The 72,089-nt window shown below is 39.0% G+C and overlaps 3 protein-coding genes across 4 annotated transcripts; 1 reads left to right on the top strand and 2 right to left on the bottom strand.

Annotated features, from left to right (window-relative positions):
- Positions 1-15,006: 15,006 nt before the first annotated feature.
- On the bottom strand, positions 15,007-50,005 carry lpcat1 (lysophosphatidylcholine acyltransferase 1). 2 transcript variants are annotated; one of them, XM_057827995.1, is made up of 14 exons: positions 49,669-50,005; positions 36,390-36,529; positions 36,075-36,313; positions 35,879-35,991; positions 35,750-35,810; positions 29,983-30,041; positions 27,602-27,636; positions 25,727-25,781; positions 25,573-25,655; positions 25,370-25,495; positions 20,134-20,281; positions 16,087-16,185; positions 15,863-16,004; positions 15,007-15,771 (listed from the first exon to the last, which is right to left on the bottom strand). In XM_057827995.1, the coding sequence occupies exons 1-14, from the start codon at positions 49,753-49,755 to the stop codon at positions 15,638-15,640; spliced, it is 1,521 nt and encodes a 506-aa protein (XP_057683978.1). In that variant the 5' UTR covers positions 49,756-50,005; the 3' UTR covers positions 15,007-15,637. The 2 variants fall into 2 exon arrangements, with proteins under 2 accessions (XP_057683978.1, XP_057683979.1); XM_057827996.1 differs by having other exon boundaries at positions 15,013-15,771; positions 36,075-36,289; positions 49,669-50,003.
- Positions 50,006-52,614: 2,609 nt separating this feature from the next.
- Positions 52,615-54,989, top strand: ndufs6 (NADH:ubiquinone oxidoreductase subunit S6). The gene is made up of 4 exons (XM_057828088.1): positions 52,615-52,790; positions 52,999-53,052; positions 54,081-54,203; positions 54,854-54,989. The coding sequence occupies exons 1-4, from the start codon at positions 52,647-52,649 to the stop codon at positions 54,920-54,922; spliced, it is 390 nt and encodes a 129-aa protein (XP_057684071.1). The 5' UTR covers positions 52,615-52,646; the 3' UTR covers positions 54,923-54,989.
- Positions 54,990-60,950: 5,961 nt separating this feature from the next.
- On the bottom strand, positions 60,951-65,440 carry irx4b (iroquois homeobox 4b). The gene is made up of 6 exons (XM_057827941.1): positions 65,071-65,440; positions 64,783-64,968; positions 64,554-64,666; positions 63,891-64,047; positions 63,472-63,625; positions 60,951-63,400 (listed from the first exon to the last, which is right to left on the bottom strand). Exons 1-6 carry the CDS (start codon positions 65,113-65,115, stop codon positions 62,826-62,828), a joined length of 1,230 nt encoding a protein of 409 aa, XP_057683924.1. The 5' UTR covers positions 65,116-65,440; the 3' UTR covers positions 60,951-62,825.
- Positions 65,441-72,089: the final 6,649 nt, after the last annotated feature.

The following is a 72,089-nucleotide window of genomic DNA, read 5'->3' as shown; positions in this document are numbered from 1 at the left end:
GCAAAACCCTATCTGGAGGTGAGAACACGCGAGGGCAGAATTACAGACGCCATGACTTTAACGTGATATTATCGCTTACTTTTGTTGTTTCAATCCAAAAACTCCATGTAGCATGTATCACTGAGTGTAAAGACACAGCTGTGAATGTCCACAGCTGGATTTTTGGGGGATTTTATGGGTGAAACATGGTCATTTAACAAGGGTCGCGATGCAGAAATCGCAGACATCAAGGAGTGGTCGAGATGTTCTTTTTGATATATTTACCCTTTTAAACTTTTTTTTCCCAATTTTTCTTTGTTTGGATCGATTATTTATCATCTAACATATTGGAGGATATGCTACAGTAACAAAAAATACAATCAATCGCTAATTATGAGATAGATATCCGTGAATTTTTTACAGACGCCATTTTTTTTATTGTGACACAATTTGTTTAAAAATTTTAAAATCGGTGAATAATTTTTTTGAAGTCGTTTTTTTTTTTTTTTTTTTTTTTTTTTTTTTTTTTTAAATAAAATATGAGACATCAATTAATGATTCAATGATGACATTTTGAATAATAAATTTAACTAATTATCTTCAATTTATGGCTGGGTTAAAACAAAAGCGGTTGTGCGACGTCTGTAAACGGGGATTTTCAGGGTAAAACGGACAAATTAAAAATAGTTCGGGGGCTTCATGCGCTATGAATCTGTTATGGCAGCATCTAGACATATTGTTCTTTCAAACACAACAGTTGTTTTGGCTTAAAATACAGCAGTTTCTCTTAAAGAGGAGTGCGAGAGCAGAAACTGCTTTTTCAGTTTTGACTGTTTTCAGCCATATAGATGTGTGTGTTCGAGAAACTCGATTGTATGTATATGCCAGAAAACACTCAGGTGATTTGAAGTTCCCCTCTGAAACCCCCAATTTGGCCAAATTTCATAATTGTCCTTTGTGCATGTGTGATACATCATTGGAAAGCTTAAATTGTCCATTTTCTGGGAAAACAAACATTTTGAACAGGAGGACTTTAAAAAAAAAAAAATTAAACCCCTAAACCGTAACTGGAGGTGAGAGCATGAGAGAGAGCATAATTAAAGACACCAATATTTTAACGAGATATCATCGCGTCCGTACCTTGTTTCAATTCAAAAACTCCGTGTAGCATGTATCAACGAGTGTCAAGACACAGCTGTGAATGGCCACAGCCGGACTTTTTGGGGATTTTATGGGTGAAACATGGTAATAAAACAAGGGTCGCAATGCAGAAATCGCAGACATCAAGGAGTTGTCGAGATTTTCATATATTTACCCTTTTAAAGGTTTTTTTTTTTTTTTCAATTTTCATTGTTTGGATCGATTATTTATCATCTAAAATATCAGGGAAAATACGACAGTAACAAAAAAAAACACAATTAAGCGATAGTTATGAGGTAGATATCCGTGACTTATTTACAGACAGTATATTTTTCATTATGACGTAATTTGTTCAAAAGTTTAAAATATGCAAGTGAATAATTTTTTTAAGTTATTTTCTTTTAAAATATTAGACATCAATTAATGATTCTAAGCTAAAAATGACATTTAAAATGATAAATATAATTCTTTTTATGGCTGGGTTGAAACAAAACGGCTACACGGTGTCTGTAAAGGGGTCTCCAGGGTAAAACGAACAAATTAAAAATCCTTCGGGGGCTTAATGCACCATGAAACTGCTATGGCAGCATATTGACATATTGTTCTATCAACCACAACAGTTCTTTTGACTTGAAATACAGCAGTTTATTTTAAAGAGGGGTGCAAGAGCAGAAACTGCTTTTTCAGCCTTGTCTGTGTTTTCCGCCATATACTTTTGATAAGGTGATGCGTGACATACCAAACCTCACAAAGAGATATCCTCCAAACCCTTTTTGTGTTAGATGGTATTTATATTTTTTTTCCACTATCTTGCACTGTTGGCTGCATATAACCTGTTTTGACCATAGTATGTGAACAAAAGCCCAAAACACCCATACCTGCTATTTCAGTTGAATTATTAAATATAAAAATATTGACTCATTTTTTTATCCAAACAAGTTGAATAAATATTATCAAGCTTCAAAACATTTCTTTGAGCATGTTGGGTTGTCAATTGGACAGCAACATTATTTTTATTTATTTATTTATTTATTTTTTTGTCTTTTTGGTCCAAAATTTTGATTATAATTGGTGAGTGAAGAAATCAACAGTTTGGACAAATAGGTATGGTGTCCTGAAAAAATAAAGGATCCAACCAGTCCATTGTGAAATATACAGGCAACATCAAAGGCATGCAAATTCGGACAAAATAGGCTCAGGTATTAAAGGGTTAATCCAAAATTGCAGTTTTGTGAAATTATTGCTTTTTATGACACTTGATGTTTTAACAGATATGCTGCCCAAACTTTCCGTCAGTAAAGTTTTCAAAACTAATCTGCCGTTCTAAAATGGCGTTCCAGGGAAATGACAACAACCAGCATTTTCATCCAAGGTTATACTACATCCCATCTCTATATTGACCATTTTTCATTAACATCATTTTCTTTGCGTTACTCTCGCTCTCCTACAGGAAAGCCATCAGCCACCCACCATCTAAAAGATCCCGCTCCTCTTGACAAGCTCTCCATCGTGTTTGCACGCTCGTAATCCCTCCATCCAAGTTAAGTTGTGATTTATTTTCTTGCTACTCGCCTTGAACCTTCCAACCACAATCTCACCCCGTTAACGTCACTCCATCTCCTCGTACTTACGTTGTCCCTCTGCTTGCTTGTTTCCGAGGGGTAATGGACTTACAGCCAACAATGTCACTTTAATACTGTGAGGGTTTTGACAAAGAGCGTGAGTTTCCTCGAAGCATATAGGAAACTTGCAGTGGTGGTGCACTGTAAAAGCATGAATCATCCCTACGTGACAGTCTTCTATTGGTTTACGCCACCGACCATCAGCACATGCCAGAAGGTTGGGGGGCACGTAGCCCTTGCTATCAGATGTTTTTTTTTTTAACTCATACGCAGCACCTTTTGAATGGTGCAGAATCTTAAAGTAATACACAAAAGAATCACTGCCTATAGTTGACGTGTATCTAAAGTGCTTGCAGCGGCATAAAAAAATCTTAAATAGCATTATTATATGAATTAGGCTCATATTTTGAGACAATTCGACTATATACAACAATTTGGCAAAGCGCAGATGACGAAAATTAAATAAAACTAAAATAAATAAAATATTATTTTATAAAATTAATGTTATAATCTTCCGTTTAGCCCCTGCCTGTCATTACAGCGCTCTAGCGTCCCCAGCTGGAAGATGACGTCGGCATGGTCACGATTTAATCTGATTTAGAATTCAGACCATTGAGGAGCAATTATTCAGAACGAGGAAAATGCGATGAGGAGAGCAGCAAAATGTCATTGTGTCAATCTGTCTACTCCAATATTTTAGAGGATATTCTTTTTATCTAAGTATTTTTCCCCAATTGCTAAAAAAATGGTATGGTCAGGACAAATACGTCTTGTGCTAAATGGAATAGGAAATATTAAAAATGCATTTATTTAGTATGACAAGGCAAAATTACTCCATAATCGTCAAAACTATCGACTTCTTGCAACTCCCGAATGATATTTTATGCCACCGGAGTTAGTCTGGCTTTTGTCATTTCCCTGCCCCGGCTTCAGAGAGCATAAACAAACCAGGAGGCGTGACAGCTAGCCGACATGCTAACCCGAACTGAGCGGCGTTTTCAAGTCTTATTCTCGCCTTTCGAAAAGGAAAAATCACACAAAACAACCCCGGATCATATCACACGGCGGCAGGGTTGCCGATCCGTGAAGACAATCGACAACCCCGCCGCCGTGTGACATGTTCCGGGGTTGTTTTGTGTGATTTTTCATTTGACGAGCAATTTACAGCTCGTCATTCCCCTGCTGTAAGCAAGAGAGCTCGTTTGCCTGGGAAGCAGCTGGAGAATTACCGCCGGACAAACCGGCCGATATCGGAAGAGCACGTAGCTCCCCGAGCCAGTCGTCGGCCGAGTGGCATTCTCGGTGGACAAGTAGCATTATCGGCCACAAAATGCAAGCCACCTTCGTATTAAAACATGTGCCATGATCCCAGTATCTGACATAACACAAAACAGGATGATTACTCACTTCAACTTCCAACAGTTGTCGGACTTGTTCATCTCAGGGTGAACAGGAACTTTTTGAAACTCAAAAAGGCTCACACCCCTCTCCCTGGTGCAGCAACAAAACCCTGCAGCACATTTGGCTGGCGTGATGCAAAAAATAAACAAATTAATCCGCAAAATCAGCTGAATCCACAGTCCATCTGCATGCTATAAAGCAATGCTGAATTGTGAGATGCTGACCCGGGTGACGTCACATTCGCATTTGTCCTCAACCCGAGACTGGAGCCGGAAGTCACTCATTTTCATGGCGCGGGATTAAAAAAAAATTGAATAAATAAAACGATCGCTTCCACACACATCCAAGCGGTCCATTTCATTCAGGAGCATAAAATACAGCGTAAAATATGAAATAAACATGCTTTTTGCTGTCTGGGCACTTTAACTTTTGAGTTCATTTACTGTATTTGTTTTAAAACTTTCACAAATATTCATTTTTGAAACATTGACTAAGGTAAAGTTTTTTTTCTTTTGAACTACTGATTAGTAACAAAATATAATACTCCGTAACCTTTGTGGAGTCGTAATACTGTAAAGATTACAAAATATTGAAAATAACCGAGAATGCTGTTTGTCATTTAATAGTTGAGATCAAGGAAATGAACACGATTAGGGCATGAAGATGGAGGAGGAATACATGAAAACCTGATGTGGTTGCACCTTGAAAATATGGAAACTAACTGAGGATAAGGATAGACGAGGCATGTCTTCTCCTAACACCTACACCACACTGTTTTGGGGATCTAGCAGCTTACAAAAACCCTCGAAGGATAAATAGCAATGTTGTCTGTGGTGTGAGGCCAAAAAGTCAAAGCAGAATGCAAAACCTCCACAGGCGGCGCATATACCCGGAACCTGGATGATGGAGCTCGTAGTACTATCGAGACAACTCGAAGTGGAAGTTGACTTTTGACTTTGGCTATGGGCACAAATACTGTGCTGTTGTTGAAGTTGTCCTAAAACGCCTTAAAGGTTTCAACACTTGTGATTGCAACGTGCCTTAACCGGCATTGGTTCAGCAGTACAGTAGCTCAATCCTTCAGGACCTCAAGGGTTTTGGAACTGAGCAGTAGCAAGTTGGAAACTAAGTGGTTTAATTCAAGGGCGTAGGTTTGGTTTCAACACTGGTAGGGATGATATAACAGCATAGCCTGCATGTATACTTTTTGCAGGGGACGGGACATTAATAAGACTAAACAGATTGGGTGAACCTAATTAATTGATAGGCTAAATCAGGGTTGCTCATTAAGTCGATCGCGATCGACCAGTCGATCGCAACAATAGTGTGGGTAGCTCGCGGCATCCCAAGTTAATTATGATTATGTTGTGTTGCGTGACTAACACATAAGGTTATGCAGCACTATTTAAATGTACATAGTTAATTATATTGTTTGAGCAAAGTATGAGGTTATCCTGTATCTGCACTGACTTATGTTAACGTTCATGCGTATTGGGTCAGGTGATACAGCGTTCAATTTAAACCTTTGTTTTCAAAAAGTAATAATGATAATTTGGAAAACTTCCACAATAAATGTCTGGATCTTGTCTGGTAAATTTAAATTGCAATATTTGACCATAACTTAAATGATATTAACATACACAATATTAATATAATATTAATAATTTCCTCACTATCCAGGAATACAAAAAATAATGTCTTAACTAGGGTTGTCAAAGGATTAAAATTTTTTAATTGAGTTAATCACAGCTTAAAAATTAATTAATCATAATTAATCGCAATTCAAAGCGTCTATAAAATATGCCATTTTTTCTGTAAATTATTGTTGGAATGGAAAGATAAGACACAAGATGGATATATGCATTCAACATAATGTACATAAGTACTGTATTTGTTTATTATAACAATAAATCAACAAGATGGCATTAACATTATTAACATTCTGTTAAAGCGATCCATGGATCGAAAGACTTGTAATTCTTAAAAGATAAATGTTCGTACAAGTTATAGAAATTTTATATTAAAACCCCTCTGAATGTTTTCGTTTTAATAAAATTTGTAAAATTTTCAAACAAAAAATAAACTAGTAGCTCGCCATTGTTGATGTCAATAATTACACAATGCTCATGGTGCTGAAACCCATAAAATCAGTCGCACCCAAGCGCCAGCATAGGGCGACAAAACACCAAAAAACACAAGTAACAAATGGACATGACACTGTGCTGTCATTTTAATCTGTTTGAGCGGGGCATGTGCGTTAAATGTGTCAAATATTTTAACGTGATTAATTTAAAAAATGTATTACCGCCCGTTAACGCAATAATTTTGACAGCCCTAGGACTCCTAACATGTCCCAAGACAACTCAACATTGTCTGTGTAAATAAATAAATATAACTGAAAAAAATTCTCAGTCAGAAATTAACAAAAAAATAAAAATGGAGCCTTCCTTCAGGTTAAAAAAAAACAAAACTACTGCTTTTGTCTACAAGCATCTCTTTCAATGCATCAGTGGTTTGAGCAATTATGGCAAAAATCTAAATCGAGATTAATTAAACTATTTATGATTATGATTAATGTATGATTATCTGACAACACTTTCCTGTGTAACATAGACTAGTTCCTTTTTTAGCAGCTTCTCGCTCACATTTTTCTGGTTCTATAGTTTCCAGCAGAGTTCACTAGTTTTCTCACAGTTCAATTAATGTTAACAGTAGAAAACACATAACGGAGAACACTTCTCTCTAAGCAGCTTCCTATTCAAGTTTTGCAGGTTAGCAATTACTCACAGTTTAATGCTTTCAGTAGCAAAATTAATGGTATGTGTTGGAGGCAGTCTTTGAGGTCCTCCGCGTGTTCATTTTCAATTCAGGTGAGACGGCTAGACTGGATTGCTAAATAAAAGACTGGAGGCAAGAGATCATTACTGCGCAGTTTTAATTTCTGAAATTTCTGGGTGCATTCAATGACAGAACAAAAGCTGTGTAGAGAAATGCACGCTGAACAGAGCGCTCGGCTTATATATTATACAGATAAGGAGGTCATGAGTCTTGCTGGTTGGCAGTTAAAAGTCCATGATTATCTGAAGCAAAACTAACTGTCAGCGGTTTTCTGTGAAAAACAACTCCATTTATGGACATGATTGCATTAGGCGAGATGCTTACTGACTTCATATGTTTCCCACCTCCACACTTATTACATTAGTTGCAATGGCTGCTGCTGGCAAAAAAAAAAAAAAAAAAAACTTCTAATATCCCTGCTTTTCGAAGGGGGTGGAGGAGACTCCATGTTGTCGACAATCGACATGTATTTCTGTCGGGACTGTGTGAGTGTGAGTATGTGTGTGAGTGTAGCGGTGGTGGGTCAAGTCATCAGCCAATCAAACATGCGTTTGGGGGGAGGGGGGGGTAATTCACCCGCACATTCAGCAAATGAAAATGGGTAAATATAAGTCTGAACATAATGAAAATAATTGACTTAATAATAGTAGGGTCATTTCGATCTTTACAACATATGGGAAGACAATCCAAATCACTTATACAACTGAGCTCATTATATGATGCAAATAAGGTTGCTTAAAAGTTGGTGGGGACAATTTGAGCATCCTGAAAAGTTGGTAGTGTTATGTCCCTACCGTCCATATCAAAACCTACGCCCTTGATTTAATTTTTTCTGTGACCACACTTGTAAATCAAAACAGTTTAAATTGTGACATAAAATTTGTGAGTAGACTGAGACAAGTTACTTACTTTTAGTTCATATACCGTATTGGCCCGAATATAAGACGGTGTTTTTTTGCATTGAAATAAGACTGAAAAAGTGGGGGTCGTCTTATATTCGCGGTCTAGACATTATATCCATTCACGACGCTAGATGGCGCAAGATATCATTGAAGCGATGTTCTGTCATGACAGATCTCAACTACTCTCAAGTTTAACCAGTTTGCATTATTTTATTGCAATGTTTTTCCTTATTCAGATTTGTTTAAAGACTACAGTTACAGTTAGACTTCACTTTGATGGTTAATGCAGTTATTGCAATTTTGTTGTTTTATCACAATAGATTGGTTTATTTACATTTCAAAACCCAGAAGCCATTCATTTACTAATGTGATTGCACTTTAGTTTACCTATTTAAATGTTCAGATATCCCTTTTGATGTTTTTTCCCTTTACTGTAAATATACCTCTGCTCAATAAAGTTTGGGAAACATCACCAGTGTCAATATATCGAATATATATGCGGGCATTGTGAAAGCGGTCACGCCCTCAAACCAGAATTTTGGCTGAAAAACTGGCACTGACAACAAAGAGTAAGCCTTGTTGCCATGGTACCCACCATCACACATAACTGTAAAGATTCACTCACAAACTGTAATGATTCTCTCACAACTGCTGTGTTAAGTATAAAGATGCATAATTTTCAGTCACTTTTAATTTCTCATAAGACCTTTATGTCAGATGATTTCATTAAAGAATTCCCAAGCATTGATTGACTGGACAGCTTCATGTTTGTAAGCACGTCAAAGCAAATGTTTGACCTTTGACCTTGCAATTAGAAGACTCATCAACGTTCCTGTTTACCACTTGCCCACGATGCCGGCTGGAGAGATTGCTCCCCAAATACAGTGTGAACACGATCCAGCCTTCCTATGTGTCGGGCTGCAGGCAGCGTCTTTTATTGCAGATTCCTTTGAGGCAGGAGTATCTGAGGGAGACTCCAGAGAGGCGCTGCTCACTGAGCAATTTATATGTTCTCATCAAAGCGTCTTCTTTAGACCCTCAAGGCAGGTCTTAATTGTTCGACGTGATATCTGCACCCCACCCAGCACACCCCTTTCCCACTCCCTTGCCTTACTTTGACTGTTTTCCGTCTCCCTCCCTGCCTCCCACCCACCTCCCTGCAGCTATTAGGAATTGGATTTGGAGCAGAACGATCCATTTAGTCTCTCTCCCCGTTTCTATCCCTCTCTCGCGCGCGCTCACCAGCTTCCACACCTCCTCTGTAGGCTTCTCTCATCAAAGCCAAGGCTTAATCTGTCTATTTTTACCTGGAGGAATGAAAGGAAGGGAATGAGGTAATGCTTTTCCTGTCCATCAGGTGGGCAGTGGTGCGTCTCGTGTGAGTATGATTTAGATAACTAGCGCCACCATGTGGACTTATATGAAAATTGGCACCTAATCATACTTGCCAAGGGGAGACAAAGCGAACTGAAAAACTAAACTGGAATGAAGCAAGCAAACTAAGGGCGAGGGTTTGGTCTCAACATTAGTAGGGACGATATAACAGCATAACCTGCAGGGTCAGGGCTACATTTCTCACAAATATGATTAATTGATAGGCTAAATGATCAATCCAAAATAAATCTGAATTGACTTATAGTAACTTTCATATGTACTGGTTCAGGTGATACATCGTTCGAGTCAAACCTTTGTTTTCAAAAACGACTAAGAAACATTTTGCAAACTTTCAATTTAAATTGCCATATTTGAACATAAATTAACAAAGAATAAATGCAAACTTGTTAATAATCTCTTAACCATCCAGGAATGCAGAAAAATAAACATTTGCCTTAAGAATACTCGTTTTTGTGTGTCTAAATTAAAAAATTAAATATAACTGAAAAAACTTCTTAAATGAAAATTGAGTCTTTATTCAGAGAACAGCCATAGACTTCATAATGGTATTGACGGAACATGGGGCGCGGGGCCGATTAACAGGGGGCCTATCAAAGCTGACCGAGTGGTAACACAAAGAGCTTTTTACGTTGAAAATGTTTGTGAATAAATGCTTAAATCCCTGCATTCTTTGTACCAGTCCTTCTCAAAAAATTCTCAAAATAATTATTATGATAAAGTTCATTATTTTCTGTAATGTACTGATAAACATTAGACTTTCATATATTTTAGATTCATTACACACTGAACTGAAGTAGTTCAAGCCTTTTATTGTTTTAATATTGATGATTTTGGGAAAAAAAAAAAGTCAAGAAAAACAAAAAATCCCTATCTAAAAATTTTTTGCATATTTCATCCGACCAATACAAAAAAAAAAAAAAGTCAACCTTCAATTAATTATATCAGCTTTGCACTCAATACTTGGCCGGGAATCTATTTTCAGAAATGACTGCTTCAATGCGGCGTGGCATGGAGGCAATCAGCCTGTGGCACTGCTAAGGTGTTATGGAGGCCCAGGATGCTTCGATAGCGGCCTTATGCTCATCCACAGTGTTGGGTCTGGTGTCTCTCAACTTCCTCTTCAATATCCCACCGATTCTCTATGGGGTTCAGGTCAGGAGAGTTGGCAGGCCAACTGATCACAGTAAAGCCATGGTCAGTAAACCATTTACCAGTGGTTTTGGCACTGTGAGCAGGTGACAGGTCGTGCTCAAAAATGAAATCTTCATCTCCATAAAGCTTTTCAGCAGATGGAAGCATGAAGTACTCCAAAATCTCCTGACAGCTAGCTGCATTGACCCTGCCCTTGATAAAACACAGTAGACCAACTCCAGCAGCTGACATGGCACCCCAGACCATCACTGACTGTGGGTACGTGACACTGGACTTCAGGCATTTTGGCATTTCCTTCTCCCCAGTCTTCCTCCAAACTCTGGCACCTTGATTTCTGAATGACATGCAAAATTTGCTTTCATCTGAAAAAAGTACTTTGGACCACTGAGCAACAGTCCTGTGCTGCTTCTCTGTAGCCCAGGTCAGGCGTTTCTGCCGCTGTTTCAGGTTCAAATGTGGCTCCAGCACACGCCTGTGCATGGTGGCTCTGGATGTTTCTACTCCAGACTCAGTCCAGCTTCTGCAGGTTCCAAGGTCTGGAATTGGCCCTTCTCCACAATCTTTCTCAGGGTGCGGTCACCTCTTCCTGTTGTGCAGCGTTTTCTGCCACACTTTTTTCTTCCCACTGAGGCGCCTTGATAGAGCACTCTGGGAACAGCCTATTCGCTCAGAAATTTCTTTGTGTATTAGCCTCTTACTTGATGGTGTCAATGATGGCCTTCTGGACAGCAGTCAGGTCGGCAGTCTTGTCCATGATTGCGGTTTTGAATAATGAACCAGGCTGGGAGTTTTTAAAAGCCTCAGGAATCTTTCACAGTTGTTATGAGTTATTATGTTGATTCAGATGATTAGGTTAGTAGCTTCTTTAGAGTACCCTTTTCATGATATGCTAATTTTTGGAGATAGGGATTTTGGTTTTTCTTGAGGTTTTTGCCAAAATCATCAATATTAAAACAATAAAAGGCTTGAAATACTTCAGTTGTGTGTAATAAATCTAAAATATATGAAAGCCTAATGTTTATCAGTACTGTACATTGCAAAAAAATAATGAACTTTATAACAATATGCTAATTTTTTGAGAAGGACTACTATATATGGACATAAAACAGTCCCGATTATTGGTAAAATAAAAAAAATAAAAAAAAGTGCAAGTAGAATTTATTTTAAGTAAATGTCGAATGTTCTGCTCGTCTTCAAGTCACACTGTGGCGCCGCCTTACCACAACAATCATAAATGTATAGTACTTATATAGCAGTTATGTACATGGTTACCATGCCCAAAGCACTTTACATGAGCACACATCTATCCTTTCACGCACACATTATCAAACCAATGGTGCTGCTGCCATGCAAGGTGTTGCCAACCCATTGGGGGCAAATTAGGGTTCAGAGCCTTGCCCAAGGGCACTTCGACAGTTGTAGTCGGGAATCGAGACGCTGACCCTTCGGTCCAAGAACTTTTTACGGTGAAATTTTTGTGATGCTTACATCCCTGAATACTTAATAGGTATGGACGTAAAGTAGTAGTAGTAGTAGTAGTAATAGTCAGGGAATAATAAAAATAAAAATTAAGCCTTCTATCAGAGTACAGCCATAGATTTCATAATGGTATTGACGGGACACGGGGCCAATTAATAGGGGGCCTATCTCCGTCAAAGCTGACCGAGTGGTAACACAGAGCTTTGTACGTTGAAAATTTTTGTGAATGCTTAAATCCCTGAATTCTTTATATATATGGACGTAAAACAGTCTCAATTCTTGATTAAAAGCAACAACAAAAAATGGGCAGTTTGCATTTATTTTACGTAAATATGTTGAATGTGCTATTTGTTGTCAAGTCACACTGTCACAACTGAGCTTTTTACGTTAACATTCTTGTGAATAAATGCTTAAGTCTCAATTTATAGATATGGACGCAAAACAGTCTCGATTATTGGTTAAAAGCAAAAAAAAGTGCAGGTAGTATTTATTTTACGTTATTTTATGTCAAAGGACGATGCTGGTCCGTAGCAGTTAATTTCTCCCATTGATTTTTTTTCACAACGTTTCAAAATGCATGCATGGTACAAAAAATATAATAATTACCTTGAATCGTCGAACAAATCACTCATAAGACAATCCTTTCTGTTGGTATGCAGTACATCTTTCTTACTTTTTGAACTAAATCCGGCATTGTATATGCTGCGTGTTTGTGAATAGTTCCTATTGATGTGCGCGGCCCCCTGCTTGAAGGGGAGGCCCAGTATGTGCCCGAAGTGCCCTGTCAATATCATTATGAAGTCTATGGTACAGCACTACTGCTTTTGTCCACAAGCTCTTTTGGGCTACTTTAAGAACACATCATTACAAATGAAAATTTGGGAGAAGGGGCTAGTTCACTACATTTCACACAGTTTAATTAACGTTAATAGTAGAAAACCCATACATTTCTCTCCATGCAGCTTCCTACTAGAGTTTTGCAGGTTAGCAAATTCACACAGTTTAATTTTATGCTAACTCTGAGGCAGGACGGATTTTCAGTCGCAAATTTTGTGGTGTGTTCCCCACCTCCAAAACCTTGACCCCTTTTTTTTCATTACTTTCTTTCGCTGCTGGCCAAATAAAACTTCTAATATCCCCTCTCTTCGAAGGGGCTGAGGAGGTAGCATGTTGTCGACATGATGTACCAGTCAAACGTACGTTTGAGGGGGGATAAATGGACTTGCACATTCAGCAAGTGAAAAGGTACAGTAAATGCAAGTCTGAACCTAATGAAAATAATGCACTTAATAATGGTAGGGTCAATTTTATCCTTAGAACATATGGGAATACAATCTAAATGACCTATATACAGTAGGGTAAATAAGTATTTAGTCAACCACCAATTGTGCAAGTTCTCCTACTAGAAAAGATTAGAGGCCTGTAATTGTCAACATGGGTAAACCTCCACCATGAGAGACAAAATGTGGGAAAAAAACAGAAAATCGCATTGTTTGATTTTTAAAGAATTTATTTCCAAATTAGAGTGGAAACTAAGTATTTGGTCGCCTACAAACAAAGATTTCTTGCTGTCAAAGAGGTCTAACTTCTTCTAACAAGGCTCCACTCGTTACCTGTATTAATGGCACCTTTTTTAACTCATTATCGGGATAAAAGACACCTGTCCACAACCTCAGTCTGTCACACTCCAAACTCCACTATGGCCAAGACCAAAGAGCTGTCGAAGGACACCAGAGACAAAATTGTAGACCTGCACCAGGCTGGAATGACTGAATCTGCAATAGGTAAAACGCTTGGTGTAAAGAAATCAACTGTGGAAGCAATTATTAGAAAATGGAAGACATACAAGACCACTGATAATCTCCCTCGATCTGGGGCTCCATGCAAGATCTCACCCCGTGGCGTCAAAATGATAACAAGAACGGTGAGCAAAAATCCCAGAACCACATGGGGGGACCTAGTGAATGACCTACAAAGAGCTGGGACCACAGTAAGAAAGGCTACTATAAGTAACACAATGCGCCGCCAGGGACTCAAATCCTGCACTGCCAGACGTGTCCCCCTGCTGAAGAAAGTACACGTCCAGGCCCGTCTGTGGTTCGCTAGAGAGCATTTGGATGATCCAGAAGAGGACTGGGAGAATGCGTTATGGTCAGATGAAACCAAAATAGAACTTTTTGGTAGGAACACAGGTTCTCGTGTTTGGAGGAGAAAGAATACTGAATTGCATCGAAGAACACCATACCCACTGTGAAGCATGGGGGTGGAAACATCATGCTTTGGAGCTGTTTTTCTGCAAAGGGACCAGGACGACTGATCTGTGTAAAGGAAAGAATGAATTGGGCCATGTATCGACAGATTTAGAGTGAAAATCTCCTTCCATCAGCAAGGGCATTGAAGATGAGACGTGGCTGGGTCTTTCAGCATGACAATGATCCATAACACACAGCCAGGGCAACAAAGGAGTGGCTTCGTAAGAAGCATTTCATGGTTTTGGAGTGGCCTAGCCAGTCTCCAGATCGCAACCCAATAGAAAATCTGTGGAGGGAGTTGAAATTTCCGTGTTGCCCAACGACAGCCCCAAAACATCACTGCTCTAGAGGAGATTTGCATGGAGGAATGGGCCAAAACACCAGCAACAGTGTGTGAAAAGCTTGTGAAGAGAACCGTTTGGCCTCCATAATTGCCAACAAAGCGCACATAACAAAGTATTGAGATGAACTTTTGGTATTGACCAAATACTTATTTTCCACCATGATTTGCAAATACATTCTTTAAAAATCAAACAATGTGATTTTCTGTTTTTTTTTCCCACATTCTGTCTCTCATGGTTGAGGTTTACCCATGGTGACAATTACAGGCCTCTCTGATATTTTCAAGTGGGAGAAGTTGCACAATTAGTGGTTGACCAAATACTTATTTGCCCCACTGTAACTGAAGTCATTAATTAATGCAAATAAGGTTGCTTAAAAGCTAGTGGGGACAATTTGAACATCCTAACAAGTTGGTATTGTTTTGTCCCGACTGTACCTATGCAAACCTGCGCCGTTGAAGCAAACCACTTCAAATAAACAAAATGAATGAAGAGCTATCTTGCTACGTGGAAAAACAAAAGTGCTATACTTTGTCTTAAAAATAAAAACATATACTTTATTGGTTTTTTTGAATTACTATTTTTATACTGGAGTCATGATACAAAGCACATTGATCCAGTTAAAAACCAAGACCACCTCCCAAGAAAAACTTTTACAGTGCTGTCTTTGTTTAAACTGTCAAAATGCAAATGAGAACACGACTAAGCTATATCAAAATTGTGAAACCACCATGAAAACACATAATAAAAATAATATACAACAGTAATAAAAACTCATTTTACAAGATAGCGACTGAGTCCTCTTTTACATTTTCCCCCTCAGATATATGAAGGTGATCTGGTTCCATTTAACAAACTATCAAGACACGTTGGATAAAAACCTTTTGTATCCTGAGACAATTTATTAATCTTCCGCAGAAACTGCGCAAAGGAGTCCATGAATAAATAATCGCTTGTAGACTTATAAAACAAATCTCAGAGAAAAAAATCATGCACAGTGCTTTGATACATCCAGAAAGCCTTCCACGCCACTTGTTTGCTTCACTTCCATTCAGTGTTTATTATCCGTCCCTGTAAAGGCACTTAAGTGGCAGCCAAGGAAAGTGAAGACAAATAGTTGGGCTGAATAGTTGTTTTCAGTGGTCTTTGTCATGGTTCTGGCCATTGGAGGTTTTCGGGCGACGTATACAAAATTTGCGAGGGTGGTCTTTGAAGTCGAGGTAGTCCTGGACAAAGCGTGGATGCTGTTCTATGAAATGATAAAGTTCGTCTGGACAAAAACGTGAAAAGCAGGTTAGAGCTTGTCATCGTATGACAACAATAGAAATGTAACCTTGCCCATAAAAAGATATGGGTCTTACCATATGTAATTTTTTCAGTGTCTATTCTATCGAGCTCCATAAGCAACACTGACAATTCCATTTCTTTCACCCCCAACATTATTTCAAGTGTGGAGGCCAGCTCGTCTTCATGGACCTCGCCGCTGTCCTCGTTCTCATACAGCTGTACATCAATGAGTGCTTTTAGTTTAATGCTACACATAAAAGAATACAGTATATAGATTTTAAGGTAAATGCGCTTTTACCCCGAAGGCCAGCTTGAGGGTCTCCATTGACCTTGATGGTCGGTGAATGGTAGACAAGGCAATGAGAAAGTGTCTGATGTCTATGTGTCCCTCTTCATCCTGCACAAAAAAAAAAAACATCTCGCATAAGAAATTATTGAGGAAACAAATAGGATCTGAATATGCAACTACTGATGCTGGATACAAAATATAGCTTTAACTACAGGGGCCATATAGCTGAAAATCGATGTTTTTATTTGTTTCTAAACTTTGGCATTTGGAATGTTTTGACATATCAAAACACCCGAAATTAAGGGCGTGGGTTTGCATGGGCACGGTCGGTGTAAAACACTACCAACTTTTGCTTAAATTGTCCCCACAAACTTTTAAGCAACCTTATTTGCATTAAATAATGTGTTCATGTGTTATACGTAGGTCATTCAGATTGTCTTCCCATCCATTGTAATGATAGAATCGACCCTACCATTATTAAGTGAATTATTTTCATTATGGTCACACTTACATTTACTTGCTGAAAGTGCCAGTCTATGTTTTCCCCCACATACACATGCACACTCACAGTACAGAATTAAATTAAATGTTGACATGCTGCCTCCTCCGCCAGCTTTAAAGAGGAGGAGCATTAAAAGTTTTTTTTCGGCCAGCAGCCACTGTAAGCACCGTAATGTAAAAAGTCATTGTTGTGAAGGTGGGAAACGCACCACTCATTTTCCTACTAAAAGTCCGACCTGTATCAGAGTTAGCAATACCATTACACTAACTGTGTGAACTTGCTAACCTGAGTAGGTGGCTGCTTAGGAAGAAGTGTTTTCAACTATGTTAATGTAGTGAACCAAGGTTTACCCGCTTCTCCCCAGTTTTCATTTTTATTTTACTTATGTGGTTTTAAAGCAGCCCAAAGGAACTTTCTTTTTTTGTTGTTGAGTTTGACTGCGCTTGTGGATAAAAGCAGTAGTGTTTTTCCTGAAAAAAGGCTCAATTTTTATTTATTTTTGTTATTCCCTGACTAAGAAGCTTTTTTATGTCATATTTAATTTATTTAGACAGACAATTTTGAGTGGTATTAAGACAAATGTTTTTTTGTTTTTTTTTTGCATTCCTGGATAATTAAGAGATGATTAACAAGTTTGTATTCTAGCTGAAAATAAGACTTAGTTTAAGCAAAAGGTTTGTAGGCCTATATATAGTCTTAAAAAACGTGTTTGTCAAAAATGTTCTTAATTCAAGAATGGATACTGTACATACTGTACTCAATACATTATTCGAAAGCATTTTTTCTTGATTTTGGTGAAAAATTGCCAACTTTGACAAGAACAAATAGTAATATTTACTTAAAGCACTAATGTGAAGTAATTTCATAAAATGCCAAATAGGTCCAGAATTAAAGTAAATACACGTTATTCAACAAATAAAGCATGAAAAAAATAATTTATATGTTGTATATTTGACAAAATAATCGCGTTTCCGAAGTTCGAGCCTGAAAGGGGACGAACCCGGAAGTGATACGTCACACCGAGAACAGCGATGGGAGCGCTCCATACGGCCGCCCTACAAAGCCCTTCAAACAATGCTTCAAACAGCGATATAAGTGATAGATCAAGCCCAAGTGAGGAGTTTTTGAAGAGTTGGAGGAGGAGGAGGTTGGAATTTTATGTTGGATCGTACATGTATTATCCAGACGCTAATCAAGATGCAAACAATGTGCCCAGACTACCTGACATCAAATGGAGACAAGACCCATCGAGATTACAAGATTGGTAAAATATAGGCTGTTATTATTTTCATGATTTGAAGATGCAGGCATTTGCACATAATTTTATGTTTTTGTCTATCTGATGACATTGTTTAAAAAAAATAATAATCAGACTGCATGTTCATTTTGGCAGATCCGGCAGCGCTCATGCATATAAAATAATAATATAAAAACGTTGGGGGGCAGAAGGAGATGAGTCGTTGATGGCTTTTTCCACTTTATTGTGGCAACAATAAGAAAACAAAATAATAGCGGACTGCCGCCACATTCGACCGCAAAGTTTTGCTTGTCACTCATCTCCGCCTCGCCTCGTACTTCCAGCTACTACTACTCCCTGGGGCTATCGGCAGGAAGTGGCGTCTAATGGCGTGAGGAAATGTAGTTTTTTCACACAAGCGAACAGATTACAAAGCACCACTTCAGTGTTGTCCCGAGACTACATTTCCCATGATTCACTGCGGGACTTGCGCTGTCAACGTTCACATTTGACAGCATTGTGCAGCTGTTAGCTCGCCATTCACGCTCGTTTGCATTTGATCGCTAGTCTGATACACTCCCGCTTTTTCGGTGAGGTATTTTGTTTATTCGTTATTGGATCGTTTTTGTTCACCACTGTAAAAGAGAGCACTGAAGCAAGAAGGGGTAAGTCGCCATTTCTGTTCAAGCCGTTTTCTCCTGTGTTTTTTAGCGTAAGAAGCTAGGGTAGAAGGCTAGTGGCTGTCTTTTCTTCGTTCTTTTTCATGATCAGAGTTTAGTTAGCGGTTGGGGTTCAAGTGTAGATTCCTTTTGTTTGCCTGGGCTTACCCTGAAGCCGCGCTTCATCTACATTTTGTACATATTGCCTTGAAAGGTGGAAAAGCGCTATATTTACCATATTCATTGCGAGTTTGTTGTGTAAATTTTGTGCCACTTGTGAAATTGTGTGGCTCGTTTTATGTTACGCTCTTCGTGAGCCGTCCTTGGGACGTAACACTAGCGAACACAACAACAACTATGCCACGACTATTGCCACGAGTTGGCTTTCGGCTAACGTCGCTAGCTTCTACTGTACATTCCACAACAGTTGGCAGCTCTGCTTTGACAAAGTCATCAGTCATCTATCCAAAAATCACACTTCCTTTTTGGCAAATCCTTGATCATAAGCAGACCGGTTAAGGAAGCAGGCATCTTCGAAGTGTTTGCAGCAGAGAACACTACTCGATGATGGCGTGAAATTCATTCGCTTTGTGCAAACGAAAGATGTCCATTTACGTGCCCTGCTATCCTTTGGCCACTCATACAACTTTTCGTTTGAGTGAGAACAAAACATCACCACACACCGCCGTGGCATCTTACCGAGAAGCAATGCAACAAACAATACTCTTTTATGGCGGACTTTCTCGCACTTCCCGGTGTGACGTAATTGCCGAAGATTTCCGAAGATTGCCGAAGAAAAGCATTTTCGTTGTCAGGGGCGTTGCTATGGGTTAAACAAACAATATGGAAGGGTTGCGTTAAAAAAAAGAAAGAAAATATGCTTATAATTGTTTAGCCATTGATAATATTCAAAAACATGGTTGGCCAACCTTACTTCACATTAGTGCTTTAAAGTAAGTGGAAGGACCTGACGCATTAATCTGTTAACTAGCCTTTAACAATCAAAACAAGATGGAGAAAATGATTGGACTAGATTTAAGAAAAATTATCAGATTAAGAAGTTATAAATTTGTAGTGTGAAATAAACCAATACAGATTTATTTTGCATTAATCATTTAGCCTATCAATTAATTCGGTTCTTATTGGTGACAAATGTAGCCTTGACCGCTGTTCACCCAATCTGTTTAGTCTTATTAAAATGTCCCGTCCCCAGCAAAAAGCGTACACGCAGGTTATGCTGTTATGCCGTCCCTATCAATTTGGGACCAAACCTACGCCCTTGCCTGAAATGGGTTTCAATTGTGGCTGATCAGTTCGCAATGTCTCTTTTTGAGGGAACAAGAGCGTTCGGTAACCTCCCACTATTTGTGGGTGAACTTGCAAGTTTCAGACTTTCCACTAGAGGGAGATATTTGTGTAGTAACAAAAGAAATATGATCATTTTCAGTATGTTTGTGCTTTTTACAGCATTGCAAACCACAAACACTATAAAACAGCTGTGTTACCTTGACAATGGCATACTGATAAAGCGCTTACTATTGAATAATATGCAACTGCAAACAGTTGTGGTTTTTTTTTTTTTTTTTTTTTTTTTTAAATAGTCAGTCACATTCTACCAGAGGGTGCTGAAGAATACTGTAACATGATTTATGGTTTACCTTAGCAAAAAGGTTGAAAACCTGTTGAAGTACATCTGTGACAGGCAGGTGAAGAAAGCATGCAAAGTCTTCTACACTCAGCTGATGTCTTTGCAACTTCCTGGCTCTGCAGGCTTGCTCCTTCAGCAGGCTGTCTGTGCTATTCAGCCTGTTGTTACATAGGGAGCAGAAGAGAGATTTTATGTGGGGGAGCACGTTCCAGACACACCATAATTAGGTGAGAACAATTAGCATTGTGTCTCTTTCACTAATGCGAGGGCATTACAACAAAAAAAGTACTTCATAATATGAAATCACAATCACCGTAAAGCAGTGTTGTTTTCGTCAACGATGAAGGTAATGAAAATATTTAGTAGACTAACAAATTTTTTCATGACGAGATGATAACGGGCTAAAAATGTGTCCTGGGAGACTAAAACATAATGAGACGAATGCCAGTTTTGTCTGACAAGACTAGAACAAAATGAAAATACACTATAGTTTCTGTCACATGTTCACAATGTGTCACATTCTTATGTGTAGTTAGCCTGCGTCATAGCAGTGGCTGGTTGTATCACTCATGTGACGTGCTGCACCCTCAAACCCCCCACCAGTGTCCACTCCAGGCTTGCTTGTTTTGAAACACGCACGGATAAGATTTGTTTTGTTTTCTTGGAAAGGGAGAATAATATGCAATTCTGCTTTAGCCTATATAGGTCTGTGGTAAGTGGTCATCATACACTAATTGTAACTTGTAGCGTTAGCATAACGTGTTATGTGTTAACATTAGGCTAACGCAAGCGAGCATCCACTTAAATTCTCGGACAACTTTTTTGTACATACAGTTCGTAGCGTCCAGATGGGTATAATTAATTGAAAATATTGTAGTTTTCCTGCTGAGTGTGTAGTACAGTGATCCCTTGTTTTTCGCGGTTAATGGGGACCAGAACCCGCCGCGATAAGTGAAAAACCGCAAAGTAGCGCCCCCCCCACACACCCCCTCTCCAAAAAGAAACAATTTTTTGTGTTTTCAATGTATTTATTCAGATTTAGCATTGGAAAGAGATGCCTATAAGACATGTTATTCCACTTTTTTCCCCAAAATTATAATTAAAAAAAAAAAAAAAAAGATTTTATTAAACGTTATTTTAATCACTTCAAATGTAATAATTATGATACATTTTAAACATGTTACTGTCCCACTGAATTATTTTTAAACAAGTACAAGTAAAAGGGAGGGAGGGAGCGTGAGACTACTCAATTGGCTCGGGACAGCTGTCTTGTCTTTTTTTTTTTTTTTTTCTTTTTCAATTGAAAAAAAATCCGCAATGGACTGATGGCACAATGTTTGAAGCGCAAAATAGCGAGGGATCATTGTATCACCAAGTTGGTGTAATGTAGACCACTGGTGCCCATTCCCGGTCCTCGAGAGCCGCTATCCAACTTGTTTTCCCTGTCTCCCTCCTTTAACACACCTAAATCAAATGATCAACTCATCAGCAAACTCTGCAGCAGCCTGATAACGATCCTGATTAGTTGATTCATGTGTTAGAGGAGGGAGACATGGAAAACAAGCTGGATAGGGGCTCTCGAGGACCGGGATTGGGCACCCCTGTTGTAGACGATACAATATGTGCTCGTCTGTTCATATGTATTTGAAATTGTTGGAAACCTTTATTTATGGACTAAATCTTTTGAATTTTACAGTCAAAAGCATTTTTGAGTAAACATCGATCGACTAAAGATGAAATTAGTAATGTTAACAAAAACTAGACAAAGACACATTTTGAAATGACTAAAATATGACTAAGACTGTGGGTGCCTAAAATAACGTTTGAATAATTATTTATGTTAATTAAATAATTTACGGTATTTGGTTCTATAAAACAAGTTGTTTTTTTTATTTGATTTCGTGGAACTAGTTCGTGACATCACGTTTGACGACGCACTATATAGCGCGGAAGTGGAGCTGTGGAGTTCAGTTGGCACAAGGGCAGAAGTAGGAAGCTTAGGGCCCAAACAGTTTTGACGTCTCTTTCTCTCTCTCTTCTAGTTCATTTAGTTCCTCTATCCCTCTCTCTATCCCTCTATTTCTCAGTTGTTCCTTTGTTTATATTTTTGGATGACAAGCTGTGGATTACCCTTTGTTGGATTAATCAAATGAACTGAGAACAAGCAGGTTAGAGTTTTACTTCCCCGCTGACCGGCAGGCGCGAGGGGGACGGAGCAAGGAGATTGTCGGGCTGAAGGCTCTTTTTCGTATTGGAACCTATAAAGACTGATGAGCATTATCGTCCAAAAGACTAAGACAAAATTTTAAAAAGCTGTCAAGAACAACACTGCAGTAAAGTAAATGTTTGCAGCCTATAAGACAGGGGCATCAATAGCAATGGGGCCTAGTAAACCGCGCCGCCGTCCTAACCAACCACACCTCTTGTTTGCAAGACGCACCCTCATCTTGCAAGACGCACATTCAACAACAGACACTCTAGTCCCCGAGTTACGAGTTAAAATACCAGACTTACATGACTTCGACTTTACGATGACGAAGTCTCATCCGCCATGTTTATTTGCAGTGAGCGCACACCCAATCTTGTCGCTTGCTGTTTTCTACTAAGGGAGTAGACTGCGATGCAGCAAGCAACGGTGTAGCATAAGCAGCTCGACCTCGTCTAAATTGCTGAAATCGAGTCTAAATAAGCTTCATGTAGGTCACATCGACTTACAGTGGGGCAAATGAGTATTTAGTCAACCACCAATTGTGCAAGTTCTCCTACTTGAAAAGATTAGAGATAATTGTCAACATGGGAAAACCTCAACCATGAGAGACAGAACGTGGGAAAAAAACCTGAAAATCACATTGTTTGATTTTTAAAGAATTTAATTCCAAATTAGAGTGGAAAATAAGTATTTGGTCACCTACAAACAAGCCAGGAGGTCTAACTTCTTCTAACGAGGTCTAACAAGGCTTACCTGTATTAATGGCATCTGTTTTAACTCATTACCTGTCCACAACCTCACTCAGTTACACTCCAAACACCACTATGGCCAAGACCAAAGAGCTGTTGAAGGACACCAGATAAAATTGTAGACCTGCACCAGGCTGGGAAGACTGAATCTGCAATAGGTAAAATGCTTGGTGCAAAGAAATCAACTGTGGGAGAAATTCTGAGGAAATGGAAGACATACAAGACCACTGATAATCTCCTTCGATCTGGGGCTCCATGAAAGATCTCACCCCATGGCGTCAAAATGATAACAAGAATGGAGAGCAAAAATCCCAGAACCACATGGGGGGGACCTATTGAATGACCTACAGAGAGCTGGGACCACAGCAGGGCCGGCCCAGCCTATACGCAGACTATGCAGCTGGTTAGGGCCCCTGACCACCAGGGGGCCCCAGATCTGGCAATTGTTTGATTTATATTCTATTATGTTTACTACAGTTTGCTTTATTTGACTTTTGTGAGTTTTGATACTTGATTACAAGCTTAAAAAAATAAAAGTTCTTCCTTAACTTCTTTCTTTCCTCTTTTAGAAAAAGGTTTGGCGCTATCTACTGTAAGTACTGACAATCAGTTGGGGTGAGAAGTTTGAAGTATGCAGTGCAACAAAATCTGATTAATATACAAAATATGGACGTATGGCTTGGATTGCATGTATGGGTTTCACAGTACACTGTGACGAAAGTGTGGGCCATAAATATGGGCCACTTTGCATTATTTTGCTTAGGGCCCCCAAATGGCCTGGGCCGGCCCTGGACCATAGTAACAAAGGCTACTATCAATAACACAATGCACCGCCAGGGATTCAAATCCTACACTGCCAGACGTGTCCCCCTGCTGAAGCCAGTACACATCCAGGCCCGTCTGCGGTTCGCTAGAGAGCATTTGGATGATCCAGAAGAGGACTGGGAGAATATGTTATGGTCAGATGAAACCAAAATAGAACTTTTTGGTCGAAACACAGGTTCTGTTGTTTAGAGGAGAAAGAATACTGAATTGCATCCGAAGAACACCATACCCACTGTGAAGCATGGGGGTGGAAACATCATGTTTTAGGGCTGTTTTTCTGCAAAGGGACCAGGATGACTGATCTGTGTAAAGGAAAGAATGAATGGGGCCATGTATCGAGAGATTTTGAGTGAAAATCTTCCATCAGCAAGGGCATTGAAGATGAGACGTGGCTGGGTCTTTCAGCATGACAATGATCCCAAACACACAGCCTAAGCAACAAAGGAGTGGCTTCGTAAGAAGCATTTCAGGGTCCTGGAGTGGCCTCGCCAGTCTCCAGATCTCAACCCCATAGAAAATCTGTGGAGGGAGTTGAAAGTCCATGTCGCCCAATGACAGCCCCAAAACATCACTGCTCTAGAGGAGATCTCCGTGGAGGAATGGGCCAAAATACCAGCAACAGTGTGTGAAAAGCTTATGAAGAGTTACAGAAAACGTTGGGCCTCCATTATTGCCAACAAAGGGTACATAACAAAGTATTGAGATGAACTTTTGGTATTGACCAAATACTTATTTTCCACCATGATTTGCAAATAAATTCTTTGAAAATCAAACAATGTGATTTTCTGGTTTTGTTTTTTCCACATTCTGTCTCTCATGGTCGAGGTTTACCCATGTTGACAATTACAGGCCTCTCTAATATTTTCAGGTGGGAGAACTTGCACAATTCGTGGTTGACTAAATACTTATTTGCCCCACTGTACCTGTTTGTCCACTACCAGGCCAAAGTGTTCTACGGTGTATCTGTGGTTGAAAGGTAAAACTACAGTAAGCATCAATGAAACGAGAACTCTTGTGGCTCCACTTGTGAACAAGCCGTCATACTCAGTGTACCTTTTTCACCATCCTTCAGCATTGATGGTAAGTACAGCATCTTATTTTTTTTTACTTTATTGTATTAATATGACGTATAATAAATGTTTTTGGATAATTATTTTCAGGTGGAGGGGGTATTAAGTGGTACTTAAAGGGTTAATTCCGACTTGCGCGGAAATTCGGGTTACGTTGTCAGCGTAGGAACGGAACTTGTTCGTAACCCGGGGACTACCTGTAACGAGCACAGTGTGCTGTTCTTTTATGCAACCAGTAGATGTCAGTGTCATCATTGACTCAATTCTATCTATTTCAGTGTCATCATTGATGCAGTTCTATCTATTGTACATCCAGTCATGTACTTCTATTTCGGTGCCATCAATGATGCAATTCTATCTATTTCACATCCAGTTGGTCTGCCCTATACTCACCTTAAACGTCGGACAAGCTGATTGAATTCCAGTAGGCTACTAGGATTGTGGATGCACAGGGGTCCCTGAGAAAAACTGATCTCACGATCCTCAAATGACAGATCTGTGATCGGCACCTCCAGGGCTCTGTCGGGGATCGGCGGTGTGAGGTAATCAAAAACATGCACGTGCCCTTGAAAAATGCACGGCATGCGTGCACTCACTTGGCCATGATTTTTCTGACATTGCTGGCAAAAAGATTTGGGTTTTTCTTCTCCTCGTCAGATGGAGTATATACTGGCAAGTACTGAGAAGGGAGAATATCCGCTGAGTAAACATCACGTTTCACTGCATTGTTATTAAAAAAAAAATGCTCACCTCTATCTCAATGGCATTGTGGGGTTGACACAACGTGAGCCAAAGGAGCTTGAATCTGGGATACAGTGAGTGTGGTTTTATACAGTGCCTTGCAAAAGTATTTGGCCCCCTTGAATCTTGCAACCTTTCGCCACATTTCAGGCTTCAAACATAAAGATATGAAATTTAATTTTTTTTTGTCAAGAATCAACAACAAGTGGGACACAATCGTGAAGTGGAACAACATTTATTTACATTATTTTATTTATTTTTTAACAAATAAAAAACTGAAAAGTGGGGCGTGCAATATTATTCGGCCCCTTTACTTTCAGTGCAGCAAACCCACTCCAGAAGTTCAGTGAGGATCTCTGAATGATCCAATGTTGTCCTAAATGACCGATGATGATAAATAGAATCCACCTGTGTGTAATCAAGTCTCCGTATAAATGCACCTGCTCTGTGATAGTCTCAGGGTTCTGTTTAAAGTGCAGAGAGCATTATGAAAACCAAGGAACACACCAGGCAGGTCCGAGATACTGTTGTGGAGAAGTTTAAAGCCGGATTTGGATACAAAAAGATTTCCCAGGCTTTAAACACCTCAAGGAGCACTGTGCAAGCCATCATATTGAAATGGAAGGAGCATCAGACCACTGCAAATCTACCAAGACCCGGCCGTCCTTCCAAACTTTCTTCTCAAACAAGGAGAAAACTGATCAGAGATGCAGCCAAGAGGCCCATGATCACTCTGGATGAACTGCAGAGATCTACAGCTGAGGTGGGAGAGTCTGTCCATAGGACAAAAATCAGTCGTACACTGCACGAATCTCGCCTTTATGGAAGAGTGGCAAGAAGAAAGCCATTTCTCAAAGATCCATAAAAAGTCTCATTTAAAGTTTGCCACAAGCCACCTGGGAGACACACCAAGCATGTGGAAGAAGGTGCTCTGGTCAGATGAAACCAAAATTGAACTTTTTGGCCACAATGCAAAACGATATGTTTGGCGTAAAAGCAACACAGCTCATCACCCTGAACACACCATCCCCACTGTCAAACATGGTGGTGGCAGCATCATGGTTTGGGCCTGCTTTTCTTCAGCAGGGACAGGGAAGATGGTTAAAATTGACGGGAAGATGGATGCAGCCAAATACAGGAACATTCTGGAAGAAAACCTGTTGGTATCTGCACAAGACCTGAGACTGGGACGGAGATTTATCTTCCAACAGGACAATGATCCAAAACATAAAGCCAAATCTACAATGGAATGGTTCAAAAATAAACGTATCCAGGTGTTAGAATGGCCAAGTCAAAGTCCAGACCTGAATCCAATCGAGAATCTGTGGAAAGAGCTGAAGACTGCTGTTCACAAACACTCTCCATCCAACCTCACTGAGCTCGAGCTGTTTTGCAAGGAAGAATGGGCAAGAATGTCTGTCTCTCGATGTGCAAAACTGATAGAAACATACCCCAAGCGACTTGCAGCTGTAATTGGAGCAAAAGGTGGCGCTACAAAGTATTAACGCAAGGGGGCCGAATAATATTGCACACCCCACTTTTCAGTTTTTTATTTGTTAAAAAAGTCTAAATTATCCAATAAATTTTGTTCCACTTCACGATTGTGTCCCACTTGTTGTTGATTCTTGACAAAAAATTAAAATTTTATATCTTTACGTTTGAAGCCTGAAATGTGGCGAAAGGTTGCAAGGTTCAAGGGGGCCGAATACTTTTGCAAGGCACTGTAGATACGTGCATATAAATTCATGATCAAACAACACTAAAGGCACGAAAGTAAACAGCTGGTTGGTCACTGCCACAATCATAATATAGTAGGATTTTAACAACAGGAAATAGAAGATGTGTGTACTGCGGTTTGTGGTGCTGTTTGTGTGCTCCACTCACGCTCCAGGCCCTCGCCACGTCCATGAAATTGTATCCTGCGGAAAGGAAGTAGAGAAAGGAAATGACAAACATGGGCACTTCTTATACAGGCCATAGCAGAAAACTGTAGTGCTCTTGTGTGCAACTGTTGTCTTAACGGTGCGAGTAGGTTAAGGGTGGAGAGCAGAAGGTTCACATTGGTCTCCGGTTACACAGAGGCTCACATTGGACTCAGTTTGCTTTAAATGAACATGTTTTCTTGTGAAGACAAAAAATATACATACAAGTGATATCAAAATCCAGAAAATGAATAAAACCAGTCTTGTGTGACTACTAAAACATAAAAATTTCGAAGTTAGACGTGTAATTTTTTGTTTACACAAACTTTTTATATGTGTTTGGTTAACAGTGAACAACTAGCAGTGGCATGAAACAGGATGCCACCTTTTAAAGCATTGTTCACTCTCTACCATACTGCTCATTGTTGTGGAGTTGAGATCACTGCCACAATGTAAATAGGACTTGTATCATAATGTTTTGCTGACAAGTCAAGACAAAAAATTGGCCTTCACCTTTAACAAAAATTAAGGCAGGACTGTAAAAAATACAGTGGTATGAAAAAGTATCTGAAGCTTTTGGAATTTCCCACATTTCTGCATAAAATCACCATCAAATGTGATCTGATCTTTGTCAAAATCACACAGGAAAGAACTGCTTGAACTAAAACCCAAACATTTATAGGTTTTCATATTTTAATGAGGAGAGTACGCAAACAATGACAGTGAGGGGATAAATAAATAAGTGACACGTTTAATATTTTGTGGCCCCCCTTTGGCAGAAATAACTTCAACCAGATGCTTCCTGTAGCTGCAGATCAGTCTGTCACATCGATCAGGACTAATCTTGGCCCATTCTTTTCTACAAAACTGCTGTAATTCAGTCAGATTCCTGGGATGTCTGGCATGAATCGCTGTCTTTAGGTCATGCCACAGCATCTCAATGGGGTTCAAGTCTGGATTTTGACTTGGCCACTCCAGAACGTGTATTTTGTTCTTCTGAAACTATTCTGAAGTTGACGGCCCCATATTTTCCTGCAAAGCATCCTGATTGTCCAGGCCCTGAGGCAGGAAACAGCCCCAAATCACGATGCCCCCTCCACCATGCTTTACATTGGTGATGAGGTGTTGATGTTGGTGAGCTGTTCCATTTTTTTCTCCACACATGACGTTGTGTGTTACTCCCAAACAATTCAACTTTGGTTTCACCAGTCCACAAAATATTTTGCCTAAACTTCTGTGGAGTGTCCAAGTGCCTTTTTGCCTTTTTTTGTGCCTTTTTAAACGACATTTTTTTTTTTTTTTAGACAGCAGTGGCTTCCTCCATGAGTTCTCCCATGAACACCATTCTTAGCCATAGTTTTATATATAGTTGATTTGTGCACCGATATATTGGACTGTGCTAGTGATTTCTGTAAGTCTTTAGCAGACACTCTCGGGTTCTTTTTTACCTCTCTGAGGATTCTGCACTGACCTCTTGGCATCATCTTTGGTGGATGGCGACTCATTGGGAGTGAAGCAACAGTGCCAAACTCGCTACATTTGCAGACAACGTCTCGACTGTCAATTGATGAACATCCAGACTTTTAGAGATGGTTTCATATCCTTTCCCAGCTTTACATAAATCAACATTCCTTGATCTCAGGTCTTCAGACAGCTCTTTTGACCGAGCGATGATGCACATCAGAATTCTTACCCGTTGTGTTTTATAGTGGGCAGGGCAGCTTAAACCACTCATCAGTGATTGGGCACACACCTGATTTAAATTGTTTTAGTTTTAATTGCTATTTAAGTCTCCTTAGGCAGAGCGTTCACTTACTTATTTTTCCCCCTTCTGTCATTGTTTGCAAGCTATCCTCATTAAAATATGATAACCTATAAATGTTTGAGTGGTTTTATTTAAAGCAGACACTGTTTTTTTTTATCTGTGTGATTTTGATGGTGATTTTATGCAGAAATGAGAGAAATTCCAAAAGGTTCAGATACTTTTCATACCACTGTTTATGGTATTTGTGGTCATCACCTACCAATTGGTATTGAGATGATAAAAAAGAGAGACCTCTAGGGAATCTGCTCAGTAGTTAAGTAATCTATAAATTATGAGAAAGAGATGCACTGAGAGACATGACACCTGCGTGTGTGTGCGTGTTTGTAAGAGGGATGGGTAAAAGAAGAAAGGGCAGGATGAAATATCAGCCTACCAGAACATGAAGTCATTCAACAAAATAGGGACATGTACGTGTGGGAAATCATTACATCACCTTTGTGTATGTGCTTAGGCTTTGTGAGGAGAATGACAAGATACCCTTGACCTTCGTATAAAAGTAGTGTAATGATGGTGTTTACCAGTCTGTTTTGGTATCGCAGAACCACTGGTTGTACTGGGAAGCCTGGGATGAAAGCACCTGAGGAAACGGAGGATAAGAGGGAATGAGTCATTTTTGCTTAGAAGCCGCAAATATTAGACTGTGAACAGCACACACAGAGAACACAGTGCGAACAATATACACAATAGAATAGACCAATGGAATTACAGACTGGAATAAATGGGGATTAGAAAGAGTAGGCGGGGAAGGTGGTTGACAGCAGAACACTGTTGAACACAGGAAGTGAAGGGATTACAATCAGTTCATAAATAAACTGTGTGCCACACTGGTTTTGAGATCAAACGTTTCAAAGAGCTCAAACGATAACCACACTGTATGTTGTTATTAGGGGTGTGACAAAATATCGAAATAGTGATGTATCGTGATACTTTGTATCCCAAAAGGTTATCGATATGCTCCTGCCAAGAATCGAGATATTGTTTTAAAAAGGTTTCAGTGTTTTAAAACGGAAAAAAAAGGGACCAACAAGTTGCTACCCAAAATCTTCCACCATAATAATGTCTCAGGTAACTCTAAGGCTGCCATTGACGGTGCTCGACGCCCAATCCATTTAGACTGGGAGGGTTCGTTCATTCGAAATAGGGCTGCAGCTTTCGATTAGTTTAGTAGCCGATTAATCGATGAACTATTTATTTCAAATAATCGAGTAATCGGATAAGGAACATAAAAAATTGAAATAGCTGAGCTGAGCCTCACACGGTGTATAAAAAAAAAAAAAGAGGATCTATGTACAACAAAAGAACAATTGACTAACTTACATAGCAAAAGTCCGCTAGCTTAAATGCCATAAAATGCTAACGCTTTTTTAAAATGCTCTTAACAAATGGCTAAATAGACCTTTACACTAAATTGTGTATGCATTAAAAAAAAATCATTAGCTCAAACAAAAACTTAGCTTATTTTGGTCTTAACAGCGAGCAGATGGATTCAGCCATGTGAAATGAGGTAGACTAGAGGACCGTGTATCCACCCAAATCGATGAAAATAAATGCAAACTTTCAAAATCACACAGATGAAAAAACTGTCTGCTTTAACTAAAACCACCCCAACATTTTTAGGTTTCCATATTTTAATGAGAGTACACAAACATTGACAGAGAGGGGATAAATAAGTAAGTGACACATTTAATATTTTGTGGCCAAAATATTAATATTTACAACGCCACTTTAATTAAACGAATACTCAAAGCACCAAAATTTAATTTGAATCTTTTTTCTAATGAAACACTAGAGTTAATCGATTAATCGTTGCAGCACTAATTAGACACCAGAGCATTCGCAGTCATTCTGTCCGATTTTTCGGGGCATTTACAGGTCACTTGCTGTTCATTTACAGGTCATTTCCTGTTGAGTTTGAGTCACTACCTAATCATTTGGGTAATTCCCAGGTCACTAGTAAATGACCTTAAATGGCCCAAAATTACCTCATTGCCTGGCATTGGCTGCCACTGACGGCCATAGACGTTCAATCCGTTTGAAGTGGGAGGGATGGCGTTCTTTCGCTGCCACCCTCCCACTTCAAATGGATTGGACATCTACTACTGATAAACTCATTCCAATTCACAGCAGAAGCTTGTTTTTCTGTTTATTAGTTGTTTTTAGAATATCCTAGAATGATTTCCTGATAATCGTTGTCTCGCCGTATCGTCAGATCGTTAGCATGAGCTTTGTATCGCAAACCGTATCGTATCGTGAGGTACTATGAGGTTCCGACTCCTATACACAATGGTAGATTTTAAAGTTAAATGTCTTTCATTAGGTGAATAAAAACTGGGCTATCAAGCTGGTGGCTGAGGAAAATGTGACTGACATCGAAGCACGTGTTGTGTCCTGTGATGGTGGCGGAGGAGCACTTGGTCACCCCAAAGTCTACATTAACCTGGTAAGTAATTAAATAAAATTGTGGACGAATAAAGCGGATGCTTCTTGGTGTCCCTCCCAGTTCAAATGGATTGATGTCTACTAGTGATAAACTCATTCCAATTCACAACATAAGCTTGTTTTTCTCTTTAATAGTCGTTTTTAGAAAATCCTAGCATGATTTCCTGACCAATATATCGATAATTGTTGTTTCGCCATATCGTCAGATCATCGTTATCGTGAGCTTTGTATCGCAAACCATATCGTATCGTAAGGTACCAAGAGGTTCCCACTCCTAGTAGAGAGGTCTACAATTGTTATGTCACATTTCATAAAACCTGTCAGCTGATTCTACTGTATTGCTGTGTTAAGCTAGTCTCATACATTTGTGATTAAAGCTGGAAAAAAATCACCATTTTCCTGAGGAAAATGTGACTGACATCGAAGCACGTGTTGTGTCCTGTGATGGTGGCGGAGGAGCACTTGGTCACCCCAAAGTTTACATTAACCTGGTAAGTAATTAAATAAAATTGTGGACGAATAAAGCGGATGCTTCTTGGTGTCCCTCCCAGTTCAAATGGATTGGATGTCTACTAGTGATAAACTCATTCCAATTCACAACATAAGCTTGTTTTTCTCTTTAATAGTCGTTTTTAGAAAATCCTAGCATGATTTCCTGACCAATATATCGATAATTGTTGTTTCGCCATATCGTCAGATCATCGTTATCGTGAGCTTTGTATCGCAAACCATATCGTATCGTAAGGTACCAAGAGGTTCCCACTCCTAGTAGAGAGGTCTACAATTGTTATGTCACATTTCACAAAACCTGTCAGCTGATTCTACCGTATTGCTGTGTTAAGCTAGTCTCATACATTTGTGATTAAAGCTGGAAAAAAATCACCATTTTCCTTTCAGGTGTCATTCTGCCAGATGAGGCTGTCAGCCAATTGACACTGTTTTACTGACCCTGGCTGCCGTTCAGCAGCAGTTTTAGAAGCTTTATTGCCGTCACACATCTATTCGCACTTCAGGTTGTTGAGCATCATAATCTTCAAATGAAGCCTTTGAACAACCTTGATACAGGGTAAAGCTGTAGCTCTGTCCAAAGAATCCGCTGAATCGAATTGTGGATTCTGAGTTTTAGAGCTGCTCTCAAGATTGACTTCCCCTGGCTTTGTGCAAACACTTGCTGTAAGGGTTTGGCTTTTCATCAGTGGTGGTAGTAGATTTTCTTCCTCTGCATGATTTAGCAAGTACAGATCCTCTTTCGAAAAGTTTTCTGTGAGTAGTGGCAATTATACTACATGCCATGCGGGCCAGTGTGGCAGCCATAAAGCTACTCAAGCTAAGTGAGAGAAATTTTTTGCAACGCTGTTTGGTGGTAATTGTTAAGCCAAAAAAAAAAAGGCAAATGGCTTTAACTCTGTCTGAATGCAACAAAATAGAAAAAAAGGAAGTGTTTCATGAAAGACTTGTAGTTCTTAAAGGATAACGTTATTATAAAAAAAAAAAAAAAGGAACCAACAAGTTGCTACCAAAATCTTCCACCATAATAGTGTCTCAGTTAACTCTAAGGCTGCCTTGACTTTGCTCGACACCCAATCCATTTAGACTGGGAACATTCGTTCATTCGAAACCAGAGCATTTACAGTCATTCTATCAGATTTTCATGGCATTTACAGGTCACTTGCTGTTCATTTTAGGGCATTTCCAGGTCATTTCCTGTTGAGTTTGAGTCCCTACTAGGCCTGTCGCGATAACAAATTTTAGTGTGCAATAATTATTCTCATAAATTATTGCGATATTATTGCGCCCCCCCCATTTTTTTAAAACCAATTTACAATAACAGAGTGAGAATACAGTATATATTAATAGATCAAGTACACCCATTTAAACACGATAAATATTTACTTAAATTCAAAAATACTTTTTAAGAAATCACAACTAAAAACAATAGACCATGCCTCTTAAGTAAAAAACAACAATATTGATACCGCACAGAAACACAGAATAAATAAAATGTGTTTAAAACAAAAAAAAAATTGCACTTAATAATTTAAGCATTTAGGCAAATGAAAACTTTTTCCCGTCATAGCTTCTGCAATGGTGTTCCATAGGGATGCAATGATACAGTTAAGTCATGGTTCGGTACGATTTTTGATACGGGGGACACGATTTTCGATCCGATTCAATACATTTAATGCTCTGTATGTAAAAAAAATAACAATTTTTTTGTTTCGTTTGTTTTTTGTTGTTGTTGTTTTGTTTTTGTTTTTTTGTTTTTTTTGCTAACGAGCAAAAATTAAATTGCCATCATATAAACATGCATTTTAGTGCATAATATTTATGTGCTTACCTCTTACTGATCTGAAATTTTTTTGTAGAAAAGTGCTGAGAACAGTCTTTACTGTTTGTAAAGTGAGGCAGGGCACACTGTTGATTGCTACAGCTCTCTTAGCAGCTAGGTTTACTACATGAGCAAGACATCCTATTTGTGGTCCGAATCCATCTGTGTCACGTACTGAATTAACAATATTTGCAACATTACCTATAGTCACTGGTATGGATTGATTTGGCCTTCTTAACTAACATTCAGTCATGACAGTTTAGAATTCATCGATGTATTATATGGATTACATGTCCCATAATCACTCTGGGCTCACGTAGCCAATGGCATGTGACGTAGCACATCTAGTTTGCCATTTCATGACATGTAGTGTGTGCGTGCATTAAAAAAGTTAGCAAGCGCCGCTGAAGTCACGTCTACTCATTACTACACAACACCAGCATATAACGGCTTTCATAAACAGGACGAGTTTGAAGCGCGGCGCTCTTAATTTCATTCAGCTGTTCGGTGTCAAAGTGAGGTTGTTCGTAGCAGCCAAGTCGGCAACAATGTTTTGGCGGACTTCGTTGTAAATATCCGGCGTTGTGCCGAAAAATAGCCGCCCCGCGTGAAATGTCACTGACGGGAGCGCCCGCACGTCAACAACACCGGCGCGCCATAGATGGTCCACAGTCACTCCGGAGCACTGACGCGGCCGGTATACGTTGAACAATAGGATATAATGGCAAAGATTTGCTCCAGCGCTACTTTTTGCCGGACCTGGAACGAAGATGCATTTTGCGCAGTTGGTAACTAGGAATCCTAACTTTTAACAGCACGTCTGCCGCAGGCGCGCACGCACGTGCACGCGAGGCGATAAATCGCAGCGGAAAAATTACCGCCTTCATTTTTATTTATTGCGCGATAAATGGAATTATTGCATATTGCGACAGGCTTAGTCCCTACCTATTCATTTGGGTGATTTCCAGGTCACTTCCTGTTCTGTAACACAAAATAAACAGGAAGTGACCCATAAAATACCCCCAAATAAACAGGAAGTAACTGAAAATCAACAGGTAAATGACCTTAAATGGCCCAAAATTACCTCATTGGCTCTGGCTGTCAATGACGGTCATAGACGTTCAATCCGTTTGAAGTGGAAGGGTTGGCAGCGAATGAACGAACGTTCATTCGCTGCCACCCTCCCAGTTCAAACGGATTGGATGTCTACTAGTGATAAACTCATTCCAATTCACAACAGAAGCTTGTTTTTCTATTTATTCGTTGTTTGTAGAATATCCTAGAATGATTTCCTGACCAATGTATCGATAATCGTTGTATCGCCATATCGTCAGATCATCGTTATCGTGAGCTTTGTATCGCAAATCGTGTCGAATCGTGAGGTAACAAGAGGTTCCCACTCCTAGTTGTTATGGTCACTAGAATTGGAATTGAAAGTGAAACTGAAAATTTTAGTTCACAAATACTGTTCCATACCTGATTAAGGGTTGGTGAACATGTCTAAAAAGTGTACATACCAGCCTTGAATAAAATAAGACTCGATCTGTTGGTGCACGTCCCCTCTGGAAATATCATGATCTAAAGCATAAAAAAAAAAAAAATTGGGAAATTGAATGGACATCCCTAAATTTGAAGTTGTGTGTTACCTGAGGCCACTTCCCTCCAGAACCCGCTCTCCTCTTGATCTCCTCAATGGTTTGCTTCCGGGACTCCTGGTCCGAGCGGAATACAAACACTGGTCTGATGTACTTGATCAAGGCTGAGTAGACAAAAAAAAAACTGACACTATGCCTTTTAAAGTGATTTGCTCAGTGATGGACAGAAATTAAGCATGGTACTCACTGCCCCAGACGGGAATACTGCCACTCTCTAGTTTGGCAACAATGGAACACATGGTGCAGGTGACTGGGATGGCATCAAAATATGAGGAGTGTGGTGCAACGATGATGATAGGGGCCTCAGATGGCGCAGCCCGTTCCCCCTTCACCTTAATCCAATGGAAACCTCCACAAAACCACATCACTCGCATGATGACAAATAGGGAAACGTGTATAAAACTGTAAGGAACACAACAAACAAGACTGTGCAAAATCTGACTTGATCAGCATTTAAAGTTGACGCTTTGAGGAAATATTATTGAAATATAGAAACACACACCTTCTCCACCATGACCGTGGCTCAAGAACATACTCGCTGCGCCCCAGCGAGGCTGCGAAAGCGAAGGGCCAAGCAAGCAGCATGAGAAAGGATACCAAGAGTAGTCGCACTGGAAACACCGTTACAGACATCAGTCCAATCTAGAGAACGAAAGAGATTACAAAGGTATAAATTAATGCTGCAACGATTAATCGATTAATTAATTTGTAATTCGATTAGGAAAAAAGCTTTGAATCAAGTTTCCCTGCTTCAAGTATTCGTTGAATTACACAGTGGGGTATTCATGGTTTGGTTTGTGTTTGCATTTAGTTTTGGGTGGATACACTGCCCTATAGTGGCAACATAGAATATGACACAACTTATTTAAAATGGATGAATCCAGCTGCTCCCTGTTGAAACCAACATAAGCTAATACATTTTTTATGCATTGGCAATTTAGTTTATAGGTATAATTAGATGTTTTCTGTGGGAACATGTGTTTGAACGATTTGTTAAAGGGATCGACGGATAGAAAGACTTGTAGTTCCTAAAAGATAAACGTTATTATGAGTTAAAATAATCTGTAAATACCAAGACCAACATAAACTGATATGCTTTTTATGCATTCGCAATTTAGTTTATAGGTATATTTAGATGTTTTTTGTGGGAAAATGTGTTTGAACTATCTGTTAAAGAGATCCACGGATAGAAAGACTTGTAATTCTTAAAATACAAACGTTATTATGAGTTAAAATAATTTGTAAATACCAAGACCAACATAATCTGTTTTTTATGCATTCACAATTTATAGGTATACCGTATTGGCCCGAATATAAAACGGTGTTTTTTGCGTTGTAATAACACTGAAAAAGAGGGGGTCGTCTTATATTCGCGGTCTAGACATTATACCCATTCACGACGCTAGATGGCGCCAGACATCATTGAAGCGATGTTCTGTCATGACAGATCTCAGCTACTCTCCCCATTCACGATGCTAGATGGCCCAGATATCATTGAAGTGATGTTCTGTCATGACAGATCTCAGCTACTCTTTTTAGTTTAACCAGTTTGCATTATTTTATTACAATATTTTTCCTTATTCAGATTTGTTTCAAGACTACACTTACTGTTAGACTTCACTTTGATGGTTAATGCAGTTATTGCAATTTTGTTGTTTTATCACAAAAGATTGGTTTGTTTACATTTCAAAAACCAGAAGCCATTCATTTACGAATGTGATTGCACTTTAGTTTACATATTTAAATCTTCAGATATTAAGATTTGAATGAGGCAAAATAACATGCTTTTTCTCTCAAATATATTGTTATAATCATTTGTTTCGGATGTACTGTAATTATTTTCTGTATAAAAATTAATTTGGTGTTCAAAAAGTCTTTTTTTCAAACTTGAGTCTTGAAAAAGATGGGGTCGTCTTATAATAAGGGCCGTCTTATATTCGGGCCAATACGGTATTTAGATGTTTTTTGTGGGAACATGTATTTGAACAATTTGTTAAAGGGATCCACGGAAAGAAAGACTTGTAGTTCTTAAAAGATTAAACATTATTAGTTAAAATAATTTGTTAATAAAACCCCTCTTTATATTTTCGTTTTTATACATTTTGTAAAATTAGTTTAACTAGTAGGTCGCCATTGATGTTGACTTTGCAGGGAGGTGACGTCACTTGGTTAAACTGCCGGGCTTCCAAAATATGACTTTATGTCATCTTTTCAACCCTTTCAATTTGAACCCGAGAGGAAAATTAATGAGCATGACAGCACTGTCGATATTTCACAAAATGAGCAAAAAAAGCAAAATGAACAGAAAAGACGGGATGAGACGAGAGTACAAAGGACAAAACCGGTGTTCTGCCAAAATGTGCTAAACCAGAAAAACGTCCACAAGAGGCGAATATGACACCCAATTTGATACTACCAAAAGCTTTCAGCTTGTTTTGTTTAGATGAATACTTATAGAACATACTAAAGATGCCTTAAGAAAATACTTACACATAGTAATATCAAATAAGGGTGGTTTAAATACGCTACTTCACTAATGTGGCCAACAGATCAACAATCTGCTTTAAAGCTACCACAAGAAAACACAATGCTTACAAGTATGAGAGGGAAACACATGCAAAAATTATTTTGAGGCAATGAAAAGGTAATAAAAGACTCAATAAAAACACAAATATTATGTGCGAGTACATAACTTTTAACCGATGTGAGCATGTGTTGGATGTCTCGCCGCGTAGAAGGAAATGTTGGAGACCGGTAGTGTTCGTCTACTGCGTGACAAACCCCGAGCGTCCATTGCGCGCATAAAAGATGCCGCCTTCCGTAGGTCAAAACATTTACCAAGTATTATAGATTTTTAAATCAAAGGCAATATTTTATGTGTTTCTAAATAACATATTTTAGTAAAAGAGAACAATCGTGGCTTATTAGAGTCTACAAGTCTTTAAGTCCAAGGTTCCCTTTAAGAGTTTTGTAAAAAATAAATAAATAAATAAAAAAGCATTAAAGCTGGCGGACATTTGCTATGCAAGTTATTATAATTATATTATATATATATACATATATTATAAGACGACCCCCTCTTTTTCGAGACTCAAGTTTGAAAAAAGACTTTTTGAACACCAAATTAATTTTTATACAGAAAATAATTACAGTACATCCATTATGATTTATAATGAATAATGGTTAATAACTGCATTAACCATCAAAGTGAAGTCTAACTGTAACTGTAGTCTTGAAACAAATCTGAATAAGGAAAAACATTGCAATAAAATAATGCAAACTGGTTAAACTTGAGAGTAGCGGAGATCTGTCATGACAGAACATCGCTTCAATGATATCTGGCGCCATCTAGTGTTGTGATGGGTAAAACGTCTAGACCGCAAATATAAGACAACCCCCTCTTTTTCAGTCTTATTTCAATGCAAAAAACACCGTCTTATACTCGGGCCAATACAGTACCATTTGAGGCTAAAATAAGGTGTTTTTAAATGTATTTTTAAATGAAAGTACAGTCCTGCATAGTTTGAAGAAACATTTGGGTTTCATTTGTGTTCGCATTTCATGCTCTTTTGAAAGCGCAATCTTAGCAAACCTTTGTTTTACATCTCCTAAAATTGATTCTGCAACGCATTAAATGATCCTAATCTGATTACTCGTTCATTTGAACGAACAAGTTGATAGATTAATCGAGTACTAAAATTATCGATAGCTGCAGCCCTAGTATAAATGCAGCAAATTACACTTGGGCAGTCACAAAGTATATCATTTGTAGCATGAAACCATTCTTCTGTATTCCACGAAGGATACACACATCCCATTACATTGTTCAAAAGACAAACAGCTAACTCCCAATTGAATCTACACTGACAGTCACGCTTTGTTCCAGGGCCAGTATTTTAATGGGTTTATGTGGTTACTTATCAACGCTAGAAACACAGCAACATTACACAGGGGAAATAAGGATTTCATTTGGTTAAATACAATTTCATTTAATCTAGCATGCTAATAGTTTCGTAGTATTCAATGTACTGTTCTTTTCGAATTCCAATCAGATGTATTTTTGCTATACATTAAAATTGTCAATACTGAATCACAGACTACTGTGTAGCTTGAAAGCTTCCATTTCATATCAGCATCCCTCCTGGAAAGAACTGAAATGTGATTAAGAAAATAACTTTTTTGCTTCAGTTCAATCGACGTTGAACTTTCCAGCAATTGATTGCATCTGACAGTGCCTTCATATGGAATGATAAATTAATAACTTTACTGAATGTAAGGAAATTTTTTATTTAAAAAAAACGCTTAGCACTTATGCATGGGGAAAGCCACCCGTTGGTCCTATGTTTCAAGAAGCATGAAGGTCAACTGGTTCAGCAATGAGGATGAAAATCAGCTGACTTGAATACTCGACTTTTCTCCTGTTGTTTACTGACACGTGGTGCTCTAGCACACTCGCAGGGTCTTGATGGTCAAGGCCTCTATGGCATGTAAACTCAAATAGTAACATTTAAAGCCCCTTCCTCCTCTATCCCAATCTAGCTTTCATGCTTTCATTCCCAGACTTGTTACAACACCCTTACGTGTCAACCTTCCAGGCCACTACAAAGTAATCTCCCATCTTGCAGGACTTTCCCTACTGTTTGTCCATCAGTCAATCCTATGCTCATCGTGTCTGTTTGCTCCTCCGCTGTGCCTTCATTTTTTATGCCAGTCGTGCTTCAACTGTCTTCCTCCTACTTTGCATTGATGTGCATTTTGTCACCTCTCTGGGGAATTATAGCAAGTCCCTATCCTTTCCTCCCCTCCCTCTCTCTCTCTCTCTCTAGAGGAGCCCAGGTGCACGCTGCAGGGTTGTATTAATAAATAAACAGTGATGAGGCTGATTTATGATGCTCTAACTCTTCTTCCTGCCTCCCTGCCCCCACTTGGGCCTGATGCATCCGAGCTTAACAAATCCATCTGGGAGGATCCTTTGACATTTTCTCTCGAGGGGTATGACAATGAAGGCAGAGGGGAGTAGTTTCTAGTGTTTTAGACAGATGCCGCTTCACCCAACAACAAGAGTGACGCGGTTCAGGGCTGGGCAGCCTTCACAGTAATGTGACAGGCACTAAAAGACTTTATTTAGTGATCAAAGACAATATTTTAATTAATCAAATATTGTTATTATACAGTACTTACACATTGTGCTGGCTAGGTCATATTACTACTCCTGTTGACAATATATCTATTTACAGTATTGTAAAAGATTAGGCATTACAATCAAACTGTCACGTTACATTTGGTATGTTAAAATGTAATAACATAAAAGTATGTAAATAACATACAGGTATACGGTACATAGATACTGTATGTGCCGATTACCGGTTTCAAGGTATACCGTAGTATGAAAATGTCACGGTTTCAAAACTGCAAACATTTTCCATCATGCTGTCCCTAAAGTACAGTATTAGCTATGTTATATGTCCCAAAAATGCAGGGAGAAATCCCTCGCTAGCAGTAGCAAGGCTCAACCCTCCCTCACCGGTTGTTGCTCAGTGTTAGTGAGTCAGCTGTGCTACACGATGGCTGGAGGAGGTGAAACTTCTAAACTTTTCCCCCCATCAAAGAAAACAAAATCCCTGGTATGGAAATACTTCGGCTACAGAAAAGTTACAGACGGCCGTGGCTTAGAAGAGGGCCCAATGACATGTAAAACATACTTGCGGAGTGTGGCTGCCGAGGAGGCAATACCTCCATATGATATCGCATTTGTACAAAATTAAAGGTTAGTAAAAACGGTCTTAATGTTTCCCACCAGCTACGAGAGTTAACGCTAGTGTGTTTGGTGTGTGCGGTGATATAACATGTAATTTTTTCACTCAAGGCAACTGTCAGTGTGGGGAAAGAGAGTGTGTGTATAATGTAAACATGATACGAGTCATACACACATGCTTTTCATGGAAAATAATTCAATTATTTTTGTTCTTATGGTTATAATGCTAAGGGACTGCATTTATTTTCATTTTATTCAGAATATCTTGTTTTTTAATTTATTTTAACTTAACATTACAACTACTGTATGTTCCAATTTGCTAATGTTTTGAAAAATAAAAATCCTGTTCAATGGAAGAAAGTTTTTTTTTCAAGTTTTTTTTTTTTTTTTAACCCAGATCTCAAAGTAACACATTTTAGAGCTCTAATTGCAATAACGTGATCCCGTGAAAACGTGATATTTTGGCTTGAGGTTATCATACCATCATAATCTCATACCTGCACATGCCTAACAGTACATAATGTGTACAATTATTCATCCGTTGAATGTTTTTCAAGTAACATTATGGCACATTCATTTAGTCTGCTTTTTACTTCTAGTTGTTACAATGTTTGTGAAAATACACACAGCCATGATCTTTTCCTTTCAGCTTTACACTTCCATTATTTCATTAATAAAAACCCAATGAGAACATGTGTAAACAAATGTCTTTACAGTTTAGCAGAATTAAGTTCGAGGAAAATTAGATAAAATGTTTCCAAAAATAGTAAACACACATACAATACTTTTTGTGTGGACATTCTGCAACACTGTTACTGTTCCGACATATTTTAGCCAGCCGACCGCTTGACATTCCTGCACTCTTGGACAGATATAAACATGTCAGCTCGATGCTTTAGAGGTAAATTGTATCAGTGCAAACTTTGTTTTTAACTATGTACAGATAGCTGACAATTAGGAATGTAATGACATTAATAATTACCGTATTTTTCGGACTATAAGTCACACCTAAGTATAAGTTGCACCAGCCCAAAAATGCGCAATAAAGGGGAAAAAAATATAACTCGCACCGGAGTATAAGTTGCATTTTTGGGGGAAATTTACTTGATAAAATCCAACACATAGAACAGATATGTCATCTTGAAAGGCAATTTAAAATAATACAACAGAGAACAACATGTTGAATAAGTTTGCTATGATAATGTTACATGATGCATGAACAACGAAATGCGAACGTGGCCGGTATGATAACGTAACATTGTTATTAAGAGTTATTTAGATAACTATAGCATAAAGAACATGACAACAAGTTTGCCAAACCATCAGCGTCACTCCAAACACCAAAATAACATGTGAAATGATATAATAATGTGTAAATAATTTCACATATAAGTCGCTCCAGAGTACAAGTTGCACCCCCAGCCAAACTATTAAAAAAAACAAACTGCGATTTATAGTCCGAAAAATACTGTACGTATGCTATGTAGTATAAGGTACTATTTTATTCCACGGTCCTAAAGCAATGCCATAATCAAGTACTTTTATGTCAAGTAGACATCTATCCATCCATCAATCTAGTAATTGAGGTTAATGTAAGGCAACAGAATTCAGACAATTGTTTTCGGGAAGCCCTTTTCAGTTTTTTCTTATTTCTCACACAGTCCATTTTTGGATGAGAATATTTTCGAAGTGGTTGACTACCCCATTAAGCGCATGGCGGAAAACACAGACAAGACTGAAAAAGCAGTTTCTGCTCTTGCATTTTAAGCCAAAACAACTGTTGTGTTTATTAGAACAATGTCTATATGCTGCCATAGCAGATTCATGGCGCATTAAGCCCCCGAACTATTTTTAATTTGTCCGTTTTACCCTGAAAACCCCCATTTACAGACGTCGCGCAACCGCTTTTGATTCAACCAAGCCATAAAACGAAGGTAATTAATTATATTTATTATTCAAAATGTCTGCCGTTTTTAGCTTAGAATCATTAATTGATGTCTCATATTTCGTTTAAAAAAAAAACGGCTTTAAAGAAATTATTCACTCACAGATTTCAAACTTTTAAACAAATTATATCACAATGAAAAAAATGGTGTCTGTAAAAAAAGTCACGGATATCTACGTCAGAATTATCGCTTAATTGTATTATTTTTTTTGTTACTGTCGCATTTTCTCCGATATGTTAGTCCGATATGATATACAGTGCCCTCCATAATTATTGGCACCCCTGAAAAAGATGTGTTTTTAAGCTTCTAATAATTTTTTTCTATTCAAATAATATGAGACCTTAATGGAAAAAAAGAGAAAAATCCAACCTTCAATACAAGTGCATTCATTCAGTGATGAAAAAATCCCACATAAAGAAAAAATTATTTGATATCAAATAATGTGTGTCACAATTATTAGCACCCCTGTTGTTAATACTTTGTACAACCCCCTTTTGCCAACAAAACAAGGTCTGGGGACTGAGATGGCCATGGGAGGAGCTTGATTTTGTGTCTGGTGAACCATTTCTGTGTAGATTTGGCCATATGTTTAGGGTCACTGTCTTGCTGAAAGACCCAGTGACGACCCATCTTCAGCATTCGGGCAGAGGGCAACAGATTTTGATTTAAAATGTCCTGGTATTTCAAAGCATTCATGATGCCATGCACCCTAACAAGGTTCCCAGGGCCTTTGGAAGCGAAACAGCCCCACAGCATCACTGACCCACCCCCATACTTCGCAGTGGGTATGAGATGTTTTTCAGCACGCGCATCTTTCGTGGCACGCCAGACCCACCCACTTAGAGTGTTTGTTGCCAAAAAGCTCAATCTTGGTCCCGCCTGGGACCGTGTGTATTTTTGTGTGAGACCAGGGGTGCCAATAATTATGGAGGGCACTGTATAATCGATCCAAACAAAGAAAAATTGAAAAAAATCTTTTAAAAGGGTAAATATATGAAAAAGAAAATTTTGACCACTCCTTGATGTCTGCGATTTCTGCATCCCGACCCTTGTTATATTACCATGTTTCACCCATAAAATTCCCAAAAAATCCAGCTGTGGCCATTCACAGCTATGTCTTGACACTCAGTGATACATGCGACATGGAGTTTTTGGATCAAAACAAGGTAAGTATGCGATAAAATCTCGTTAAAGTCACAGCGTCTGTAATTCTGCTCTCGCGTGCTCTCACCTCCAGATAGGCTTTTGCTGTTGCACAAAAAAAAATCTTTTTTTTTTTTTTTTCAATGCCCTCCTGTTCAAAATGTATCTTCCCCCAGAAAATTGAGATTTTAAGCTTTCCAATGATGTATCACACATGCATATCGGACAATTTTGAAACTGAGATTTTAAGCTTTCCAATGATGTATCACACATGCATATCGGACAATTTTGAAACTTGGCCAAATTGGGGGTCTCAGAGCGGAACTTCAAATCAACTGAGTGTTTTCCGCCACGTATTGGATTACCTATCCATCTTTTAGCCCACTTATCCTCATTACCTCCCAGGTGATGTGGAGCAGCTTCCACATTTGTCCTGTCTTGTAGAGGGTCAAATCAATGTAATCTGATTGCTCTCCGTGTAGCTAGGTAGGAATATCTTCCCAATTGTTGTGAGAACAGGTTAAGACATGCATTGAGTGAACAGCAGGCCTGGCAAGAGAGGTCTCGGTCCAGCTGAATTTTATACAGTTTGCTCAAGAATGTTTGGTGAGGAATTCTGAAGTTTGATTTAATAATAATAATATAAAAAAAAAAGTGGCTTCCTGTCTCTGAGCTGGAACTGGCACCCATGGCAGGACGGTCACTGCAAAGAAATGTGTGACTCAGCTGAAATGAGCTTTACTGTCTGTCTACTGTCTGCTTCCTGACCTGCTTTATTTTTCTGCTTATAACCAGTGGAACATGTGTACTGTATATGTGAATTACACCGGACATGTTTTCCTTTTATAATCAGCATAAAGATGGAAGGCTAGACTCAATGTGTGTCATGGATGATGGCACATGAGAACTCAGCGTACCTCTTGAGAGCTCCATTTAGAAAGCTTCTATGAGTGAGAAGCCAACTCGTTTAAGTTATTTCAAATATACTACAGTGATATCACTTGTAGGTATTTAACAATATATCAATTTGGATCAATACTTCAATTAGTTATGTAACAATCCAATTGATCAAAGCGCAAAACATTGAGCCACATTGTGCTGTTTTGTTGAAAAGGGGTCATTCAAAAGTCAGAAAATACATTGGGAGCAATTTAAATATGTTCATTAAAATAATGTACAGTACATTTAAATTGAATTTGAAATTTAAAAAAATATATATCTACAAGCACAGAGTTACTATTCCAGTTGTACTTTTTAGGACTAAACCTTCTTTGGGTGGGTAAACACATTGGCCTACTAAACTACTGTATTGTAATGTTTTCTTTCATGATCGTAATTTTTGTTTTTTTTAGTTTGTACTTGCCGTAAAAAGTTTCTAACACAATGCTCAGACTTCTGTTTGGCATTGGAGGCTCCAAAGTAGTTTTAGAGCCCAAGGCAAGTATAAAGTCATGTTTGTTTATGTAAAACACTCAGAGGTCTGAAGTGGAAAAACACACCTCACCACCACACTAGACAGAAGGAGTGAGTAGTGGGAAGCAGTTCATCTTTAACTTATATTTACAGGCTTGCTGCTGTCATCTGGCACAACACAACTGTTTACAAGCTCCTGCAAACGTCAGGACGAATGGCAGTGATAAATGGCAAATAAAAGACATTCCATTTAAAAGAATCATGCCAAATACAGGAAGAACGTTTTAATTGGGGAATAGCATGCACTAAAAAACGGTCTTGGAGCAAACTTAATGGTTAGCAACTACAACACTAACAAAGTTTTTTTTTTCTTTCAACTGAGCCTTTGTACTTGGAATTAAAGCAAGCAGGTACTTACATGCCCTGAGGGTATACAAAAACATGCTGCACCGACAAACTTAGTGCAGAAACTCATTATATAGAGCATCAGATTGACTAAGGATAGGGTCATACCGCAGGTCTTAATGCACAAATCCGATTTTCTCATGTTTTTCCGACTCGAGTGATGCATTAACTTGACGGTCTGAACGGGACAGATCGCATAAAAGTCGACCATTTCAAAGCCAATCTGGGTCACTTTCGTATGTGGTTAAAATCTGATTTGTGCCACATTTTTCCAGAATGTGGCAGCGGTCTGAACTGTCAAGTCTCCCAAATCGGAATTCATGCAGCAATTGCGGCAGGCAGGACGGCAGTGCTAGCTGTGCATTACTGTTAGCGCCTAGCTTAATTTGACCATAAGCAATATTTCAGTATTGGTTACATGGCCGAGTCGGGGCAAAATTATGCACAATGCTTGCATGACTTCTTTAAATCCATATAAACTTTGAATATAAGACTAAACAGGGATTATTAATGTATTTTATTTGTGTCCTCTTTTTGGAAATCAAAATATGATCACCCTGGATTGACGTAAAGCCAGCATTTGTAGTGATTTGTTTTGATGCTTCTGCTCATGCGGGTCAGTTTGCTCAGCACGTGTCGGACTGCAAATTAGTGCGCATTGGTAATACAGGACTTGAACAGGCTCAATGGACAAAGGCTGTCTGAACGGGCACGCAAAACAGGTATGATAAAAATCGGAAGTGTGCATTAAGACCTGCAGTATGAACCTGGCGTAAGGAACCAAGCGTTTCAAATTAACGTAAAATCAAAATGTATTGTCAAGGAAAAAATGAAAGATTTGATTGATTGACCTGATATTTTTTTATTGGACCATGAGATTAGAACCAAAACAGATTCCATTCATCAAACGAGAGTCCATCGATCGAACTACTGATTGATGAGAAGGCACTTTACAGCTACTGCTGTGCTACATTTAGGGTTGAAGCGCAGCTGCTCATCAGTATGGGGGCTCCTGTGAGCCTATAGCAGGGGTGTCCAAACTTTTTGCAAAGGGGGCGAGATTTGGTGTGGCAAAAATGTGGGGGGCCGACCTTGGCTGACGGCCTTAATGTAGAACAATATATTTCAGCAACTTTTAGCAAGCCTTTCAGTGTGTCACATTTGCTTTTTTCAACAATCTCGCAACTAGCCTTTGTGGCGTTCTCTTTCGACTCTCGGGATCTTGCGAAATACTGCTGCAGTGAAATTAAACTAGCTTCAAGTTGCTTCAATTTCTCACTGCGTATCTTCCCTGTAATCTTGTCGTACATGTCAGCGTGTCTTGTTTGGTAAAATCGCCTCACATTAAACTTTTTCACACTAGAAAACCCAGCAGAGGCCGACTCGGCCTTTCTCAAGACAAATACTTCTAATATTCCCAAGCAATGGCCGATTTGGCCTCTCCTTCGGAAAACCGAAAGGTGGCCAAAATGACCCAAGTGCTTTGGAATTAGCAAGTCGTTGTCCGACAGACAGCAACCATTCATGTGTAAATGCAACCGCTAGACATAAATTGTGGTAGTATGTGGCTCAAACGGAAGGGAACACACCACAGTTGCATTTTTCATGTGATTGTGTCAGTTCAAGTGAAGTTACATTTATTTATAGAGTTTTACACCTTTTACACAATTTTTAACTCACTTCTGCTATACTCCACGCACAAAAAAAAGACAAAAATGGCCCAAATGTGTACATTGCTTTAAAAAAAAAAAGTGTTTTAGAACTGCAATTTAAATGTAAAGCAGGAGTTGTGTCTATAGTTTAGAAGGACTGAATCAGGGGCATGGATCATGGATTATGGATTCAAAATACACATTTGGGCCATTTTTTTCTGTTTTTGTGTGTGGAGTATAGGAGAAGTGACTTAAATGGTTATTATAAAAAAAAAAAAATTTTAAAGGGTAAAACTCCATAAGTAAATATTGCTTGACTCGAACTGACACAAACTGTCAAATGAATAGTTCAACCGTGGTGTGTTCCCCTCCGTTTGGGCCGCATACCAACATAGTGTAGTTATTAAGTCTGTGTGCGGGCCAGACGTTATTGATCTTATGACAAAGGCTGGGGGCCGGATAAAATTTGACCACGGGCCGCATTTGGCCCCCGGGCCGCACTTTGGACATGTCTGGCATATAGCATGTCTTGTTAGGCCTCAAACATCATACAGATCTTTTAGCCTTGACTTTAATCCATGTACACCTTTCATTACTACAATTGCACCATTTTGTGAAGTCGGCCAAGTTGATGCAGACGTCCATTTTATGAAGTCGGCCAAGTTGATGCAGAGATTTACAAATTCGTGCCTAATGTTATGCAAATTGCATGAACTTGCTCATAATAAACATTGCATTGTTTTCACATGGGATGGGTTTTGTTGCATTTGGTATACGGTGGATATAACAAGTCACTTCATATAATCTGTAAAACTCAATAGGGAAAAACTCAATAGGGAAAAAAATGGGATGTCGTATGTGGTTACCGAAGGGTGAACTGTTTTCTACAAGGATGTGGCTGTGTTCAGAATTAATAATCACATGTAAACTTCTCAAGCTCCTCCACTCGTCATCTGCAAAATAGTTCCTTGGCACCAAGATGCTACAAATTCCTGGCCGTGAGTATGTTGGGTTATAATGTAAAAAGGGGGCGTTACTAGCACCTACAAGTATATCGACTAGAAGATGGAAAGAAGTGGTAAAGGACTTTCCATAGACGTATTTTACAATGTTGGTTAAATGCACATAATCTAAGATTAATCCATCGCTTGAAATACTAATGTTGATGACTTTTTTTGCATTTAAAGCAAGATTAATGAGTTTTGGCTGTCTCTTTCTTAATGTTATTGTATAATCTTTCCTTTTATTTATCAAGAACCATGTTTGTCTTTGTTGTAAAGCACTTTGAGGACATTTCGGATTTTTGTAAAGAGCTATATAGATAAATTTGATTGATTGATTGAACAGAAGTAGTAGTAAAGGCTATTTTCTGTGATTGAACACGTGAAAAAAAGTAGTAAAAGCTATTTCCTGTGCTTTGATGAAACAGACACGCAACATTATCCTTAAAAAAAAAAATAGCCTTACCTTTATTTTGTCTGTCGTGCTGAATCTTAGTTTATGAACGAAGGGGTTCCTGCCCAATCTAGAGGGGCGACTGCCCGACGAGTTCATCGCTTCCAGCAGAAATCAAAAGTTAGCAAATAGCGTGGAAAATGTAGCGTATCTTTTTCTGCAATCGTTCTTTGGAGCTGGAAGTGAAGCGTGTCAACGTCTCATGTTCTTTAGTGTGACTAGAGAGGAGTGTGCGTACGCGTGTCGTGTGTGAAATCCTGTGATGCTTGGCCGGGAAACGAGAAGGGTCCAGCTGAGGCTGGGCCTGCAGCACTCGCCAACCGCGCCCCCTGCCCCTTGCTTTCAACGAGTAATCAGATCAAGCTTCGTCATCCGTCAACCGCACCCCCTGCTTTCAACGACCAATCAGATCAAGCGTTTGTCCTCCGCCAACCGCACCCCCTGCTTTCAACTACCCTCACGCAACTGGACCTACGAGGGAACAGGTCCTGTTACAACAAGCTTGCGAGATTGCACATGTCCGTTTCCGGTTATAAAGTAAATTGTTACTATGAACGTTGACGACATAAACTTAGTTACATTATACGTTGTTTCTTGAGGTTCCTAAAACAATGGTAATTACTAAAGTGAACCTACGTATACGTAGTCTGTACTTTGATGTGTTTCAATATAAAGCGATCCAAGTCACGTCATACATTCCTTTAATTTAACTCCAAAGCAAACATTTGCAAAGATTTTCACGGAGCTTTGGAATTTCACTTGTGGTCATATTTAATAAACAACTCATTCATTCATTTTCTGTGTGTGTATGGTTGACATCGAAATTTTCGACGTCAAGTGACGTTAAACAACGTTGTTCTATGGTATGTCAAGCGGTGGTTGGGTTAACACTTTTTTCTAGTTGATGAACTAATGTTGACTAATGGTGATTTATGATTGACCGGGGAATATGATTGGAAAAGCCATTGAATTATGGATGAGCGGGCGTTTTGGTCGTAAACATAACATTTATTCAGCGTTTTCCCGATATTATTAATAATCGCAATGACGTTTAGGTTTTGTTAGGATTTCAACGTTGAAACAACATTGAGGGTGCAAAAGTGACGTTGATTCAACGATATAAGATCGACAGCGGAATGTTGATCCAACGTCTTTTCAACGTCGGTCTGCTATTTGGGATATTATTACATAATTATATATACATATAATTATTCCTTGTAAGTAAAATTTCCACCAGAGGTTCAAATAGTTTCCACTTTATAGAAATATTTTTTATTCTAACAATCACACACATGCAACAGCACAAAAAATAAAAAACAATGCTGCAATGCAAAGCAACACAAATATATGAAAAACAACACTATTGGAGGCACACTGTACATATTGTACTACTCGTGGCAGAATACTTTTAAATTATAAGGCGTATTGAAACATTTCTCCAATTGTATATTGTCAGGTTAATGGAGTGCACTCTGTATGAACTTTCTTGGGAAAACCATTCCAGCAGGTTTTCTCTTTGTTGACGGAAACAATTCATACCAAGCAATCGTTTTGGCACACTGTCAAAGTGATCCGTGTGCTTTCAACATTGAATGTCTTTTGAATTACTGTACTTTATAAGAAACCGTATAAGAAAAATGTTTAACCTACAAAAAAACAGATTACATGCATTTGTTAAAAGATTTATTGCTCCCCCGTGTGGAGAAAAAATGAATAGCTTTAAAACGAAGTCTTTGTAGCTGTTCTTATACTTATAAAGCAATGCATGTTGATGATTTTTCATGACTGCAACTCAAACATTCATCCTGAAATCCAAACCCTTTTAATATTTGGATATACAGTATTGTCAAACAAAAAGAAAAACCAAACAAGGTAGTCACCAAGCCATTTAATTGTTGAAGAAAAGTCAATCTTCATAACCCTTCATTTGAACACATTTCAGCCCTGTCTTTGTTTGTGTCGTGGATTCGTCTTGCAGAACACAAACAACCGCCCCCTTCGTCGCACGAAAAAACAGTCTTTGCAACGTCTCTTCAGGGCTGACTTTGTTTTCATTCCATCAGAGGGCTGGATGCAGGGAAGACTCCGACATTGCCCTAGCAGGGATGCTCTGCACACTGCATGCTGGATGCAGCTGACACTGGCAGATGACGTGGGGCGAGGTGATATGTTGAAGCTGTACAAACATCGATAGGATGCAACTGCGGGTAAGTAGTTCCAGGTTAACAGATTCATCCTCGCCACCTGCTTGGTCAAGGAGGTGGCCAGATGCTTGAGGAGGTGAGATGCCATTCAATAAAGACCTGAAACAATGGTAAAGGGCAGGTGAAAATATAAAATATTTCCAAATTACAAAACAGCGACATGCGATGCATAAAATTATAATGCCTTAGTTTATGACACATTTCCTTCCCTTGCTATGGCGGATTTATATAAAAGTAGGAACACTACGCTAACGCAAAAGTAAAGAAAATATAAATTCTGTCTTGGATAAAATAGATTTGTAAATAAAACAGTTGACCAGTTTACGACCTTCGCTAGTTGTATTTTGATTACGCGAAAAACTCATATATATTCTACACAGGGAAACTATTTCACGAAATGGCATGGAAATACCTTCAATTCGCTCAACAATTCAAAAAGAGAAAGCAGCCTTAAAATGTGGGTTTTGTTCACCACAACACAACGGCCATGCAGCAAAATTAACTCGAGAGGAGCTAGTTAGCTAGCGTTTCTGGTATTTATGTTCAGTGCACCCTAAATTTTGTCTTGCAGGTAGTTTAGCGGCAAATCATTGATCAGTTTGGAAAATTATATTCTTTTTTATGCATTAAAATACACAAAAATTTTGCAATTAGTGTAATGTAAGTCAAGTTATTATGTAGTGTGTTGGAATTATTGTCATATATACGCCTCTAAGACAAAATTCGGGACGCAAATATCAAATATCACGCAAAGGAGTCTGGGAATGGTAATTTGTTGTTACCAACATGGCGACCGCTATCACAAGAGGCTTGTCCTTCAGTAAAAATGTTAGGACGTTAGTTTCTCCCTTGAAACTTTCTGTTGTACCTGTACACCGTTACAGCGTTGAGGTTTCTGCCACCGGCGAGGCTATTACACATACTGGACAGGTACTTGTATTAGCTATTTTTTTGTGCTGTGCAAGTAGTTAGCTTAGCTACTCATCAGTTTGTTGAATGCGCAAATGGTTATCAAACGACATCCAAATTGCCCTTGTATGTTGCACACATAGAAGATTTCTGATGTGTTGCTGTTAAAAAGACGCGCTACTGCACCAAATGGTTGCCTGTTAATGCATTTCAAGTGTTCTCGATGCAGGTGTTCGATGCAAACGACCCAAGGAGAGCCAGATTCGTAGGCAGACAGAAGGAGGTAAAGCACCTTACAAATATACTGTAATGTACTATACACTGTCCTGTACTATACAAATATACATATGTTCTATAACTGGATGTTCGGTTATTCACCATACACTTATGTATTGAATGCATCTCATTAAGTGGCTAGGAGGGAGAATACATCTGTTAACTTAAAAGTAATGTACTATATTGTGAACTATACACAATTAGGGGTGTGACAAAATATTGAAATGGTGATATATCGTGATACTTTGGATCCCAAAAGGTTATCGATATGCTCCTGCAAGAATCGAGATATCATTTTAAAAAGGTGTCAATGTCTTAAAAAAAAAAAAAGGGAACCAACAAATTGCTACCAAAATCTTCCACCATAATAGTGTCTCAGCTAACTCTAATGCTGCCTTGATGGTGCTCGACACCCAATCCATTTAGACTGGGAAAGTTTGTTCATTCCAAACCAGAGCATTCACAGTCATTGTCATATTTTTAGGACATTTATAGGTCACTTATTGTTCATTATAGGGCATTTCCAGGTCGGTTGAGTTTGAGTCACTGCCTATTCATTTGGGTGATTTGTGACACGTCACTTCCTGTTCTGTAACACTAAATGAACAGGAAGTGACCCATAAAATACCCCAAAATCAACAGAAAGTAACTGAAAATCAACAGGTAAATGACCTTAAATGGCCCAAAATTACCTCATTGCCTGGTATTGGCTGCAACTGACGGCCATAGACGTTCAATCTGTTTGAAGTGGGAGGTTCATTCGCTGCCACCCGCCCAGTTCAAATGGATTGGACGTCTACTAGTGATAAACTCATTCCAATTCACAGCAGAAGCTTATTTTTCTGTTTATTAGTTGGTTTTAGAATATCCTAAAATGATTTCCTGACCAATGTATCAATAATCATTGTATTGCCGTATCGTCTGATCATCGTTATCGTGAGCTTTGTATCGCAAACCGTATCGTATCGTGAGGTACCAAGAGGTTCTGACTCGTATACACAATGGTAGATTTTAAAGTTAAATGTCTTTCATTAGGTGAATAAAAACTGGGCTATCAAGCTGGTGGCTGAGGAAAATGTGACTGACATCGAAGCACGTGTTGTGTCCTGTGATGGTGGCGGAGGAGCACTTGGTCACCCCAAAGTCTACATTAACCTGGTAAGTAAGTAAATAAAATTGTGGACGAATAAAGAGGATGCTTCTTTGTGTCTGTCTCCTCCTTCAGTTTTTTCATTTGAATTGTGTTTCGTATGGGCTATCAGGCAATAAAAAAGTTTATTGGGATTTTTCACATGGGACATCACAAATATCTGCTTCTCATGTACTCACGTGTAGATTATTGTCATTACTAAATATGATTCTCATAGTCATTTAAATTTCTTCAGTCATGAAGAACACAGGTACTTATTGGGAAATATAAGTGTGTGGACTCTTTCAATTTTCTGGTTAAAATACACAACTTGTTTGCTAGGTAACATTTTGTTTTTCCAAAATAGCCACAGAGGATAATCTGAATGAAAGTGATCAATGTAAGTATTTCGGCCAGACATTCTGGTCCTATAGTTTTTTCTTTTTTCCGTCTTCAGGTTTTAAGTGGGATGTATAAACTATTGACCGTTTCATGTATACAGTAATTTTCATTTATCTGTTAAAGCTAGCTCGGAGCTATCACTTTTTCTAGTTATGTGCATTTGAGTCTAATATTAATAGACATTTGTAACCGTTATAGTTAAATACACCCTGGTTTGTAGCAAACGCAAATATTGGAACTGTGTAGATATTAATTGTTGTTCTGTGTCTCTTTTCAGGATAAAGATACTAAAGTTGGCACTTGTGGCTACTGTGGATTACAGTTCAAGCAGAAACACCATCACTGAATCTATTTCTCTTTCTTTGCTTCTCTGTACAACTTGTCATCTTAATAAATAAATTATAATCTATGTACTGGAATGTGTTCTCTCAAAGCCTGGGCTGGTTGGCAGTAAAAAAAAAGTTTCCTTTTACTTGACATTTACTGCACTATTGTGTGCCATTTCTGCTGGGACAAGCACATGGTACTTGTGGGAATTTTGATGATTGGAGCATGAAGACTTCATGTGTGTGACAAAGAACTTCTGGTTTGGTCTAGAAGTGTTGTCTGGCACAGTAGACTGGTAATTATGGTTTAAGCTGCTATTTGTTGGTAAAAATAGGTACTTGTCTGGGAAGAAAACTTAGTGTGTCCTAACCATTCGATTACGTAAAAAGACGTGGACTGCATATAAAGAATAAATTACACACACACACACACACAAAAAAAAAAAAAACTCACAATGATGTAGTTACCACAGTTTACCACATGGTGTCAGCATTGACATGTGTTCGAATGGATGGTGCACTCCAATAGTGTCCCCAACATTTTAGCATAAGTACCGATTTAAAATGGGGGAGCACGTCACATATACTGAACTGTTGCAAAATGTATGAAAACGAAATAGTCTTATCATTTTAATAGCAAATTGACGTGAAATCCTGGCATTATTGACTGAGCACAATATCGTAGCAGGAAGCAATGGGTTCTCATGTCATGAATAGCAACAGGTGGATGCACAGGTTTACAGTAGTGAACCCCTGCCATCTATTGGAAGAGCACAAAATTATTCTGCCTGTCACTGTACATCGCTGGCGTCGATACTTGATCGATTACATTTCTTCATAATATACAGTATTTCTGATCCTTCAGCAGTTTGAGGAATTTTGTACAGTATATTGAATCACATTAAAGCAAATTTGGTGATTTTCTTTATTTTCTACCAATTAGTTCAGGCTCTTTTTAATGTATAAGTTAGTGTGGTCGAACAACTTCCAATTTCCTGCTCGGAATAGCTCGGAAAAACCCTTTTAGATTCTTAACTTGCCCTCTCAACTATCTGCATTGCTGCGTTCAAACTGCAGGACATCAGGGGTGGGAGATGAGACACAGCAGTGCGGAACAATGCATGTTTGAAGAATATCATATATATATTTTATCAGGCTTATTCTCCACAGACCTCTGCATGCCAAATTGGCCCACACTTGCACTCCAGACAGCACTAGTCTGCTCTGTCCCCAGTGATGCAGCCGGTGGAACTGCATTTTCCACACCATAGAGCTCAGGTTGGGGGGGAAGAGTAGCCAGGCTGATATAATTGGCCCTGGTGACTTCTGGAAGTGAGGCTTCTGCTTGTAGTTAACCTCATCTATAGTCTGACGGCTGTGGATGAGTGAAGGTGTGGGGAGAGTTGCATTGTTAAAAATGAGACAGGGAATCCGGGTCCATGTCAGAGTTGACTGGTTGGTGTAGTCAGAGGTGGCGCTTGGTTGAGTTGTGTGCAACGCCAGGGGCAACATCTTCAGATGAAACTGAGCATATGAATTGCGCGGAATGAATAGCACTTACTTTTGAGCGGCATTTTAACTTTTTAATTATTTAATCTTCCCAAACGAAACCCACAGCATAACTTCAATGTTATTTAACATCACATCTGTCAAGTACCCTCTCATAATAAAGGTGAAAATGTCCTCTGTCACCTCCACTATCTTTCTGCACGCCTTCATAATTTCAAGTTATTGCGCATCATGAGACTGTTACAGTAGACCATTTAGAATGAGATCCACTCAATTGAGAATGTTAAATTAAAAACTCTTCGATAGATCATGAACTAAAATGCCAGTGAGCTCCTTAACAAAAACAATCCCTCACTCTGTGCAAAACATCCTCCACATTGCTATAATTGCCCCATTAAAATATTTCTCCTTGAAGATGTGTCATTTTTACAAACCCCCAAGCTCATTATGGAGCTGCCTGCAGCCAATTATCTGAACCTCCCTGTCTGGTGACCAAAAAAAAAAAAAAAAATCGGGGTCTTTAGGCAGATCCAGGAGCACCCCGACCTCCTTATATCCATGCTCATTGTACAAGGCGGCAAAACAAAAAACTGACCTTTGGTCATTGTCTTGGGGCGATGCCGCTGAGCTCCACTTTGGAGTCAGGTGACAGAGCATCTGACCTTTTAGCGTGGAAATAATGACTTGTTCGAGTGCCAGGAGCTCTGAGGCTTACAGCGGGGTGCAAGACACTTCTGGGGACATGTGACAGATTTTGGAGGAGGGAGTTTGCATTCAGCACTTTGATAGTCCTGGAAAACCAAAGTGTGTGTGTTACAAGACACAAGAGACTGAGAGCTGTGTAAGTTTGCCAGCGTGTGCATCTGTGGAGGGGGAAAGAGGTGTCTGACAGGTGTGGAAAAGAGTAATTTGAACTTGTCAGTATTTTTACAGTGCTGTGATGATGTGGTTAAAAAACTGGGTCACAGCATACAGGCAACACCAATTATGTACATCAGTGCCTCCACTTACGAGTTCTTTTTTTATTTTGTCTTGACTTGCTCCAACAACTACGCGAGTGGAGCAATTAAGAAGGTAGAATCTGTATTCACAGGCAGACTAATGATCGCTTTCACTCATGAGGCTTATAAGATCCAGACAAATCATTCACTTTTGCTTCCTCTTACACCTCAAAATTGTCCTTTGCTTGTATGTTGTTTGTGTGCTATTTACTCATTCGTAAAATCCGTGAACGTCAAATCCATTCGATCGCCCCCAGCCTTCACAGTTGAAATAGATTGACTGCATATCGTCGTCAATGGTAGATGATTTACAGTACATAATGTAAGAAATAACAGATTCATCAGTTTCAGTCTGCCAAATTACTGTCAGTGTAAAAACTTTTCATTTTTTAAGATGATCTGGTTCATTTACAGTGGTATGAAAGAGTGTCTGAACCTTTTGGAATTTCTCACATTTCTGCATAAAATCATCAAATGTGATCTGATCTTCGTCAAAATCACACAGATGAAAATAGTGTATGCTTTAACTAAAACCACCCAAAACATTTATAGGTTTTCATATTTTAATGAGGATAGCATACAAACAATGACAGAAGGGGGGGGGGGGATAAGTAAGTGAACCCTCTGCCTAAGGAGACTTAAAGAGCAATTGAAACCATTTTTACCAAACATTTTAAGTGAGGTCATATGGTCAGGTGTGTGCCCAATCACTGATGAGTGGTTTAAAGCTGCCCTGCCCACTATAAAACACACACCTGGTAAGAAATGTCTTGATGAGAAGCATTGTCTGATGCGCGTCATTGCTCGGTCAAAAGAGCTGTCTGCAGACCTGTGATCAAGGATTGTTGATTTGTATAAAGCTGGGAAAGGATACAAAACCATCTCTAAAAGTCAGAATGTTTATCAATTGACAGCCAGAAAGGTTGTCTAGAAATAGAGAGAGTTTGGCGCTGTTGCTTCACTCCCAAGGACTGGCCGTCCACCAAAGATGACGCCAAGAGTTCAGCGCAGAATCCTCAGAGAGGTAAAAAAAAAAAAAAAAAAAACGAGCGTGTCTACTAAAGACTTACAGAAATCACTGGCACAGTCCAGTATCTCTGTGCATAAATCAACTATATGTATAACTATGGCCAAGAATGGTGTTCATGGGTGGACTCCACGGAGAAAGACACCGTTGTCTAAAAAAATATTGTTGCTCGTTTAATGTTTGCAAAAAGGCACTTGGACACTCCACAGAGGTTTTGGCAAAATATTTTGTGGACTGATGAAACCAAAGTTGAATTGTTTGGGAGAAACACACAATATCATCTGTGGAGGAAAAATGGAACAGCTCACCAACTGTGAAGCATGGTGGAGGAGGTATCGTGATTTGGGGCCGGACATTTTTAGATCATTAATGGAAGAATGAATTCAAAAGTTTATCAGGATGTTTTGCAGGAAAACCTGAGCCCGTCTGTCAGACAGTTGAATTTAAAAAGAGGATGGAATCTGCAACAAGACAATGATCCAAAACACAGAAGTAAATCAACTTAAGAATGGTTTCAAAAGAACAAGTGCAGTGGCCAAGTCAAAGACCAGACTTGAACCCAATTGCGATGCTGTGGCATAACCTAAAGACAGCGATTCATGCCAGACATCCCAGGAATCTGACTGATTTATAGTTTTGTAGAGAGAATGGGCCAAGATTAGTCCTGATTGTTGTGCCAGACTGATATGCAGTTACAGTAAACACCTGGTTGAAGTTTTTGCTGCTAAAGGGGGCCACAAAATATTAAATGTGATGGTTCACTTACTTATCCCCCCCCCCCCCCCCCCCCCCCACACTTTTTGTCATTGTTTGCATACTAGCCATAAATGTTTGGGTGGTTTTGGTTAAAGCGGACACTTTTTTCATCTGTGTGATTTTGACAAAGATCAGATAACATTTGATGGTGATTTTATGCAGAAATGTGAGAAATTCTAAAAGGTACGGATACTTTTTCCATACCACTGTATCACCATTAATGGCAGCCAGTGAGCTAGCCAGTGGTATGAATCTTAAGAAATTTAAATGGGCTGGCTTTTGTGCTGATAAGAAAGTTTGGAATGTGTGCTCAGTGTCTGCTAAGCTCTTCCTGGTTAGGTAAGGCCTCTCTATCCCCAATGCCAGAGCTGTGTGCAGAGGAGAGCAAGAGTGCGCTTATGGAGAGCTACAAGACACTCTAGGGAGACCATGCCTGTAGTGTACTTGTTTGCATGATTTCCTGAGTGAGACTTTTGGCTTGATTGCACTTCACATTATCAGTTTTTTTTTTTTTTTTAATTGTTTTTATTTTATTTCATAAATACAATGGCATATGGGGTTTTGGTGGATAGGAGATTTGCGGTCTGAGTGATTGGAGGAGTTACAATCTTGGTCACGGAACAAATTAAAAACTCAAATAAAGGCACAATAGTCATACAGGATCATGCAAGCAAAACCAAAACCAAAAAAAGAAGCTATTCTCATTTGCCGCTATGTCATTTCCACCTTAATACACAGAGGAGAGGTGGTGTGAGACAGACAAGTAAACAGTGGCTCTAACATTCCCCGACCTGTACAGCAACTCACTATGGCTTAATCACATTTTATGGCCCAGGGAGCTAGGCTTCGTGTCAGGCTGACTGCTGAGTGGCTCGCTTGTGTTTCCACAGCAGACAGAGGCGAGATGATGGCTGCCACGAGGATAGAGGGGTTAGAGAAGGTAAAAAGGAAGAAGAGAAGATGCATGGACGATTCCTGGAGGAAGTGTGAAAGGTTAGTGCAACACATCACAATGTGAGAGTCATTACAGATTTCACAAATAAAGAAAACCTTACTTTAAATCTCTGGTAAATAGTTTTACGCACTTAAAATAAAGTTCTGTCCAATTTTGACTATGATGGCCACTCTTTGACAAATGCAATTATATGTAAAAGTAAGGTAAGTACATTAGTAAAACAGTTCACCTTTTCAAGAAATTATATATTTTTTAAAGTTTCAATATTTTGACTGGATATGTCACTCTACCCTTGTTATTTTTAACTTGATGTGTTTTCAGATTGATTTTTAAGACCCTTAAGTAAAAAGGGAAAACACTTACAGTACATTCTCAGGAGAAAACATCTGCCTTCAACTGTAGAGAGCGAAGGCAAGTGTGCACTCATAGCTCTTAACCCCACTCAGAACGGGGTCAACTTCTCATCCTGATACCATGTGATACCCTTCATGACTCCTACTTCTTTAAAGCATTCCTTTAAATTGTATTATTCTGATCGTTACGCATCGAGAGAAGGTGAAAGAAAAAGCACAAGTTACACGCGTCTCGCACTTAACAGGAATTTCTGTCAGCGAGTTGAGGAAAGAAAAACTTCACAAAAATAAGAAGTCAGATGTCATTATTTATCATCTTAAGTCTTATTTATTTATGAAGCAGAAAGAGAATGAAATTCTCGGATGAATTCATCCTGAATTATTTAATGTGAAATGGTTAATTCCATACAAAGCCTGGGAAGATCCCTCCTCTGTTCTGATAAATACTTTATCACTGCTCCTAAATCGAAAACAGGAGAACAATGGTGGTGGTGGTGAGGGGGGGAGACATAATTTCTTGTTGTTCTATGTTTTAAAACCAATAGTTTAAGTGCTTTTAGTGCTAAACTTGACAGTTTTTTCCCCACAATATTTTAAGGAGATACGATACACCATTTAATGACAACGGTGCCGTCGGTATTACATTGTTTCTTTCCATCATGTCTAATTGTTTGTAGTGTGAAGTCACTGAAGTGGATACACGTAGCACCAATAACTGCGCCAGTGGCACTCGCTTAAAATTACTTAAGTTTTATGAGGCATTTTACTGGCATAACGTTGTCTCGAATTCCCAGGATGCCAAAGTCAAAAGATGCCTAATGAAAGGGGACGCATGGCTGATTGCAGCTATATCTGGAGCTCGGCTGGAAGTGGCATCGATTTAACAATTTAGCAGCACCCTCCTCTGTGTGTTTCCATTAGTCACGGCTGAATACAATCCACTTCCCCCATTTCACTCCCTCAAACCACACACTTGCATAAACTCACACACACACATCCCGGCCACCGAGGAATAGAGCAGAATCACATTGTTTTAGAGGATTTAGAAAATTTGAGAAATATAGTGGTAAACTTGTGTAAGGACATATAACTATATTGAACCTTTTATTCTTGTTACTTCTGTGAAGGTTAGCATGCACGAGAGCAGAATCACCGTCCTACTATGAAATATATGTTAATAAACATAATTTAGATGGACTTCATTTCAAGATTTCTGTTGCAAGAATTCCATGAAAATGACCGACTGACAACTACAGTATAATCCCTGACGCACTTATCACATTATTAACCAAAATATGGTCAAAGTAGGTCTTTCAAGATTTTAAGTACTTTTTTCATCAATGTATTTTCTGTGAATTACAGCTTTAGCGCTAAGAAATCAGTACTGTAAATTATTTTTATTAGAATGCCCATCAAATGTTGCCAACTAATCTAACTTCAGTCAATTCAGTTTCCTTACCACTTAGTATCCTCACACGGGAAGATCCCGGACTGTTAGCCACCGTATTACAGGTGAAGTAACTTTCTATTACTTATTATCCAAACCCAAGATGATTAATGTCACTTAAGGTAAAACTAGAATGTCAAAAAAATGTGAATGTTACGGGAAAGTTTATTTATTATGGAAATAAATATTCCATGAAATTTTTAGGAAGTGTATTTATATTTGGGTTTGCATTTACCGTAAACTGTGTAGCCATGAATACAGCATATAAACTACAGTTATTAACATTATAATTTACTTAAGGATCTTTTACAACAATGCACAACGCACATGCTTTTTAAGGCTCAGTCTCTTTTCTCTAATAGATTGAAAAAATAACAGTTTTTGAGGATATTTTGACACGTTTGCATACTAAAGCAAGATATTATTTTTTAATTGTGAATTGATTCTTGGTAGTAAAAGATGTCCTTTCTTTTAAAACATGCTGAAAAACATAACTTTTAGGATCATGGTTGCGTGTGCAGATGAAGAAACCATTTCAGAATTCATATTTTACAAGGAATCATTGAAAAATATTCAGTTACTGTGTTTTTTTAATAATCTCATGGCATTTAGATTATTGTGATAGGAATATGTGTCAAAGTAAAAATTTGGAACAATATCAACAAATGTAAAATAGACTCCTCTTACTGTCCTGTCACATGACCTAGAATTCTTCGGGTCATTGAGATGAGACATCTACCTCCAGAATCATTGTGCATTTTATGTTAGCGGTGATACACAATACAATGTGGATTTTGTGAAGACTCATTTGGTCACAACACCAAAATACAAACTTAACAAGTCCAGTAGCCTTTGAAAATGACAGTGTTGGGCTACTACAAAGATGTCGTTGATCTTACAAGTTCAAAAGATTGTCCTGATGTTCTGTTGCTCATGGCTGTGTCATTCAAACCTTTCCAGGCATCAGATGCCTTTGACTGGTGGAATGGCACACCATGGAAAACGCCGTCCACCCACTCTCTAAGTGTGTCCACTGGTGATTCCTGCCGCCTGTCTGCTTTGGGTAGTGCCATGTTTGATGGAAAGCCAGGAGAGGATGAGTTGGTCAACAGCATACATGGTGGATATTCTGGTTCCAAGCTGGGATCCAGAGATACAGCAGTGTGAGCAATGGACCAGATTTTGGGTTTGATGTCTGTATCGTGTGCATCTGGCATTGAATAGAAGGTGGTGGTCTGGTCTTGAACCGTTGTGACTTTAGAGAAGTCTGGTGACAATCTCTCAGAGCTGTGCAGCGGCTCGGAGTTGTACGCAAGGTGACCATGTGGATTGTTTGAATTGACTTCACTGTCCTCGGGTATGAACTGCGGCTTTGGTTCACAGTCGGACGCATCAGACTCCAAAAGGTCGAAGTCTTCAAGATCACTCTGCAGGTCAGCAGACTGTTGATCTAAGGAGCACGTCAGTTTGTACTAAATGACCTAAATCAAATGAAGTACAAATCGATTTTGGGGCACTTACCTTGGTGGTCTTTATCACCTTTAAGTGACTTTTCTGCGTCGTCACTGTCTTCATCACGACCTCTGTCATCTGAGCTTTTACAAGCTCGTGGCGACCATGTCACCTTGTTCTCCTTCTTCAGCCTCCTGCGGGCATTGGCAAACCATGTAGACACCTGAGGAAGTAACAGAAAATGTGTCATTTACAGTATGTCAAAGAATGATATCACATTCATACTTTTGTCACTGCCACTTTTAGAGCTTGAAAACATAATGTTACACTTCAACTTTTTGGAAAATGTTAAAACTGGTTTTAGAGTCTCATAATCAGTCCAAAGTTCACGAAACATTGCTGAATATGCCCTGAATGATAGGAAGCCCTCGTACTTAATTTGAAGTTTTAATGGATGAGTGACTGGTAATATTGAAGTTTGTGCTCACTTGTGTGAGGGTCATCCTGGTAATGATTGCCAGCATGATTTTCTCTCCTTTAGTGGGGTAAGGATTCTTCTGGTGCTCTTGCAGCCAGGCCTTCAGGGTGCCAGTTGTTTCCCGGGTAGCGTTTTTACGCCGTGAAGCTCCTTCCGAGGAGGAATAACTAAATAGTTGAAGAAGCATTAGTGTGTCGCGGAAATCTCATTTTGCATTAAAAACTAAAAAATCTTTACAATGAGTATTTTAAAAATATTTTTTAATTAATATTGAGCACAAAATGTGGATATTGCCTACCAAAGTTATTTCGGTGGACTTCTGCAAGCTCACACATTTTATATATTAAGTCTCAGTTGTGAGCATTACTATCAAGCTGTGGTGTCTAATATTTTGGATGTTTTGTTACCTTAGCAAGGGAAATATTTCGAAACACCTCTCATGATGACTCAAATTTCAAAATTACTCAGTTAAACTAACAGAAACTCACAGTGCTTTAGTGGAAAATTATTAAATAGCGAAGGTGTGCTTAATGTCGTGCCATTAAGTTCAGCGCGAAAAGGATCAATCCATTATTGTGCTTCAAATTTAGATTGTTTTGAATTATAAATAATAATAAATGAATAAAATAAGTAATTTATCAATAAAATAATAAAAACTGAAATACATACTTACCCATATCTGTCATAAGAATAATGTCCAAATGTATATTCATAAGGATAGTAACCAGGCGTCTGAGGTGTCCCCATGTGTACAGAAGCAGCTACACTTTTAGGTTGCAATGTTCCCTGCAATTACAGTTAATACATATTCATTCATTACTTAACATCACTGCAGGCGCCCAGAAATTACATACATAGCGCTCTTTTTCAGCAACACATTGAAAACTTTTTGTGAAACTCACTCTGGAATACAGTGAGGTGGGGTCGCCGGTACAGGTGTTATAATACGCTTGACGCTTTGGGTAAGGGTTGCAAACACCGATGCTGCTGCCAGAGGTGAGCTGGTGGCCCGGCGAGCGCAGAGCCGGGTGGGACTGAGGGGATCCCGGCTCCAGACAGCCAGCTAGAGGGCTCGTGGTCATCAAAAACTTTCAAAACAATTGCAAAATCGTCTGCACAGTTATTGCCCATCCTCATGAAAATCTACAATCACACAAAATGAAACAATAATCTAGTTAAACTCACTGTACCTGTGGTGAAGTGGAGTAAGAGTATCCCAGCTGAGAGTAAGCCATGGTGGAAATAAGATCAGCGCATAGGTATGCCTTCAAAAAGCATCTGTTCCCCCCTTAAAAAAGTCAACTTCTGTCACTTGTCCAAACTATATGAACGTTATATTCATCAAACACAGAATTATAGTATCTGGCGCCTAATCCAAAGTTGGTCGCTGGTTTTTACGCAGACATTTACGCACCACTTTCATTTTCGAAAAAAGCGCTAATGAGAGTTGGAAAAAGTAATTTCCCTCGGTGCTCCGCCGTTACTCCGCGCTCTCTGAACTGTCACCGGCAGCCTTGAGTGCGTCCCTGCTATCACAAGAACACAGCTTGGGAGGATGAGTGGAAGATCAAACCAAGAAGCCCTCCGCGCAGCGTCTTCCAATTTAAGGCGCGCCTCTGTGACGTCACTCAATGCTTGGTGCGCGTCGTCCGTGGCTCACGCGAAGGAGACTCGCTTAATTAATTCTCTTCATTTCAGCTCTTATTCAACAATAAAGGAGCCATACCGACTAGCTCTGGGCGTAATTTGAATGTCATCAATTCCCTTTTCTAAAACGCACATTACTTAGGCTAGAGAAGGGGAACGTGATGCCTTGACACCACATTGACACAAGATGATTGATGACTACAACCTGGTATTAACATAATCATTTTGGCCCTGTAGTTGAGATAACTTGTCACCATGGAGAAATCTCCCTGTCATCAACTCATTCACTTCTAGGGGGGTGTTCAAGTCCCCTATGTAAGCAAATTAATCAAAGAATAAACAGCCAGCATTCCCTTGAGTAAGCACATTTACCAAGTGAATGACTTGTCATGTTTTAATGATAAAGCTTTAAACGTTTTTATCCCTTTCAAATTGAATTTACACTTGACCGCTTTTTATTCAATGGTGTAATATTCACCCGGTCATAATTTCAGCTCTAGATTGTTTACCCCCAAGGTAAAATAAATTGCCCTGGGAAACTATTGATGTAGTTCTTTTAGTTCTGGCTCAGAGTCTTATGATTTACCCAAGGAGAACATCTGTATGTGAAAAGGAAACTTTAGAAGCACTGAATGCTGTAAGGATGCAGGAAGAATGTTTAAAAGTAGAATGGAGCAAGAGGATGTGAAGGGGTAAAAGGACCAAATATTCCCAGTGCAACCAGAGTAATGCAGGAACAACAAAGCTGCATCAGAAAACATCCTCGGCCCCACCGGAGCAAGGGGAGGGGGCGATGCTGCATCTGTGTACCTTCTCTTGATTGACATTCCATTTGTCCCGTGAAAGGTGCTCATATAGTGAACACGGACTAACTGTCTACACGCTCATCTGTGCTCAAAGCTCGGAAATGAAGTTATCTCCATGCCTCACCGTCGCCCGTCTTTGCACAAAACATATGCCAGTCAAAGACAATAGCAATTTGTTTCGCTAGTGACAATGAACATGAGCGGGTACTTGGTTGCATTTATTGGGAAAAAGTTGTTAGTTGCTCATCTCTGTTCCTATACGGTCACTATTCAATGCATACATTTTATTTCTCTCTTTTTGAATATTCAATGAGCTACTTATATATTAATATACGGTGTCTTTATAAATTTATGGACTTTCTCCAGTAAGTATATATATATATTTCGTAGGGCCCTGCGTTCGTTAGACCGTGATTATATCTTTTTGATCGTGCTCCCCTCACATCAATCATTCATTTAAAAATGCTTCATGAAAGAGGAGGACGGGGAAAAGTGCATTCTTATTCTACCCTCCGTGCATCCTGCTCCAGCTATTATGCAGGAGGTGGGACAATGGGGTTAATGATAGAAACATGTTAATGTGAGAGGAGGGCGGCAGAAAGGCACTGTGCATATTGTTTGTGAGAAAAGCCCAAACAACTCCAATCACAAGTTCCTTCAATCACAAAGCGCCGCATTTGAATATTTTCTACCTTAAAGTCTGAGACCTATGCAATTTTAATCTGTGTTTAACATGTAGATGCTTTTTGAGCCTCGCCCTCATTTTGAGTTACTTACCTTGGAAACAAATTTCTGTGGATGAGTTTTTAGACTAAAGAACTGAAGAAGGGTGTATGATGACTGGTAGAAACAGGATTATTGTTTAAAATGGCACCAAAATGATCATTTTTTTGTCAAAGTTTGTGCCAATAAATGCAGTTCAATATCAAATACTTGTAACTGATTGAAAATATCCAATACACACTGATCAAATGTATTCACCTCCAGTGCCCTCCATAATTATTGGCACCCCTGAAAAAGATGTGTTTTTTAGCTTCTAATTTTTTTTTTAAATTCAAATTATATGGTACCTTAATGGAAAAAAAGAAAAAAAATCCAACCTTCAATACAAGTGCATTCATTCAGTGGGGGAAAATCCCACAAAAAGAAAAAATTATATGACTTCAAATAATGTGTGTCACAATTATTAGCACCCCTTGCGTTAATACTTTGTACAACCCCCTTATGCCAACAAAACAAGGTCTGGGGACTAAGATGGCCATGGGAGGAGCTTGTTTTTGCCAAGATTTCTCACACAAAAATACACACATTCCCAGGCTTCAACTGGGACCGTGTGCTTGGGTCAGATGAGACCAAGATTGAGCTTTTTGGCAACAACCACTCTAAGTGGGTCTGGCGTGCCACGAAAGATGCGCATGCTGAAAAGCACCTCATACCCACTGTGAAGTATGGGGGTGGGTCAGTGATGCTGTGGGGCTGTTTCGCTTCCAAAGGCCCTGGGAACCTTGTTAGGGTGCACGGCATCATGAATGCTTTGAAATACTAGGACATTTTAAATCAAAATCTGTTGCCCTCTGCCCGAAAGCTGAAGATGGGTCGTCACTGGGTCTTTCAGGAAGACAATGGCTCGAAACATATGGCCAAATCTACACAGAAATGGTTCACCAGACACAAAATCAAGCTCCTCCCATGGCCATCTCAGTCCCCAGACCTTGTTTTGTTGGCAAAAGGGGCTTGTACAAAGTATTAACACCAGGAGTGCTAATAATTGTGACACACATTATTTTATGTCAAATAATTTTTTTCTTTATATGGGATTTTTTCCCCACTGAATGAATGCACTTGTATTGAAGGTTGGATTTTTCTCTTTCTCCATTAAGGTCCCATATTGTTTGAATTAAAAAAAAATATTAGAAGCTAAAAAAACACATCTTTTTCAGGGGTGCCAATAAATATGGAGGGCACTGTATCTTTTTTTATTTTTTTATTTTTTTATTGAATATATTGAATTGCCACAATTATGATTTGAGCGTAGTGCAAATTATCACTGCTCACTGATTAAACTTAGCATTTTTTTTTAACTTTAATTTGGAGAAACAATGTACAAACTGCTAGACCAAAGTTAAAAAATGATCAATTTCCCAAATTGGCAACACGTTTGCAGGGTACTGCTAAGAACATTGGGAAGGCTGTATCTAGCACAAACTGGAATTATTGATTTGTATTATTCTTGGTTTGTATATAGGTCGGCACTAAGTATTCTTGTTGCTCATTTTATTTTTACCAAAGGAAAAAGTCCTACTAATATGAAATGTATTTTAGTGTTTTCCGGTGTCCCTTTGACCCTTCCCTCCAGACTTTGTGACGCTGCGACATAGTCACACGTTTTCCTCTCTGCTCTTTCAAATAAGAGTTGCAATGGGGTCTGCTTGGGGGCTCTGTCACTTGACTGTCCACATGATGTTGTTTGTGTGTGCGTGTGTGTTGGAAAAAAACATTTGCTGTAGAGTTTTCGTTATAGGAGCTTTGTCCCTCACTTGTAAGTTTTTGGGGTTTCTCTTAGTTGTAATCACCATTATTTGATGACAAGACTGAACAAATTAGTGACATTTGCCTTTCTAAGAAAGGGAGGATGGTGCATTTACTGTAATAGGCCAAGTAGTACGTGAATTGCAATTAATAGCTTGCTTCTAACTTCCTTGCTATGCTAAATCAGACTATTGTAAACAATCTTCCCTTGTTTCCACTAATCAGTTACTTACGAGATTCTATGTAAGAAGAGAATGAAAGAAACACACTTTGTGGAGTTCAGAGGATGTCCTGATACTTGTATAAAATAGACTCCCGTAAAATGAGATGTACTGAATCAACTCCTGTACATTGTCTGACACTGGAATGTACCATACTATGAGTATGATCATACTATAGACAAGTTTCCTGAGCGATACATGGGCGGCGCCATCTTTGACAATTTCTTCCCCAAATTTTCAGTTTGGACAGAACAACATGAAGTGTGGTTGAAGTAAGCAGTGTGTTGACAAAGTTAAAACTGCAAAATCAAACCAGAGGAACTCACGGAATCTCCAAAAAATGGATTCAGCACGACGTAGATGAGACTCCGAGACTTTCTGTGCTCTGTGTGAACTCCTGGAAGTGCCTATATATATGGTTGGAAGTGGAATGTTTGGATCAGCGACCAGTTAGTACAGGGGTCCCCAACATTTTTTGCACCACGGACCGGTGTGATTTGGGTCTTTTTTCACGGACCAGTGTTCTGTCACATTTTGCACCCTTATAAAATTTTGCTCCCAAAGCTTTTGTGGCGTGTGAAAAAACCCCTCTTTTATATTCAGTTGGACTCTCAATGTTATCCAACGGTGGTAAAAACTATTTACATCATAAACATACTTGTGCAACATGAAAATGGCGTAAATTAATGCTTAACGACACGGCGAAGTCGTGAAATGAGAGAGCTGCGTGCAGTTGTTGTGTGCAGCTAACATGGCAAACCTAAGTTAATATTCCTTTCTTTAAAGAAAGTTTGTAGTGTGTACTTTGGAATCGCTGCATTCACAGTCAGTTTTAACGTTACGCGTATGCCAAATTTGTCAGAACAATGGCAATGTGCGGCAGAAAAATACAGCAAATATAAAATAACAATAGTTTTTAGCCCCGTCGTGTTAAGTGCAGGGAAAATACAACTCACCCGCTGAATCAGTGGGAGGCCTGAGCTTCGTTCGTTTGTTTCAGTGCTCTCCTAGCGATGTCAGGATATTCCGAAATGACTTTAATCCAGAACCTCGTTAGAGTTGTTGTCTCAAATGTGCGTTTAAGGTCGCCTTGATTTGCGATCTCTACAACCGGTTAATCCTGTTGCACAGACATGCTCGAATCACTTGGTTTATTCACATACGGGTCACGAATCCACTCCTTAGCAGTTCGTGGGTATTTAGTGATTGGGAAGTAGCATAGATTTTGAGGTTGTAGGCTCATTTTCTGGCTCGTGAGGTTCCCTTTTCCCCGTAAAAAATCTGTCCAAAGACGTCTGTTTTTCAGTCATTCTAGTGTGGGGGCTAATTATTTCCGGGAACAAATGTGATGGGCGACAACCTGCGTCATACGTCATTATCGAGGCTAAGCGCACATAGATAAACAAAACAAGATGTACTGCTAACAGTCCAATCAATGCATTTCTATGACGACCTCCTATTCTGTAGTTGTATATCTAGAGTAGACAGGGATATTTTTGTGTTAAGCGGCACAGGCCACGGACCGGTACCGGTCCGCAGCCCGGTCGTTGGGGACCCCTGAGCTAGTAGCTACAATGCACCAGTGTAAATCTACCTCGCCATACACCTCAAATCGAAACCAGGAGCAGACAATAAGTTAAGGATGTGATTTAAACCTAAGGATCCACCTAAAAGATTGTACGTTTGTTCTTCGTTGATCTTTCGTGAACAAAATTATAACAACCTGTGCAGACTGTGTTAACGTGAGGTGTAGATTCATACGCCGGTCACTTGAGTGACCAAAATTAGGCGAAATTACAAATAATATTACAGTTGCCGAATGCAGAAGGGCTGACACGGATTTTGTTGTTACAAGGAAATACTACAAGGTATGTACATAAAAATACAAATAGTATGTCATTCTTTTTTTATTGCAGATATTGATCGCAATAAAACATATGGACAACATGATTCCATGTCTTGTTTTATTTAAAATTATTGGTGCATGAGCAAAACAGGTCTATAAATCACAATTTATAAATCTATAAGACAAAAAATTAACGAAAATGGAGCATACTGTAAGTCAAGCTTCCCATCATCAAAGTAAAACGCACGTGGTCTCCATATATGTCCATCAACGTATTGTGAGGGTTGTTGTGAGGCACATTAAGTTGTCTTCCCTTGCCTAACAGAGTTTTCCACCTATAAACAAACGAATAAAAAACTTGCATTTATGCGTTTTCATAATTGTGCCATCCAACACGTACTGATTAGCAACAGGCTAGCAGCAGATAGCATGTATTGCAGCCACAGCAGTAAAGTAGTTATAATAAATATTAAACATCATAATTACAATCATCATCGTTACAACAATATCAAAAACAACAAGTCATTCTTTTTTGAGGGATTTGGATGACTAATGTTACTCCAACTCCACTGTTGTTTTAGACGGAGAAAGTGTAAAACTGAAGTCGTGACTCGTGAGCAGAAATGCGAAAGAAAAGCGAAAGTATCTCACAAACTTGTTATTAGTATGATCATAAAATACCAAGTTTCAAAACTTACCACTACAGGCCAAAAATGTCAATGCGCACAAAAAAAGAGCAGTCTATCACTCAGCGAAGCAACCAAAGGTGTCATGATTCTTTCAATTCAGTTATTCTGCCATGTTTTATTTCATAACTAAATGATGCAGAATACAGTGAAGTGAACTGCAAGACAGTTGAAGTCGAAAACATTATTACGTTCCAAAATGTAGGAGAGTCTCCTTGCACACAATAACAAGTAAGCAAGTGTACTTCAGTCTAATACAATGTGTTTTGTGACTTCCAACCTTTATAACTTCCAACTGATTTTAATACGCCAAACAATTGCAACAGTTGTCTATGAATTTTGACTATTATTTAAGTCTATAATTAATATCTTGCTTCATAGCTTTTTGTGTGGCTAAATTTGTGTTAGTTTCATTAGGTGTTGCTAGCTTAAGTCTATTTTCAGTCTTTTTGGAGTGCTGCTTTCTGATTTAGG

Source organism: Corythoichthys intestinalis, chromosome 22 (assembly GCF_030265065.1).
Source record: "Corythoichthys intestinalis isolate RoL2023-P3 chromosome 22, ASM3026506v1, whole genome shotgun sequence".
Lineage (NCBI taxonomy): Eukaryota > Metazoa > Chordata > Actinopteri > Syngnathiformes > Syngnathidae > Corythoichthys > Corythoichthys intestinalis.
The sequence above is the reverse complement of the archived record's forward strand: the minus strand, read 5'-3'. Positions and strand labels throughout refer to the sequence as shown.

Coding starts and splice junctions, on each gene's coding strand:
- lpcat1 (XM_057827995.1), bottom strand. CDS start 49,755: ATGAACTCGTCGGGCAGTCGCCCCTCTAGATTGGGCAGGAACCCCTTC. Junction 25,782..27,601: donor ACGTGGCGAGGGCCTGGAGC/GTGAGTGGAGCA, acceptor ACTGTATCCCAG/ATTCAAGCTCCTTTGGCTCA. Junction 16,186..20,133: donor TTTTCAACCTTTTTGCTAAG/GTAAACCATAAA, acceptor TTTTTTGTGCAG/GATGAAGAGGGACACATAGA.
- ndufs6 (XM_057828088.1), top strand. CDS start 52,647: ATGGCGACCGCTATCACAAGAGGCTTGTCCTTCAGTAAAAATGTTAGG. Junction 52,791..52,998: donor CTATTACACATACTGGACAG/GTACTTGTATTA, acceptor TTCTCGATGCAG/GTGTTCGATGCAAACGACCC. Junction 53,053..54,080: donor TCGTAGGCAGACAGAAGGAG/GTAAAGCACCTT, acceptor GTCTTTCATTAG/GTGAATAAAAACTGGGCTAT.
- irx4b (XM_057827941.1), bottom strand. CDS start 65,115: ATGGCTTACTCTCAGCTGGGATACTCTTACTCCACTTCACCACAG. Junction 64,048..64,553: donor TATTCTTATGACAGATATGG/GTAAGTATGTAT, acceptor TCAACTATTTAG/TTATTCCTCCTCGGAAGGAG. Junction 63,626..63,890: donor CCAGGATGACCCTCACACAA/GTGAGCACAAAC, acceptor TTACTTCCTCAG/GTGTCTACATGGTTTGCCAA.